General features: G+C 38.2%; 1 protein-coding gene across 1 annotated transcript; it reads right to left on the bottom strand.

The window, feature by feature from the left end:
* Positions 1-14,766: 14,766 nt before the first annotated feature.
* Positions 14,767-63,165, bottom strand: LOC127662010 (neprilysin-like). Its single transcript, XM_052153022.1, has 23 exons — positions 62,877-63,165; positions 51,325-51,495; positions 49,169-49,204; positions 47,758-47,919; positions 37,120-37,200; positions 36,025-36,120; positions 35,798-35,916; positions 35,383-35,448; positions 34,496-34,630; positions 31,273-31,374; positions 30,470-30,606; positions 29,853-29,946; positions 29,631-29,759; positions 24,310-24,408; positions 23,902-23,979; positions 23,694-23,797; positions 22,896-22,954; positions 22,693-22,812; positions 22,457-22,590; positions 21,919-21,984; positions 17,768-17,863; positions 17,599-17,675; positions 14,767-17,488 (listed from the first exon to the last, which is right to left on the bottom strand). The coding sequence occupies exons 1-23, from the start codon at positions 62,935-62,937 to the stop codon at positions 17,389-17,391; spliced, it is 2,322 nt and encodes a 773-aa protein (XP_052008982.1). The 5' UTR covers positions 62,938-63,165; the 3' UTR covers positions 14,767-17,388.
* Positions 63,166-72,089: the final 8,924 nt, after the last annotated feature.

Below are 72,089 nucleotides of genomic sequence, written 5' to 3'. Positions count from 1 at the left end.
AGATACGTCTGTGATCCTAAGACCGCGACCGGGCTATGTGCCCAAGGTTCCTACCACACCCTTCCGAGATCAGGTAGTGAACCTGCAAGCGCTGCCCCGGGAGGAGGCAGACCTGGCCCTTTTGTTGCTATGTCCAGTGCGCGCCCTGCGCATTTACCTGGACCGCACACAGAGCACCAGACGCTCTGAGCAGCTCTTTGTCTGCTTTGGGGGATGGCAGAAAGGGAATGCCGTCTCCAAACAGAGGCTCGCCCACTGGGTTGTTGACGCCATCACACTGGCTTATCACACCCAGGCCATGCCCCTACCCTTGCGGGTCCGAGCTCACTCAACAAGGGGTGTTGCGTCCTCGTGGGCACTGGCCAAGGGCACCTCCCTAGCAGACATCTGTAGAGCCGCGGGTTGGGCAACACCCAACACCTTCGCGAGGTTTTACAACCTCCGCGTTGAGTCGGTTGCGTCTTGTGTTTTTTTCAGGTCCGAGCCCGTAGAACTCGGTAACACGTAGACCGACCGGCCGGATGGATTGCTTGCGCCCAGCGCCCTTTTCCTGACGTCAAGGTAAAGTAGTGCGCCTTCTTCCCCGGGCGCCCCACTCCGAGTCGGGACCCTGGTCGATTCCTCCCCAGCCCTCCGGGTCCACGGTTCAGCGGAGGAACTCGCAGACCCAAGCCACTGTGGGTACCCTGATGGCTACCCTGTACTGGTATAGGTTCTCCACAGGTAAGGCCTCCTGCTCGGACTCCCCCTGTGTGTAATTCCATGGTTCTGTCCCCTTACGAACGGACCCCCGTGTCTCCCTTAGGCAGTTACAGCTGCCCCGGTCGCCGTGCTGTAGCAACTCCCCCCCTTTCGAGGCTGGATCTACCACCGCACCATACTTTCCACACGAGCCCTAAGACGGCCGTGTGACGTGTCTACCACTTTTCCTCCCCAAGAAAAAGGGCAGGTGTGGTCTCCGCAGGGTCTGGGTAAGACCCCCTTCCCTATATGCGTGTAAGGGCCCCGGCCGTGATTGCTCTATGCGAGAAACATAGAGAGAAAAGAGGCCCAGCCAGGCTGGCTCTTTCCCATTTTGGCAAACATAGCCTTGTTCCCCTCCTAGGGTAACTAGAAGGATTCCGATGTTCTTATGGGGCATTGGGGAAGGGTACGTGCAGCCAGGTACAGACGATGCGCGGCACTGGATGAAATCCCTGCCCGCCTCTGTATCGGCGGTTCACGTACACGGTTCAGCGCATGACAAGATTGGAATGGGTCCCCTAGTGTCGCTTCTCCGACACAACGTGGAGAGAGCGACAGAAGGGGAACGTTTGGTTACGTATGTAACCTCCGTTCCCCGAGGGATGGAACGACACGTTGTGTCTTTCCTCCGCCATGTCGCTGAACCGAGCCACTGTTGTGGCCGGACCATTTCCGGCTCCTCAGAAAAATCCTGACTAAACTTCCGTATTTGCCCCTCTTAAGTACCCGTATGCGGGGGTGGGGTATGCAAATACTGACTGCCAACTCTCATTGGCCCTTTTCAATAGGTCAGAGGTGAATATCGGCGCTCAAGAGAGACCCCTAGTGTCGCTTCTCCGACACAACGTGTCGTTCCCTCCCTCGGGGAACGGAGGTTATATACGTAACCAAACGTTTGTGCTCTACAGCAAGCACTGGATGGGATGTGGATGTGCACAGAGAGATAGCTTATTGATTTACACCTTTCAGTTGCATATAAACAAATGTATAATTAGAAATCCTTGGACTTTTGAAACTCTTTACAGTTGGCCTCACCATAATAACACAGCAATACAATAACCAGACCACTATCAGGAAAAAAATTACAATAGCCATCTGCAGACAGAAACTTTCTGTGTTATTGTTTGGTAGGTACATACAAATTAAATACACAAAAAAGAAGGGAATAAAATTAAGGCAGTTTTAAGCTTTTTTATTCCACACATAAAACATCCACAAATAGAATGACATGATTCATTACCAAATTATACACAATCACACAGTGGAGATTTCCTCACTTAAATATAAGTCTTATAGAGCTGTTAGATTGTAGTCCAACCCAGAAGGGAATTAGCATTTTCAAGCCATGGGTTCCCTCAGGATTTTTTTATGGGTTTTTATTATGGCAGTTTTAGATTTATGACAAAAATATGGTCTGTGATAAAGATTACTTATAGATATATGGTGGACGTTTCCTTCTACAACAAAAATTATTCGCCGTCATACCTCAAACATAAATTTTGAAGCCACACTGAAGCAACATACTTTTTAAAAACACAAAATTCAAATTAAAAAAGTGAGTCAGTGCTGTGAAAAAGTATTTGCCCCCACCCTGGGTTATTTTGTTTTTGTGTGCATCTCATACTCAATGGTTCAATCTAACATAAAACAAAAGCAATCTAAACACAAAATTATTTTGAGTAAACACAAAATAATTTTATTATTATAATTGTTTTTTTTTTTTAAATAATGATGTTATTTATTTATGCAAAAAAGTTATCCAATACCAACTGGGTCTGTATGAAAAAGTATTTGCCCCCTTAGTTAACCTACTAAATCCCCAAATCTATGAAACTGCATTCATAACGGGGTTCAGCTGGACTAGACACACCCAGGTTTGATTACTGCCAGCCCTGTTCAATCAAATCAACACCTAAATATAACTTTTTCAGCAGCATGAAGTTGGCTAAATGGTCTCACCCAGTAGCACACTTTGCCAAAGTAATAAGAAATTCCAGATATTATGAGGGAAAAGGTGATTGAAATACATCAGTCTGGGAAGGGTTACAAAGCTATTTAAAAGACTCTAAGTTTAAAGAACCACAGTGAGAGCCATTATCTCAAAATATAGAACATTTAGCACAGTAGTGAACCTTCTCAGATGTCCTGACTTGAACCTGATTGAGATTCTGTGGCAGGACCTTAAACGGGCAGTTTTGTGTGTGTGTGTGTGTGTGTGTGTGTGTGTGTGTGTGTGAATTTGAAAACTGTTCTGTTTTGTGTTTACTCAGGTTGCCTTTGAAGATCTAAAATAATTTAGTATTGAAAAAAACTAAACAAATAATTGAAGAAATTAGGAAGGGGGCCAATACTTTTTTATAGCACTGTATATGCTATTGCCAATGCTATTCAGAACATGATGGCCTGTTAGCCTGGTAGAGGACCATTTAAAAATGTCCTGATATGACCCAAATAAAGCCCAGACAGAAGAGAGGGGAATCTTAAATCATTAATTTAAAATTCTGTTTTCTTTTCCCGTGTGTGTTTTGTTATAAGTGATTACTGCATATATTTATTATCCTTGTTTTGCTTTCACAGCTTCTGTGCTAATTTAATGCATTACATTTCACAACACCAGTGGGAGAACTGTTAAGTGCTTCTATTTTGAAGATAACCGAGAGCCAACTGCCTCTTATGACACTATGAACTGGCATGTAGATAAAAGTGTGGAAGTTAATTTTGTCTAGGTGGGACAGTTTGATGCAGCCAGAGGTCCTGGCCAGTAGCTGATCATAAACCTTGAGCTAGTGGTTTGGGTAACGGGCTGGACTGATGTAAGAGTCCAGTCTTATTTATTTTGTCAGCAAATATATGGCTACAGATGCAAATACAAACAGAGATTAAGGGGCTAAATCAGATTTATTTTTCTTGTAACATTTCATAAAATATATGTAAAATAACAGAATTTCTACAGCATGAATTTTCTCCCATTGGAAAACCATTCTATGTGTGGTGTTACTTGCTTTTGTCTTCTGTACTCTGAATGAAAATGTAAGTTCAGAGAAAGTTTGTGTGTGTTTGTTATCATGTGCATTGACCCTACCTTTGTATTCAATTATTTAAGTGCACATCCAGTAAAATGTGGATGTACTGTAAACATGTGGGTGTATGGTGTAACCTCTCGGTATAGATGTTTTATAGAAAAAGAGAAATGGCTCACCACATCAAGCATGTGTGTGAAGAAAGCAATTTTGTTCTTTCTGCTGTTGTGAGGATGATTGAGTTTTCTTCCTCTATAAATCAGGTACCAGTGTCTGTGTGCAGTGCGAGCTGACCTGCAGGCACTAGAAAGGCTGTACAGAAAGGAAAACCAGTCTGCTGTTTCAACAGCCTCCCTTGTGCAGCAGGTGAAATAAATAATGTGTCCGGTATTAAATAATCTTGATAAATGTAGATCGTAAACAAGAGATGACTGCATGATTATTTTCAACCTATTTTACCTTTTACATGATGCATGCCACCAAGCAAGGCTGTCTAGATCAATGTTCCCAAACTTTTTGTTGGTTTTTATGACCCCGCAGAGCCCCATTAGTTTAGTCTCAAGTTCCCCTTCATCGACACCAAACCTAAAATGTGTTCCATTTAACTTGCATTATACTGGATATCATTAAACTTTTAGATTTAATATTAATTATATTATTAATGATAATTGACAACACTTATTCTATGCGATTGTGGCAGCTCTATGATTTGACAGGGGGGGTGTAAACTGAAACACAGATTTACACCTCTAACATGCTCGACTACGCCACCCCAGAGGCAACATTACCAGGGAATCGCCTTTCAGAATGATTTAAAGCACACAGGTTTGGTTACGGCTGAGTCAGGATCAGAAACAGAGGCGTAGTACAAAAAATATAATTTTATTAACAAATATTGAACAGCATGTACCAATAGTCAAGTAAAATTAGGGCTATCACACACACACACACACACACACACACACACACAGCTACACCTGCTCCAGGGCTGGGAACCACTTGCCTATCCTCAAGAAACTACGGCAACCACACGTGCACTCACACTGCACCCCAAATGTGAACCACCGCACGCGGAGGAGACCGCAACCAAACAGAGAGGAAGGCTCGTCCACACACACACACACGGATCTGGGTCCCCGACCCCCTGGAGAGAGAGCAAAAGTACCAGTTAAACATACACATGTATTCTCCTAAAACTTGGTACTCAAAAGAAAAGAACATACAATCATAATTCACAACGAATAAATGCACAATCTGGGTCAAAAATAAATACTGGGTAAGCAATTAACCAGATCACAAAAGAACTCAAATAACCCACGAGAAAATAATAATAATAATAATAATAATAATAATAAGCAACCGTGTTGACAAAGGAAAATACACAAAAAAAAGAAAATACACATTCAAGGCCAACCAAACTCAGGATGTTAAATAGACAGATTCACAGAACTTGGCTAGCACAAATAATAAAGAAAATAGATGCACAAGAATGAATCATCAACCATTTAAATTGTACCAGATTTCATTCATAGATATCATAAAGAACCAAAAATAAAGAAATAAACCAATGAAAAGGAAACATTAAAACACAAAAGACTTTCCATCTTGACATTGGCTAGTGAATGGTCAAACCGTTTCGTGGATTTGTGGGGGAAGAGAGAGAGTTACGTTGCCGAATCTGCGACACACCAGGCGGCCACCCCAGCAGACGTTTAAAAGTGTCCAGCTTCGGAACTCACACGTAATATCGGCAAACGCCACACAACAGCACTCGAGCACTGATCACTGCGCCGTCGATCTGACGATCTACAGCACCCTGCTGAGTGAGATTCAGCACGCTTCAAGCGTCGTCATGCATCCGCCAAATCCAAACAATAAGAACAGCAACAAAGAAAGCAGCACTGACGACAGAGAGCAGCAAACAGAAAGCCCACTGCAACGTCTCGCACTCTGTCATATCACGGAAAGATAAGGAAAAGATTAATTAACCCACCCCAAAATAACACGAATAATAATAAAACCAACCTACCGGTTTAACTTGCGGTACACCGGTGATTCAACTCAGGACACTAAAACATCCTATTGCAACGCACGTCGCTATACTGTGTCACCGGAGTCCTCAGGCCACACTATAGGGAAAAGGAGCCAGATAAGTAAATAAAACTTTACTCAATTTCAACACGTAGAAGTACAGCCACAACTGCAGCTCCCTACCAGACAAAACACTTCCGTAACACGCCGGCAATGGATAACGTCACTCGTGACGATGGGACGCACCTCCCACAGACGCTACCGCGCTGCTTTTATAGTCCACCTAAATCATGCGAAATAGACCCGCCCTGTCATTATGCCAACGGCAATTACTAACAACGGCTACACAAGTTTATAAGCAAAGAAAGTAAAGTCTAAATGTTTTCCTCTGGAAGGTGTTCATTGATATAGATAAATAAATAACATTAAAAATTAAAATGTAAAAGGTGTCATCTCCATTTGTAATATCCATTATTGACTTGTAGAAACACTGTTAATTGTTGCATTCATTATTTTGATATTAAATAAATGTATTAATTTGATTCAAAAGACAAGCAAGTGGCAGTGGTCCTGGGTGTCCTCTATATGTGATAGATGCATTGTTTGTATACTGTTTATTTCAACATACGGTGTCACAGTAAATAACATGAAATAAAAAAATGATTTGCAGGTTTAATCCCCAACCCTACCTAATTCCTACAATGTGTGCTGAGAAGAAAACACTAAGGAACATACAATTCTGGCTGAAATAGACTAACCACCTCCTCAGTGGAGTGGCTCTATAGAGTCCCCATTCAAACACATTTCAGAGAAATATCAGGGTTATCAGGAGTCACTCTAGCCCAGAGAGTCCCGCAGATATTAGAGACAATGTCAAACTAAACAAAGACCCTTGTAGGTCAGCTCGAGTTGTCCAATTGTTGAACCTGGGTTCCACATCTCTGATGGGAGATAGAAGGGTGGGATATGTAACCCCTTTTCACTGTATAAGGTTAAAGGGATAGTTCACCCAAAAAGGAACTGTGGCAGGGCGGAGGGCGGGGCCGGGTCGTGATTCCACACACCTGGTCCCTTATCAGGCTAATCAAGCCTCCGAGAGGGATAATGGCTGACTGCGGAGGATGGTGCGGGAGAGAGAGATTGTTTACGGACATGTCCATCATGTGTTTGTTTTGTCTTTTGTTTAAGTTTATAAATAAAATATTATTTATATTGCCATGCCGGTTCTCGCCTCCTCCTTTCCATTGAACTACGTTACACTGGTGCCGAAATCCGGGAAGGAGGAGGGATGCCCGTCGCGGAGTCCTCGACACTGCTGTCCACCCGGGGGAGCGCCGCTGCCATCTGCCGGGGGACTGGACTCCCCGACCGCCTGGAGCGATGGAGACGCTGCCAGGGGCGGAGGAGTGCCCTGCCATCCTCCAGAAATGCGGAGGGGTCGACAGAAGACCGCCGTCCGCAAGGGGAGGAGGGAAGTGACTCCCCAACTGCCTGGAGCGGTAGGGCTGCTGCCAGGGGCGTAGGAGTGTCCCCAGGAGTCTCCATGAACGCAGAGGGGTGTTCTTTCCGCCAGGGGTCATGGTTCTGACTCCTGTCCACCCGGGGAGGAGCGGCTGTCATCCGCCTGAGAGGGTGGAGAAGTGATCGAGGATCATGTGACGGTGTATCACAGAACCTGCCAGTACGTTATTTTTTTCCATCTCTCTCTCTCTCTCTCTCTCTCTCTCTCTCTCTCTCTCTCCGCCGCTCCGCATTGGCCTTTTCCCTCTCGTTTAAATTTTACAGTTGTTTTGGGGGGTACTACACTAATACAGGAACTTCGAAGTTCTGGCAACCATTCACTTTCATTGAATGGACCAACAGAGCTGAGATAGTCTTCTATGTTCATTTGTGAATATGTTTCTGTAATGAAAATTAATTGTCTGTAAAAGAACGTTATTCTCTCTGGATTGCGAACACTAATGCTTTACTGTTTCAAGATGATTAATTCTGTATAATGCAGTCTCTATATCCTCTCTCTTAATTTCTTCACAATCCATTAGCATTGATTTTCATTGACATTTAGAAAGCTGGAGTGGTTGCATAATGAGATGAGATAAATGTGGTTGTTTTGTAACAATCAGTGGCAAGAAAGAGTTATAGAAAAATAGCATGCATTTACCATGAAAGAACAACACTTTTCCTCCTTCCCTTTTTTCTTCTTTCTCTGTCTGTTTGTCTTATTGAGTGTTGTTGAGCTGAAGTGATCATGAGAGTGCTTCGGGGGTGATGAAGTCCATAGACACATACTAAATATCAGGTGTTGAAAGGGATGCTGTTGCCATAGTGACACTTGGGGCTGGTGGGCCTATTTGAACATTTTGTCCTGTGAACATGAGTTCTCAAGCAAAGTTAAGAAGGACTGGTTCCAATTATTATTACATAAAGTCACCTTATTATTACCTTATAGTTTTATGTTCTATTTATTCCACTATTTTAGAGAGCACATGGAGGACCTTATTAAAGCAGAGGCTTATCTTATTCATGCCAATCACCAATTTGTGACAAGAATATTCTCCCTTGGATCTACCAAGCTGTTTAATTAGTTGCGTAATTACTTGGTTGTGCTATGCAACCTAGAAAACCAAACGAAAAATAACAAAACAACACAACATCAGGTTTACATTAACAAATCAACAGTCCTACCAGCTATAACATATTTCACACCTGCAGGCTGATGAAATTAATGTGAATCTGAGCTCGTTTTTATGGCTAATGGTTTGACATGCATAACACTGGGCAGCATTTAGATACCCATTCTAAGAAAAGAGAAGGGACCTGGAAAGTTACATTTTGAAGAGGACAGGCCTTTGAGAAATGTACATCACAGCAATCTGGCTCTGGAGACTTTTTGGTTTAACACATCTGTTGCCATGTGTTGGCCCTGAAGCATAATTTGCTTTCTCATCATATTGCGTACATTTTACGAGACTCGAGTCATTAAAAAAAGTTATGGAGGCTATTATACTTAGGGGTTAGCAGAATTTCACTTATTACGTAAGATTATAAAACTTGACAAGCAATCTGGCTAAGTTCACATGTTTGGAATTGTATCATGTACCTGCAATTCCTAGTAACGCCACACGATGTCGGTGTATCGCCTATTGTCATAATTTTGTGGTTTCAGATAGTGCCCAACAAACTATATTTTGGGAAACTTACAGCACAAAGCGAAAAAAACAGCGTCCTCAGATAAAGCAGGGACTTTTCTATGTGTTATTGTTGTTGCCATAATTGACAAACCATGAAGGAGAGGTATTTGTCCTCTTTTGCAAGTCAAGGAGCTTTTGTGGCTCATTTTTGTGGTTTGTATGTTGCTAAATGACTGGCTCCCCTTTACAGACCAGAATGTTTATCTCTGTAAACCATGACCATTTCTTTTTTTCAGAATCACTGAAAAATGAACAACATATATAATAATATAGAGTATATAAAGAGGTGTCGGAGTTGATACAGTAACAATACAAATCGTTCGTTTAAGAAATAGGAATTTAATATTTTGTCAAGATTTGTTTTATGGGCCAAATGTGAAATGTATAGCACTGACCTTCACGTATGATTCTTGTCCTTAAACTGTTATCTGATCATGGTTTATAAGTTAATTGCGATGGGGCGGGGGTGTTGAGATTGAGATTGTATGCATGTAAACACAATCATGCTAATAAAATACTTTAAATGGAATTTAATTGAGAGAGAGAGTGTATGTGTGTGTCTGTGTGTGTGTGTGCGTGTGTGTGTGTGTGTGTGTGTGTGTGTGTGTGTGTGTGTGTGTGTGTGTGTGTACATGTTTATACTACATTGTGGGGACCAAATGTCCCCATGAGGATCGTAAAACCTGAGACCACCAACCTTGTGGGGCCCAGCCAGCAGTCCCATGAGGGAAATGGCTTATTAAACATACTAAGCTATTTTATTGATTTTTTTATGTAAAAATGCAAAAAGGTTTGGGGTAGGTTTAGGGTTAAGGAATATTAATAATCGTTAGATCTGTAAAAAAATCCATAAAATGCACAGAAGTCTATGGAGAGTCTCCACAATGATATAAAAACAGGTTTGCGTGTGTGTATGCGTGCTTGTACGCAGTGAAAATTACTGCTTGGGAGATTCATGAAACTCCATGAGCTGTAATTCCATTGACACATGCCACAACATTGTACGGCCCCCATGCCACACTGATCGCTCAGGGATCATAAAAATAATGGGGTCACATCAAGGAAAAACAACACATAGAAGAGTAGAGAGGTTAGGTTTGAGTGCAAAATACACTGTGAGGTTCACTGCTGAAAGCTGGGGGTTTTCTGGACCCCTCCTCCTCCTCTTCTGAGAAATGCAGAAAAGTACATTTGAAAGGCATGCTTATTTGTGACTGGCCGTTACCAAGTCAAGTAAATACATTTTTATTTGTATTGTGCTTTTCACACATTGTTTCAAAAAATCAATACAGAAAATTGTGCTGTAACAGAAAATGAAGCTGAAATGCCTGAAATGTCCTCGAAAAAATGTATTGTAGATTTAATATATATATTATAAATGATATATATATACACTCACCTAAAGGATTATTAGGAACACCATACTAATACTGTGTTTGACCCCCTTTCGCCTTCAGAACTGCCTTAATTCCACGTGGCATTGATTCAACAAGGTACTGAAAGCATTCTTTAGAAATGTTGGCCCATATTGATAGGATAGCATCTTGCAGTTGATGGAGATTTGTGGGATGCACATCCAGGGCACGAAGCTCCCGTTCCACCACATCCCAAAGACGCTCTATTGGGTTGAGATCTGGTGACTGTGGGGGCCATTTTAGTACAGTGAACTCATTGTCATGTTCAAGAAACCAATTTGAAATTATTCGAGCTTTGTGACATGGTGCATTATCCTGCTGGAAGTAGCCATCAGAGGATGGGTACATGGTGGCCATAAAGGGATGGACATGGTCAGAAACAATGCTCAGGTAGGCCGTGGCATTTAAACGATGCCCAATTGGCACTAAGGGGCCTAAAGTGTGCCAAGAAAACATCCCCCACACCATTACACCACCACCACCAGCCTGCACAGTGGTAACAAGGCATAATGGATGCATGTTCTCATTCTGTTTACGCCAAATTCTGACTCTACCATCTGAATGTCTCAACAGAAATCGAGACTCATCAGACCAGGCAACATTTTTCCAGTCTTCAACTGTCCAATTTTGGTGAGCTCTTGCAAATTGTAGCCTCTTTTTCCTATTTGTAGTGGAGATGAGTGGTACCCGGTGGGGTCTTCTGCTGTTGTAGCCCATCCGCCTCAAGATTGTGCGTGTTGTGGCTTCACAAATGCTTTGCTGCATACCTCGGTTGTAACGAGTGGTTATTTCAGGCAAAGTTGCTCTTCTATCAGCTTGAATCAGTCGGCCCATTCTCCTCTGACCTCTAGCATCAACAAGGCATTTTCGCCCACAGGACTGCCGCATCCTGGATGTTTTTTCCTTTTCACACCATTCTTTGTAAACCCTAGAAATGGTTGTGCGTGAAAATCCCAGTAACTGAGCAGATTGTGAAATACTCAGACAGGCCCGTCTGGCACCAACAACCATGCCACGCTCAAAATTGCTTAAATCACCTTTCTTTCCCATTCTGACATTCAGTTTGGAGTTCAGGAGATTGTCTTGACCATGACCACACCCCTAAATGCATTGAAGCAACTGCCATGTGATTGGTTGATTAGATAATTGCATTAATGAGAAATTGAACAGGTGTTCCTAATAATCCTTTAGGTGAGTGTATATATATATATATATATATATAATTTGTCATGAAGTTTCTCGGTGGTGTTGTGGTAATGTCTTTGATTTCAGTGAATATCTTACATCAGCACCTCTTTCCTCTTTGAAACACAAAAACATGACCAAATCGTGAAGCTCCAAAAAGAACATAAGGGCAGCATAAAAGTAATCCCTAATGCCAGCCAAATCTATATCTTCAGAAGCTTTATGATAGGTGTGGGTATGAAACAGATCAATATTAAGGTCTTTTTTTTTACAATAAATTCAGCTCCTTGTCCAGTAGATGGCAATATGCACAAATAATGTGAAAAACAAAAGAAGAAGAATTTGAAAGTGAAAGTGGAGATTAATAGGAAAAGGGAACATAAATATTGATTTATTTCTCACCTAAACCTATCATATTGCTTCTGAAGATATGGAGATAACTGGAGTCATGGATGGATTTTATGCTATCTTTATGTCCTTTTGGAGCTTCAAATTTAGGTACCCCTTCACTTACATTGTGGGGACCAGCAGAGCTGAGAAATTCTTCAAAAATCTTAATTTGTGTTCTGCAGAAGAAAGAATGTCACACACATTTGGATGGTAGAAGGGGTGAGTAAATCATGAGATAATTTTCACACCACCACCACCTTTTGGCCCTTTACTTAAACCTCATTCTGCTACAGTATAGAGCAATCAATTACAATCGGGTATGATTATCATGTGACTTTAATTAATACTCCCTCATGGCAGCATGATTTACATGCTGTGTGAATTGCTAATTTCCATATAATCTTCATGCATTATTTAGCATATTATGAGATCTTAGCAATGAAGTGTTAGCAATCCTTTTATTACAGAGTAGAAAATAAAATCTAAAATAGGTTGTCAAATATATTGAAAATATTAACTTTTTGTTCCTGTCTAATATAATTGGACAAACAACATTCCAATAGTGCTGATATTTCTTATAACATCATTACATTTCACTGTGTGATTCACTCCACTTTGTATTATAGGCATTTCAATGACAAGCAATGATCCTGCTTTGGCTTGTTTTTGGAGATATTTTTGTTGGTGGAGCAAAAAGAAACCAAAAAGCTGACTACATTGTGTCTATGTAATGTAAGTTACTCAAAATAAACTTCTTATAGAAATGTTATGTCAAATGTTGTGTTGGTATACTTAATATCAGCACAGCTGTAATTACTTGCACAGCCGTGCTGATATTGAGTACAACAGCTAGTGCTTGTGTGGTGGTAAGTGTATGCTCATGCCGGTTTGGTTTTATATCATACACATTTGAAACCTCTTTACTAGACTTTTCTTTCTCTATAAGTTCAGGTGGGATTTGACTGGTGTTATCTGCCTCCCTATCATGATATATTTTATTTTGATGGTTTTCTGATTCTGTTGATTTGTGACAGCTAACTTCTGTCACATGGAGCTGGTTGTCACATCAGGTATATTTGCTCTTTCAATGTACATGACTGGGAATGTATAGGTCTGTTTCTGAGAGAACATGTCAGGAAAATCAATAGATCTGTAATTGTGGATGGGCACAATTTCACAATTCTGAAAGCTCACCTTGCTCTGTTATTGTGTCTGAGATTATGTACTATGACTATACATTGTGTGCTCAGCTATCTAGAAGGATGGTATTGTCTCAAATGGAATGCTAGCATTTATTTTAATACACAAATATATTTGCTGTTTTCAATTTTTCAAACATATGTGACGTGGGGTCATTAGCTTTGGCATGTTAGATAAGCTCCATTAAGTCCAACATTGTCTCACTTTTCAATGTGAACTCAAACTATTCATTCTACTTCATAGATTAGAATAGTGCAGAAATATGCTAAATGGGATAGACTTATTTTGACCACATATCCTTCAATAATATAGCTGTTGATTGGACAATGCAGCTGTCAATAATGCATCATTTTGGTTCTTACTTTCTCATTATTTGATTATGAATGGTAATTGCATGGCATAGTGTTAAAAGGTCTAATTTAGCTTGAGCATATTAATGACTTGCCCCTGAAGTGCAGAGCAAGACAAAACTGTAATGTCTGCATTACAGTGGGAGTGTGTTCTAATTTTGAGCTTTTCTTGGCCTTAAGACCATATTTCAGAGCCAAGTAAACTCATAAAAGTCTAAGCACCTCAACAGTATTACAGTTGTAATGGTTGTTAGAATCATTAAATAGTTTTCTGAAAGAGAGAAATTGGGTGCTAGAGTCGTTAAATTATTTTCTGTGGTTGAGACAGAGACACGGAATTAGGTCTGTTAAAGTACTGGCCAAAAACAGCAGCAAGCAAAGAGAGAGTGCATTTATTTGCTCCTAAATAAGCAAATAACAAATATTGATTTAGACAAGTTTTAACATTTTGGTATGTTAATCCTCAAGCGAGCACACGATGGTACAACCCAATTCCTGAAAAGTTGGGAAAGTATTAAAAATGCTAATAAACACAAAAAGGAGTGATGTAAATTATATTCACCATTTGTTCAACTGAACGCACTATTGTGCTACTGTATAATGTACAGTCATTTCAAATCAGATGATTGCAACATGCTCCAAAAACATTGGGACAGTCGAGTGTTTACCACTGTGAAACGTCACCATTTCTTCTAATAACACTTATTACATTGGGCACATTTGGGCACTGAAGACACAAGTTTGTTCAGTTTAGAAAGTGGAATTGTCCCCTAATTATCCATTATTTAGGTCTTAGCTGCATAATTGGTCTTCATGCCATATGGTGGGCTTCCTAATGCACCACACATTCTTTATTGGAGACAGGTCAGGACTGCAGGCCAATCTAGCACCCATACTCTCTGCTTACACCATGCAAAAATATGTGACCATGCATACGGTAAAGGGCTGTACAGACTGATCTTTGCAAGGCCCCACGTGGGAGTGTGTATACCCACTCTGACTCTGACCTAATGCACTGTAAAAGCATTACATAGGGAAAAATAACAATGCTTCTTTTCACTTGGCCACAGATATGCTTCACTGCAGTCTCCCAGAGCTTGTTTGCATGCCAAAGAAAATGACAGAGAGGCTGACTGTTTTTTGTGGCCTGTTTGTATTCCTCGTTCAATGCTTTTCATCTAAGTTACAAAGACCTTGATAGAACAAAATGCACAACAAAGAGAGACAGATTTTACATTAACAATTTATTAAAACAAATTTCGCTTTCAATGATGCTTATTACAATGTATCTTAATACAGGCATCTGAGGTATATCTGTCTGTGGAGTGGTTGAGATGGATTTTGGTGAAAGTATAGATTTTTTTATCAGATAAGCAGTGTTCACAAACTTTAAAGTACTAATACAACTTTCAGGATACAAATGGATAGAAATGAACAAAACAGAAAATAATAAACAGTAGCATTTTGATGCTTAATGTTGACTCACAGAGGAGCTTTCCAGATAAGTTCCTTAAAATAATGTTTCACCCTGCAAAATCTGTATTTTTATCTTATCATCCTTAAAAGGATAGTTCACCCAAAAATGAAAATTCTATCATCATTTACTCACCCTTATGCCATGATGTGTATGATTTTCTTTCATCAGCTGAACACAAATTATGATTTTTAGAAGAATATCTCAGCTCGTTTGGTTCATACAATGCAAGTGACTGGGTGCCAAAATTTTTAAGCCCCAAAAATCACATACATCAGTATAAAAGTAATCAATATGAATCCAGTCTTTAAATATTTTTTTTCAGAAGTGATATGATAGGTGTGAATTAGAAACAGATACATCTTTAAGTTCATTTTTACTATAAATTATCCTCACTGCTCAGTCAATCCCAACTTTAACTTTCAAATTCTTCATACACCCTACAGGGCAGGAAGAAGAATTTCTGGCAAAAATTGACTTAAATATTTATCTGTTTCTAACCCACATCTATCATAGCACTTCTGAAGATATGGATTTAACCACTGGAGTCATATTGATTACTTTTATTCTACCTTTAGGTGCTTTTTGTATTGTTTTTGTATTGTTGTACACTGGAAGCTCCTGTCACCAAGACAAATTTCTGATTTTTGGATCATCAAAATTTTGGCACCCATTCACTTGCATAGTATGGACCGTCTAAGCTGAGATATTCTTATAAAAATCTAAATTTGTGTTCTTCAGAAGAAAGAAAGACATACATCTGTCATGGCATGATGGTGAGTAAATGATGAGATCATTTTTATTTTTTGGTGAACTAGTCCTGTAAAACAAGATATTGAGGATCAAAATGGAAAGATATTAAGTCTTGTTTGCAGAAAAATCTAACAAAATGTATCTCATTGGCATTTTTAAGTATAAATCTCACAACATTTTCTTGGATTTCACTGAATGCAAGATTTTATTTCTTATGTCAATTTGATTTTCAAGTAAATGTATCTTGTTATATGTATGTTTAGATATTTTTGCTGAAAAACAAGACAAACATAAAAAATAATTTTTTTGTGGTTCATGTTTTAGCTTACAATATCCCAATGCCCTTGAAAAAAAATTTGTTTGGCTCATGTAAAATACATAGTTACCTGATCACTAACAATATCACTAATACAATCATATACATTTTTATAAATGAAGTAAAAGAAAAGAGTAGCATTAATTTTGGCAGTATGTGTCATTGCTTATGAGGTTATGAAGGGTGTGTTTGGACCAGCAGTTCGGAAACTACCATAGAACATTTTCTAGATTACAGAGCGAGGGTAAGTGTTAAAATCTTTGGCATAAATATTTATTGTGTGCATGGACTGATCTCAGTATGACTAATGTAACCTGTACTTCATATGACAACATCAATAACTCATTTTAAGGCTTTTAGTCAATCACGGCAGACAGCCTGCAGATTATTTGTCACTTCCACACCCATTCATACAAGCAAATGTCAAGGCTAGCATATACAATGGAAAAAAAAAAAAACTTAACCAAAAATGTAGACCATCGCACAAGTACACTCAAATACATTTGAATTTCATAACTTCTGTTCTTCTGCTGTCACAAGACATGTCATTTGACAGTTTGGGATTTTCAGATCAAAAATTCAGTGTCTGATTTGCTGTAAATGTTATCGATTGTTCATGTTCTCAGTTAATCATTTATTATATTATGACATTTTCTATGGAAAATCCATTGACAGAAATTACAAATGAATCTACATATTTTTAATTTACACTGTGATGAATAAAAATTTGATTGTTTGCTTGTTTTCAGATAAATTAATACAGAGTTCAATAATTTCCTGGTAATTCACTGAAATATCAGTTAACTCCCATAGTATTATACATACAATTCTTGGCATATCTGGGTAGCATCATACATAATCTATTCTGGTTGAACAGTGGTGGTACAAGCAGTGGAGTAATACTGGTATTGTGATAAATATGTAAAGGCCTATACAGAATGCAACTAATATAGCCAATTCACAGTTTTACTTGATATTAACAAAAAGTGATACAAAATGTTGACAGTATCTCTACTTACATAGTTGTCACTTTAGATTTGTCATAGTGAATACAAACAGTAAGAGCCATGGATTGAGTAAAGATTGCACTGACTAAAATAAAAAAAATTGGCTGTTGCTTTTAGGAGTGAATCGAGACAGTTCCCACTGTCCATAAATGGCTCAAGTTCACTGGTGGAGTTGAGCATAGCGACCCTAGCTTACCCTGTGTCGAACATTTCTCGGCTTCTGCCACAGTGGTCTAAGAGTCAACAGAGAGGTGAGAGGGTCTACGGACCACAGGTCCTCAAATAAACCCTCATCTTTTGTCCCAAGAGTCATCACCACACCCGGCAAATCTTCTCAGGCACCATGTAGTTGTGTTTCTGGCACTGAAAGGCGTTGGCAAACTCTGGAAAGTTCTGTAATGATCCAAGGACTCTGCACAAAGAGACATTGCAAAGTAGAGATCAAGTTCAAACATGCTGGTTAACAGTCTGAAGGCATGAAGACCAAAGATTGTCATTGTGAATGAATGTAGATTGACATACCTGAACTTCCCTGGACTGTGGACGTCAGTTTTGATTGAGTTGACAGCATGTTCAGGTCTGTGTGTTCCACACCAAACCTTGAAAAGCAAAATAAGGATGTTTTAGAAGCTTCAAGGAGACATTCCTATTCCTTAAATTAAGGTTGATCCTACGTATTTAAGAGTTTCACCTGTGCAAAGTTAAGGAAAAAAAGTTGCTCATGACTGAGGTCAATTCCAGGCAGAGGAGCTTCCTTTCCATGTTTCTTCACATAGTTCTGGTAGGCCTGAAAAAGTGACAGCACAGCAGCGATAATGAAGAATCATGGGAAGCGGTTACTGGAAATGCTGTCTTGTTTCCTCTGATTTCTAAATAATAATTAACATGAAGTATCATCTCACAGCCAAATACTCTCTGAAGAAAATGTAAATCACATGTGACCAGTGAATCAGTGTCAGATTTATGATTGCTGCTTATATACTGTTCGCCTCTATTTGATGGTTCAGTGAGGCCTAGCATTAAACACACTAAATTATGCAGTCCATGAGCCATTTTCTCCCCTTTCTATGAGACTAAACTATTAAGTAAATTCCCTCTATCATCACCGTCTGACAGAAATCCATCCACAGTGGAAAAAACAGAGCTGTCTTTTCTGTTCAGCATATGAGAGTCTATCATCACTTCTTTCTTTTTTTTACTCTTCAAACATAATTCCTTTGATTGCACAGGCTAAGCTTAGATGTACAATACAAGATGATTGACATTTTGGAACATTGTGGAAGGAAAAAGAGTATTAGAGGAATAGTTTACCCCTAAATGAAAATTCTGGCATTATTTACCTGACTTAATGTCATTCTAAGGCCCTATGCTGTTATTTTATCCATGGAACATAAAAGGATCAACAAATGAAAAACAGCTCATAGTGAACACATATCTAATGGCCCACAAAAGGCAAAAAAAACACATTAAAGTAGTCTTCTAAAGCAATATGATAGTTTTGTGTGATCCAGCTTAGAAATCACTAGCTGGGTTTCCATTCAAATATTTAGCATTTTAAGTGCATTTCTAGAAAGACTCAGTCTTCACGTGTTTTCATCCACTACGTTATTTCCATTTTCTTGAAGGAGCCCACCTTGTCATCCAATTTTAGCTCCAAAAAGCACATAAAGGCAGCATAAAATTAATCCATATCACTCCAGTGGTTTTATCTATATCTTCAGATGTGATATGATTGCTGTGGGTGAGGAACAGATCCATATTTAAGTCATTTTGTACTATAAATGCTCCTACCTGCCTAGTAGGTGACGATATGCACGAAGAATGTGAATTGCCAAAAATAAAAGAAGAAAGTGAAAGTGGAAACTGATAGTGTAGAGTGGAGGAGCGTGGGGCCGGGCTGGAACAACACACGGCCGGTCCCCAATCAGCCTGATGGGGGGCGTGAGGGATAAAGGCGGCCAGTGATGACGGTTCGAGGGAGAGAGAGAATTACAGGCAGCTGCTCTATGTGTTTGTTTGTGTGCTTTTGGTTTAGTTTATCATTAAACTATTATTTATATTGCCAAGCTGGTTCTCGCCTCCTCCTTTCCCTTATCCCCCTTACATTGGTGCCAAAACCGGGAAGGAGGAGGGATACCCATCGCAGAGTCCTCGACACTGCCATCCACCCAGGGGAGCACCGCTGCCATCCGCCGGGGGACGGAGTAGCCCGACCACCCGGACGCGGGGAACGGCCGCCGTCCATGAGGCGAGAGGGGACTGGACTCCGATGGAGCTGCTGCCAGGGGCGGAGGAGTGCCCTGCCATCCCCCAGAAACGTGGAGGGGTCGAGAGGACCACCATCCACGAGGGGAGGAGGGAAGCGACTCCCCGAATGCCTGGAGTGGTAGGGCCGCTGCCAGGGGCAGAGGGAGAGTACCCATAGGTCGCAGAGAACACGGAGGGGCATTCTGTCTGCTGGGGGTCGGTCTGACTCCGATCCGCCAGGGAAGGAGCGGCTGGCATCTGCCTGAGAGGGTGGAGGAATGATCGAGGACCACGCAATGGTGCATCAGAGAACCGGTGAGTGAGTTGTTGTTTTTTTCCTCTCTCTCTCTCTCTCTCTCTCTGTTGCTCCGTGTTGGCCTTTGTCCCTCGCCTATTTTGTTTGTTGTTGTTTTTACCCTCCTGCTTCCTCCCAGGTCAAGCAAGATGGGGATGACCCGCCGGCAGATGGTGTCCGGGGGAGGGAATGTGCATCATGCCGGGGCACCCCGGCCTGAGGCAACGCCAGGAGGAGTATAGAGCAGTGGAGGGCGGGGCCGGGCTGGAACAACACACGCCCGGTCCCCAATCAGCCTGATGGCAATATGAATATGAATATGAACACATCAATATTTTAAGCTTATTTTAACCTTCACAACTAAGAAAAACAATTTGACAATATAAATGCATAAAACAAATGAATAGTATCCTGCTGAACAAATTTCAAAGTGGTTTCAGAATGAAAGTATATGCTTTAGGTGTATGAAGACAAAACTGTCCTTCAACACACTTCTTATTGCATTCTATTGTCATTTCAATTATTTGTTGCTTTTCCCCTCTACTCAAAAATACACCAAAGATTGTGAAAACTGCATTAGTCATTACAACCAGCTATTATTATTTAGATTTTTAATTTAGTTTTTATTTCTACTTCAGTTTCAATTTTTCCATTCAATTTAGTTTAGTTCTATCTAAAATTAGAGGTGAAATACATTTAATGTAATTAATTAAATTAATTTAATGTCTTTAATACTTTTAATAAATGGTTTATTAAAACATTTAATAATGCCCATAAAATTAAATACAGCAAAATAAAATAAAAACAGAAAAGATCAGGTCCAGGAGTAGCCTACTTCCCTAAAGTCAAGATCAAACTCACCTTGGGCTAAAGTTTCGTTCTTTTCACATTTTATTTAATATGGATAATCGGTGAATAGAAACATCTTCCCTTACTTGTGTTCTTCGTTGTATTTTCTGACTTTCTTACCATTGAAACACACAAGAGGTTGCACTACAAATATGTGATGGACTGAGTTGTACAATTTCCATCATGGTCTATTTCATCCGTCATATTAGTTTAAAGTCCCTGATATGTAGTAAATTTTATTTTGTCTCGATATAGTCAACATTTTCAGTTAGAAATGACTTTGCATAGTAAGCGCGAGTCTGATAAAACATTTGTTCTATTTTATAATTTACAAAGTTGGGGAACGTACTTTTTAAAGTATACTTACATTATTGATATTTCTGGATGAGAGCGGTAGAGCACGTGTGGCGATATCTTTCCTGCACACATACAGCATGGGCGCGCGTGTGAGAGAGTTAAAAAAGTACTTTAAAAGAGTGTGCGCTGCTGCTCTCAGCCAGAATAATCATACGTAAGGACATACTGTATACCCATGAAACCTGATGCGCAGTTTCAAATACACAGAATGTATGGTAGTACTAATAACTGTAGAGAGCACATAAATATGAAGACAAAGCCAATTCCACGGACATTTAGAGGCAATTTTGAAACTCTGGCCAGACACTTTTTTCAGGTCTGAAAAGAAGACATGCCTGTGGAAAAGAGGACATATGGTCACCCTATGTTACGTTATTTGTTTGTTTGTTTGTTTTTCACTGCATCACAAATGCCATGGACTCGGCTGGACTCAAATTCAAACTCAAGTACACCAACTCTAACATATTGCTTCAGAATATATAAATTTAACCACTGGTGTTGTATGGATTACTTTTATTCTGCCTTTATATGCTTTTTGGAGCTTCAATATTTTGGTCACCATTCACTTGCATTGTGTGTACCTGCAGAGCTAAGGTATTCTTCTAAATATTTTTGTTTGTGTTCAGCAGAAGAAAGAAAGTCATACACTTCTGGGATGGCATGAGGGTGAGTAAATTATGGGAGAATATCCATTGCCGGGTGAACTATCCCTATAAGGCAATTTTGAGAGTTTAATCACATATCAAGCTATTCCATTCAGGTTTTCTTAAGCGCAGTTTTAAAAATCACATTAAAATAAATGGATGGAAACCAATCAAGTGAATCATTTCTCACACAAATCTATGCTATGGTTTCAGAAGACTTGGAATATAGAACATAAATCATATGGACTACTTTTATTGTGTTTTTGTGTGGGGCTGAATCAAAATCTCCCTTTGTGTTCAACAGAAAAAAATAAATAAATAACAGTATACGGTTTTGAAACAAGTTTTTCATTTTTGGGTGAACTATTCCTTTAAACTAAACCAATTAATTTGGTAGTACAGAGGGATGTCAAGACAGCCGCGGTGAAGGGTAAGATACCCTGTTCTTACTTGATAAGACTGGCGAATACCCCCATTGTCAGCAATGTTCTCACCAAGGGTATTATTCCCATTTAGCTGTTCACACAAAGGACAGTGGAGAAAGAAGAAATGAGAGGGATGGAAAAAAATACCGTAATTTAGATGTCTTTCGACATCTCCAGAAAATCACTGTTTACTCTAATTCCAGGAAAACAATTTGTGGACGATAAAGCCCAAATTAGTTGTCAAAAACTCTCAGAAAAGAGGCCCTGGCAGAGGCCAGAGTCTAATGTGCCAAACATGGAAAACAGCCTGAGTATGACAGATATAACTATAGCATTTTCTGTTAAACGATGTTTGCTAAATTGTTAAAGGTGGAAACTTTGTTGTACTGGATACTATTTGACATTATATCTTGAAAAACTCATCATGTGCTACATAGTGACCAGGATATTGCAGTGCACTATTCTCTTGGGTATTATGCAATAAATGTAATATAAAAATAGCCATGTCTGGATTAGACAGTTATTGACAATGGAAGTAAGTAATGAAAACATTGGTTGAATACATTTTGTCCATTCGCCAAGTCCCAAGAGAAGCTCCTATACTGGTCCACAATGCATTTCGAAAGCTCATGGAACTTCTGAGTCGAAGATGGAGTCCACCAGTCTTTGAGGTCACCGTCTTTGTCAAAATTACGTCCTGAACAAGAATAGAAAGGACACAAAGTCAAGCACATGGAAGGTGAAGAATAATAACTAGAGGACAATTTAGGAATTCCTGTCTCTGAGACTTGTCTGATACCATTGTCATCAAAACCATGTGTGATCTCGTGTCCAATGACCATGCCAATGCCTCCGTAGTTCAGAGACCAGGGCTGACCTTTACCAAAGAATGGAGGCTGAAGAATACCTGCAGGAAATACTGGGAGAGAGCAGACTATTTAAGTATGCTCAGGCTCAATATTGCTAATTATTGCTATGTATATGTGTGTAATTAAGAAGTACCTATTTGGTTTCTACTAGATGAGTAGAATGCATTGACCACAGCAGCTCCTGTAATCCACCTTGAATTAAACATGCATATAATTTTAATATTTAATGTAAGATCTTTATTAGTAAGGGTTTATAGCAGTTACTAAATTGCCTTCCAGTGCTCAAAAGTATTACCAGCAATAGTAAGATTTAAACAGATTTCAATTTCAGGTTAAATTAATTTAATTCTGAAGTTCATACTCCTCATTAGGTTTAATGAAATACTTAAACTTTATCCTGAATTCATAATTGTATTTAAATATTACTCAATGCAGTTGGATAGAATTTGTAATACATAAATAAATATTTTGTATTTATTTTTGTTGAATATATTTGATATATTAATGTTCCTCAAATCTTTTGGTTAGGGTTTGTTTACTGCTTAACTTTATTTTGTAGATAACTTCAGCATTTTTTTATTTGATTTTTTTACTTCATACTTTTTAAGAAATTTAAGACTGAAGTTTGTAAATCTCCCATTGACTTACATTTCACAATTTAACCAACAGGGATGACATTATCGTAATATTTGCATGCTTCGCTCATTTCCTACATTGTGTACTTATTTGGGCTCTTTTTTCTTTGATCACGTTATATATTCATTCTTGTGCACAGGTCATGAGCTGAGTGTCAGGAAAATGACAAAGCGGCATTGCTGCATCATTATATTTACACAGAATCAAAGCCTAAAACCTAAACTTGTCTATGCAAACCAAGTTATAAGTGAATATATCTTACATTAAAAATAAATAGAGAAGATATATTTCTTACTCTTGTTTGTTCACATTTACTCTTAATTTCTTCAGCCGTTTCTTCTGACCAAATTCCAAATTCTTCAGAATGTTCTCAAAGTATTCATCTCCATTGTAGCTTAACTAGTAATATGAAAAATAACAAACACATAATTTGTTTAACTGAAAATTATTTAGTGATTTTTGGACAAATTAACTCCTCCCACACACATCTTGTAGTCACTCACATCTTGGTACTCCTGGTCTAGGTATGTGTCATTCATGATGTTTTCTGAAAAGCCAATTCTTTCTCGGATTGCGCGTGCCTGTATTGAGGAAGAGTAAAGAAAATGTCAAAAGAGATTATAAGTTTCACTTTGCTCACAATGTATAACTGCAGCTACACGTGTCAAAGATTTCTCTTTGGCTCAGCAGTAAGTCAATTATAATCAATCTTTATACCTCTTTAATTTTAGATAAAATGAGCTTTCAAAGTTTCTCTTTGCCATGTCTCAGCCCAAAGATCTTTGACCTTTAACATCATGATGTCCTTGTTCCACATGGAATAATTTTAAGTTATAGCTCTTTCAATCAGCAGTGATTTTACTGCATCGTTCAGCTTTTATGGATGGCATAGAATTTAAAATAACCCTCACCTTCTCCTCTGCAGCTTTCTTAGTTTCAGCGTCCATCCAAGCTAGATCGTCCAGGTTACTTACAAACACCTCTCTGATGTTAGCGATCATCTCATCCATCTGAGCCAATCACAAAGATGGACACTATGAGACATTTCTCCAAACACATTCCAATCAAACTCGTTTAAGGAGTTGTTGGTCACACATTATATTAGAGTAGGTCACTTTAAATACACTGTAAAAAAAAAAAAATCGTTGAGATTTGTATGCGTGCCTAATTGACAACTCATGATAAAAAGTTAATTAGCGATAAAACAAACCATATGACAGTCTAGTTTTGCAAACTTATCTTCTTCATTGTTCATTTAAAATGATACTATTTATTTTCTTTTAAATGCATCATATGATGTAGTTTATACTTCAGAGGACGACATAAAGTCAACCACTAAATTTACTATTTTCTCCATTCATTACAGTACAATAAATTGTATTCTTAGAAAAAAATTGCACAAACTGGGAGAAATTTTAATAGAAATAAATAAGATAAGGTCCCATCGAAAGGGAACACTAAACACCATAATGGTGACTTCAAATGAAATACCATTTTCCCATAATGTAGTGTGATATTAAAATTTATTTTTTTCCCAGAAATTAGTTGTGTTGTTACAGCAAATGACCTAGCCTGCATTGATTTTACAGTAAAATAGTGAAAACTGTATTTTATTGTAAGAAATTACTGTTAAATCTGGTAAAATCTGGTAAAATCCTGGCAATTATTTTACAATGTACTATGTACTTACATTAAAAGGAGTTTGTTACAATGTACTTACTGTGTACACACGTGTTGATTAAATGTAAGTACAATGTAACAACATGTAAGTACACAATAGGTATATTTTATCACATTATTCATTTTATTTTTATTTAAGTACACAGTAGTTAAAGACTGATAAAGATTAAAATCATTGTTATTAGGTTGTGTTTATGCTTTGTTTTACATTTGATTAACAGAAAGTTTCAATTAACTAACAAATAGTTAGTGTTGGTTAGTTGGGACATTGATTGATCAAATCTAAAGTCTTTGTACAAGTTGATGTACAAAGATACATCAACTGATTAACAGACATTATTCAGTATCACAGTCTAATTTAAGCTATAAAAAGATGCCTAATATTTTTTTAAACTAAGAATTAATATATTAACATGTCTTTTACTTTTTGTGGTATTTGAACTGTACATCATTTCCAAAATAGCATATCCTATTTGTGTTTGACATACAAATAAATTATGGAAAATGTATCTGTAAAATTTATCAGCTCCGTGTAAGGAATTATCACACTCTACGTGATGGGATTGTTTTGACTGGAACTTATAAGTTATCTTGTTCTCTCATTTATTAAACTAGCAGACAGATTCTGAGAGACCACTGATCGCTCACAGAACATTGCTATCAAGACTCGTGACGTCTAGATAGACTGCTGGACAGATAGACAGCTGTGGATGAGGAATAAGACAATTATTGGCAGATATTTCATGCTCGTATCTGTAATGTTATCGTGGTGACCTCAAATGCACTGTCACAACATGGATGCTGTGAGTAATGATCTATGGTTCAGCCAAAATGTGCCAAAAAAAAACAACGTCATCAAGAAAGCTGACATTTACCAATGTACGCAGCACATGCAGTACATGGAATGATTACACACATGTGGCTATTGAATGTTTATATCTGTTAAAAAATTATAATAATTACCTAGACTCAAAGACCAATTGTCAAGTCAAGTCAAGTGGTTTTTATTGTCGTTTCAACCATATACAGTTAGTACAGTACACAGCAAAACGAGACAACGTTCCTCCAGGACCATGGTGCTACATAAAAACAACAAAGGACCAACATAGGACCACATGAGACTACACAACGAAATAAAATACCTATATAAACTACCTATATATACCTATATAAAGTGCACGTGCAAACATGTGCAAAAAGTACAGGACAGTACAACAAATTACTGACAATGAACGGGACAATAGACAGTGCAGCGCCGACCAGTACTCAGTAGTGCAAAAAGATGACAGTTTCTAAAAATGTAAACATAACATACTATGAGATAATGTTCTATGCACATAGCAGTTATTGAGGTAGCAGACAGTTATAAAGTGACAGTAATTAAAGTGCAACTCAGGACACGTGTGTGTCAAACCAGTCTCTGAGTATTGAGGAGTCTGATGGCTTGGGGAAGAAGCTGTTACACAGTCTGGCCGTGAGGGCCCGAATGCTTCGGTACCTCTTGCCAGACGGGAGGAGGGTAAAGAGTTTGTGTGAGGGGTGTGTGGGGTCGTCCACAATGCTGGTTGCTTTATGGATACAGTGTTTTATGTAAATGTCTTTGATGGAGGGAAGAGAGACCCCAATGATCTTCTCAGCTGTCCTCAATATCCTCTGCAGGGCTTTATGGTCCGAAACGGTGCAAGTCCCAAACCAGGCAGTGATGCAGCTGCTCAGGATGCTCTCAATAGTCCCTCTATAGAATGTAGTGAGGATGGGGTTGGGAGATGTGCTTTCCTCAGCCTTCGAAGAAAGTAGAGACGCTGCTGGGCTTTCTTGGTGATAGAGCTGGTGTTGAGGGACCAGGTGAGGTTCTCCGCCAAGTGAACACCAAGGAATTTGGTGCTTTTGACGATCTCCACAGAGGAGCCGTCGATGTTCAGCGGAGTGTGTTCACCTTGTGCTCTCCTAAAGTCAACAACCATCTCTTTTGTTTTGTCGACATTCAGAGACAGGTTGTTGGCTCTACACCAGTTCGTCAGCCGCTGCACCTCCTCTCTGTATGCGGACTCGTTGTTCTTGCTGATGAGACCCACCACGGTCGTGTCATCGGCGAACTTGATGATGTGATTCGAGCTGTGCATTGCTGCACAGTCGTGAGTCAGCAGAGTGAACAGCAGTGGACTGAGCACACAGCCCTGGGGGGCCCCAGTGCTCAGTGTGGTGGTGGTGGAGATGCTGTTCCCGATCCGGACTGACTGAGGTCTCCCAGACAGGAAGTCCAGGATACAGTTGCAGAGGGAGGTGTCCAGGCCCAGCAGGTTCAGCTTTCCAATCAGGTGCTGGGGAATGATTGTGTTGAATGCTGAGCTGAAATCTATGAACAGCATTCGAACGTATGAGTCCTTATTGTCTAGGTGGGTGAGGGCCAGATGGAGGGTTGTGGTGATGGCATCGTCCGTTGAACGGTTTGAACGATACGCAAACTGCAGTGGGTCTAGTGAGGGGGGCAGCTGGGTCTTAATCTGTCTCATGACGAGCCTCTCGAAGCACTTCATGACGTTGAGGCAGGACACTGAAAACTTCTTTGGCATGGGGATGATGGTGGTGGCCTTGAAGCACGTTGGAACAACGGCGCTGCTCAGAGAGATGTTGAAGATGTCGGTAAGAACATCTGCCAGCTGGTCTGCACATCCTCTGAGCACTCTGCCAGGAATGTTGTCTGGTCCAGCAGCCTTCCGTGGGTTGACTCTACATAGAGTTTTCCTCACATCTGCCGTGGTAAGACAGAGCACCTGGTCGTTGGGAGGAGGGGTGGACTTCCTCGCCATCACGTCGTTCTGCACTTCAAACCGAGCGTAGAAGTCGCTCAGCGCATCTGGAAGGGAGGTATCTTTGTCACAGGCAACTGATGTTGTCCTGTAGTTGGTGATGGCCTGGATGCCCTGCCACATGCCGCGTGTCACCGCTGTCCTGGAAGTGACTGTGGATTCTCTGGGCGTAGCGCGCTTTGCCTCTCTGATTGCCCGTGACAGTTTGGCCCTAGCTGTTCTTAGGGCTGCCTTATCGCCTGCTCTGAAGGCGAGTCTCGGGACCTCAGCAGCGTGCGCACCTCCGCAGTCATCCACGGCTTCTGGTTGGAGCGTGTGGTGATGGTCTTGGAGAAAGTGACATCATCAATACACTTGCTGATGTAGCTGGTCACTGATGCTGTGTATTCCTCCAAGTTGGTAGAATCGCCATATGTTGCAGCCTCCTGAACATGTGCCAGTCAGTACACTCAAAACAGTCCTGAAGAGCAGAGATGGCTCCTGCTGGCCAGGTTTTCACCTGCTTCTGAAGCGGTTTTGTGCGTCTGACGAGCGGTCTGTATGCTGGAATTAACATAACAGAGATGTGGTCTGAGTAGCCGAGGTGGGGGCGGGGCTCCGCCCGGTACGCGCCTGGGATGTTTGTGTAAACAAAATCAAGCGCGTTCGCCCGTCTCGTTGCAAAGTCCACATACTGATTACCAATTGTAATCTATTATTAATGGAATATTTCACCCACAAAAACATCTGGCATTATATACTCTCATGTCCTTGCAAAAAACATTTGCTGTTATTTTATCCATGAAACACAAAAGGAGAAATCTGAAATATCTATATAAAGCTCTTTTTTACATACAAGAACAATTCATAGTGACTACGACAGTTAAGCTCTAAAAAAGGACAAAAGAGAAAAGAACCATAAAAGTAGTCCATATAACAGCTTTGTATGAGGAACAAACTAAATTTGAGTCCTTATTCACTAATAATCTTCCTGATAATCAAAAAATATTCTCCTTTTGTATTCCACAGAACACAAATATCGACAGGTTTGGAACAGCATGTGGGTGAGTAAATAACAGTAGAAGTTTCATGTTGGGAGAACTATTCAATTAACAACACCGGTTGGAAATGGAGGGAATTCAACAATTGAGATGCTGGTCTGTAGTTTCACACATACTGTAACATTAGGAAAAATTATAATATAACACTGTGCAAGGTGTTGCCATGTACATGAGTATGGGGCCAGGAGAGTCCAGTGATTAATGTAGTGCTAGAGAGCATGTTTCATGACAGGTGGTCTTGGTGCAATTCTCAGCTGTTTGTACATGCATAGGAGGAAATGGACCCGACCCAAGTCAACCCACACATGCCCGATAGAGTATTGTACAAACAAAACTCCAGAAACCATGAAAAACGCACATCTCCTCAGAACAATATATAGGACCCATATTGCAGTAGGGTTGTGCAGAATTCAGATTTGAATTAAGAACATCAATTCAGTTCCAATTCAGATCATTTAAATTGAGAAAGCAAACATATGTAGAATTGCAATTTCAATTTGAATTGAAGTAGAATTCAAATGGAATAACATTCAAATACATTCATTTAACCATTTTAAAATACGTTTTTAATAATACATTACATTTTTCGTAAAACCTGAAGCATGCTATAAAACACACAACATATGGGGTATTTCCTGGAACATTAGATATTAATAATCAGTGTTTAAAATGCTACCTATAGAAACTTGTATTAGATCTCACCATTCCTTTGCTATCTCCAGCAAAGGCTTCCTCCACATACAATCTCCCCACAGCATTTTCCATGTTGTTGTTTACGTAGATGGCACACTGCCTCCAAACCGCTGCTTCAGAGCTGGTCCCATAGATAGCCTGAGATAAGTAAGAGCAATAGCCTAAATGTGTAAAAACTTAGCTAAAGCAAAAGTCAGTTTGTAGTTGGAATTAGATTTCCTTGGTCGTCACCTTTCTGAAGGCTTTCCTGGTCTCCCTGTATGGCCTACCCAGACCGACAACCAGATTCATTATGAAGCGCCACACCATGTAGTTCTGAATGTCCCTGTATGCACAATCACAGAACTTATTCTTACTTCAACATTGTATAAATTCAAAACAGATTATATGCGTCACAAGCACAAATTTTACCACTGCACCATGGCTCCACTGTAAATCATAGATTTTGTTTGGAACGCTAGTATGCTGCTTACTGCATACTGTGCATGAAATACTGTTTGCTGTATGCAGTGAGCCCAGTTTTCATTTAAAAAAACGTCATAACTTTTGGCAATCCAAAAATACTGATTTTAAAAATGAAGGATGATATTGTTTTGGTTCATCTGACCATTGTGGATCACAACATCTCACACACTGTGTTATACTATATACTTCACATTTTGGTAGATATAGTAGGTCATTTTTCACGCATACAGAAAATATGCATACTGTGCATGATATGCATATTGTATATGACAAAATTGTATGACTAATCTGGTAGTGTTCTATAACCATGATTTCAATGGCAGATTCTCCAGATCACCTAACAGAACTAATTATTATACATCTGAAGTGTCTGTGTGAACTACCTCTTAGTGTACTTGGCAAGGACAGGGTTGAGCCTCTTTAAGTAGTTAGGGGCATACACAATAACCTTCTCACTGTCTGTAACGGGAACGCCAACTGTGTCCATGATCTTGTTAGTGAAGTGCGTCCAGTTGAACACCTGAACAAAATAAACATTTATGTTGTTTATGAGAATTTTAAATATAATAGAGTTCATTATGGATTAATTTAAATATAATAGAGACGATCGTTTAGGTACAGAACAGGTGTGTTTAACTAAGGCATTCACAACCATGTATTTGTGCGTAAAACCTGTGTGCAAACGTAATGATGCATTAATAAGTTTGCACTTATATTTTTCCTACATTTAAGATAAAAATGTAAACCAATAGCTAAGTGACCCTACAATAAGTACTTAATAATAATACTTATTTAAGAGTAGCAAATATCCATCCATCCATCCATCCATCGTCAACCGCTTATCCTGTGTACAGGGTCGCGGGGAGTAGCAAATATGATGTGCAATATAGCTAAGGGATTCTGTATAAAAACAACCTTTAGAGAGTGTATGGATATGTTTGCAGAGAGTGTCCAATGGAAATGGAGATGGTTTGGGCATGTATTATGCTAAATACTAACTGTGGGCATGCACTTCCTTATTTAGTATAATCCAGATTCATCAAAATTAGAACAGCGGTAAAAACAAATTTATGTGTATGTAACAGAGTATGTATGTGTTCTGTGCACAGTAAGAAAATTTGTATGCACTTTTTAGTGAATGAGACACTTTGTACACAGTCTCAGATGGGATGTGACACTTTCTTACCCTGGAATTAATATCTAGGGTGAAATTGGTGTTCATGGTCTCCAAAGGCATCTTGTTATAAAGTAGAACTGGGTTGTTTCTGTCTTCTGGTGTGTCTGTTGCCTGTGACAACAGTGAAAGCATGGAAAGAGAACGATACATTTTAAAAAGGGTGACCGAGCATTTCATAGGATGTGAAAGGAAGATACAACAGCTCTTTGTCCAGTTTTCCTCTGTGTCATTTCACTTCCTCCTACAATATTAAAATACACAACAGCCCAAAGGCATCCTCCAGTGTTTTTAAAATGTTTTAAGCCTTTGCCTCATTCGAACATCAAATCTTGGACCTGTAACATATCTGTGTACAATACCTTTAACCAAACACACCCCTATTAAACAAATCTATATGGCACTGTTGCATGATTGTAAATGTGCATGAGCATTAAAAAGGATTATTACAGTCAATTAGAATGTGTCAGAAGCAGTGTTGGTTTGAATTCAGCTCCAAGACAAACTAGCTTGTAATGCATACTCTATAAACTGGATAGGAATGAGCTCACTATCATAAAAGGTACAAACGTCACCACGAACAGTGGAAAAACATTGATATTTACAAAAGTGTGCTGGTGATACAGCTTCTCTAGCAAATTGTTTCAGTGTGAAGCATGAACACAACATATGGGTAAAAAAAAAAGAAAAAAAGAAACATCCTTTTACGTGGGCAATGATTGTGAAATAAAGCTGCAAATAACACCCCAGTGTTTTCTAGGTTTAGCTAAATAAGCATAGGATCTGTTTGTAAACATAATTGTGCATATTCGCTATGTACCTGTTACAGATATGATTACATGGAAAATGTGTTATTGCACCAAACACTTTGACAAATCTCTAACATACAGTATGACGAATGAAGCGATTTAGGGGTTCCTGTATCTCAAGTTATACAGCATGACACTACATGTCAAGGTTAAGGGTTTGATTACCAGGGAACACACATACAATAAAATATATCCCCTGAATGGACTGTAAGTCACTATGGATAAATGTGTATGCTCAATGAGCAAATGAAGAGCTAAAAAATTAAGCTAGTGAGAAAATTAGTGATGACTTTAGACAGTATCAACCTTAAGATAAATTTGAAAATGAATATTCAATAATAGTGTATTAAAAATTGTCCCATTTTTAAGGGGTCTTGTCATACATTTCATGGTAGTTCACCTAAGGAAATTCTTGATTTACTTCACCTTTAAGACTTCAATATACACGCCCATTGTTTTGATTGGCTGATATCTTTGCAGAGAAAATGCCCCCAGCTATAACACATTTGAAACAAAAAGAACTCTGTCCAGGTAATCATAGATAAATATATGTCCTAGTTTATGTGAAGCAAGCAATACAATTATGGAGTGTCTATTTATGCTAAGTGCAAATAGCGACAGATGCTAATTTCACTAAGTATAAAAAGCAACAAAAAGCATCTTCTTTGCACTAAGTGCAAATAGCGTTAGATGCTATTTATTTATAGTGCATTATTTGCACTGTAGTGCAAATAATGGCAGATACTCTTACACCTCTGTTTAAATACTAACATACAGTATAGGGGCATCACTGCAGCATTTTTATTATGTTTATTTGGAGTCACACAGACATCCTACACCAACACCTAACCCTACCTTACAAAACTTAACCATGGTTTAACTATAGTTACCATAGTATAACCATGGTATATGTCTAGTAAAATCATAGTAACCACAACATTAAACGTGGTTACTACTATTAACAACATGTTACTATAGCAACACCATGGTTAGTACATCAGAACTATACAGATTCCACCAAAACACATGGTTACTACAATATTAATACAGTAAAACCATGGTTATTTTTATTCGGATCAAATCCTTCTCTCAACTCCCCAACCTTCACTGTGACCAAATCAATTTATTACTATAAGTAGTATAATAGGAAATATTAAGAGTAGAGACATGGGAAAAAGTGTGTCAAAGGGTGGGATTCAAACCCAGATCTCCAGCATGACAACACACACTTACACCGTCATTACACCCAGAGCTACTACAGCTACATGTGGGGATGCAGTTTGTCGTAAAATCCTGTGTTTCCACCAGAATATTGGAGTGCAGATAGTCAATTGGTTATCCAATCTCTTAATCCACTAAATGTCTAACCCATTAACTAGTTTAATATCTGTGCACCATCGCAAAATATTCAAATATGCCCGCCTACATTTGATCAGCAGTTGACCCCAAATAAATCTGTCATGGCTGTCTTGAGTTTGGTCTGAGCTAGTGTAAATAGCCTCTGCCAACATGATGGCCTAATTACACCTAGTGTAATTAGCAATTAGCCTATGCCATAAAATTACTACTTGTTAGACTAAAAAAACAATAGAAAATTTATCAAAATCGGCACACTGACCACGTTAACATGCGCTTAAAGTTTTTTCAGTAAGTACCGTTCTGAAACGTCATGTAAACAAGAATGGTGATTTCCCTATGCCATTTAAGGGATTAAGAGAAAGCAATTTAACACACCCAGGATTCTCCCAGAGAACGTCCAGATAACAAACGTCATAGGACGGAGCCCAACAACAAGTCAACACAGAGGCAAGAATTAAACATTTCTGGGAATTCCAAATTTTCCGCTGCAGTTTGAATGAATGAATGAATGAATGTTACAGTCACAGCAACAACTCTGGAATATCTGGAAACAAAGCAAAACAAAATTTTCTGTTTTTGACAACAGTTATTTTGTCTCCTACATCCTACATTAGATTGCCATTGTTTATTTATGTGCGAACAATGAATATGAAATGGATATATGCATATACTGTATGCATATGTGCAATATGTAATTATATACAATATGTAATTATTCCATTTTCAAATTGACGATGTCATTATTTGATGTCACTATGTGGCCAATTTAAAAAAAAAGAGTAGTTTTTGCAGGGTGAAAACAATAAATGCTTTTTTTGAGTTCTGATACTTACAGTAAGCTTTTATAATACAAGGACCTCTTACATGTCAAAATATCAGGATAAAATGTATACCTCATTACTCTTTTAATCATGACACATTTACACTTTTTGACAGGATGAAAGGTGTTGAAAAATCCTGCTCCAGTGTTAAATATCTAGCCATTATCAGAATCTCAAGTCTCAGATGCTTATAAATCTTATCAGTGTGGTTGTAAATTGGAAAATTAGAAGATTTTGCAAGCTTACATTAGCAATTTCCTTTTCCATCATCATCACCCGGGAAGCCTCTTGTCTGATATTAGTGTCATTAACTTCCAGCTGCCGGTCAGTTCGGATAAGCTTCGCCAAGTCAGTCATGAAGTTCTCATATGTCACACAGGCCTGAGAAAAAATTCACAATGAAAACACATGAGTGCTAAATTCAATACCTGTGTGCATACATATGTTTCTAATTCATATACAACAGCATCAAGATGTTGACTTTCCAGGAATTTAGAAGATGTCAGCCTAATTTGGTTGATTTAATATCTTCTTTCTCCCCTTTCCCGGTTTTCCTGCAAAAAGTCACATTATCTTGTCTGATCATCTTCAATTTATAAACAAAAGACTAGATCTTGGTCCAAGTGTCTCTTTCTGTCTGTCTCTTTCTGCAGTCATGCATCTTTAACAGCTATATGTGTATATTTGTATAAATGTATATCATGCAAATGTATACACACACCATCAGAAACCAAGCATCGCTATACTCAATAGTTCATTTATTGCAACATTATCTAAATGGCTATCTTGCTGAAATTCTATTTCATTCTATTTTATTTTGCATATTATTACTATTATTATTATTATTAATTAATTATTAAAAAAATATTGCCACCTTTCTATTTTTTAAATCTCTTTTATTCTTTTCTTTTCTGCCTGTTTATTTATTTATTTATTTATTTATTTGTGTGATGATTTGACAATAGTGTATGCAAAACAATCATGCCAATAAAGTAAGTTGAAATTGAAAAATTATTAGACAGTCAGTCAGCTTTACATAAGAAAGGTTGGGGAGAAGAAAGAAATGGGGAGAGAAAAGCTAGAGAATAAGTTTGATAAAATCCACCTTTGCCTGTTTAACAGGCCGTTCTTACCTCCTCATAGGGCCCAGTGCACACATAGTAGTCTCTTGAGGAGAGGCCAAGACTTGGCTGGTCAAACTGGCACGGAGAATAAAACCAAGAGACAATCAGCCTTTCATTCTTAAAAGGGAAACCTGATGCATCCGCATGATGAGCCGTCCCAATAAAACTGTATCATTTACTGCAATTAAAACCAAGAGAGCACTTGAAAGCGTCATTTAAGGCCCATAAACAAGGGCACTGTTTGTTCATAGAGATTTTTTTATTTAAATTCTTTGGCTTAAAAGGCCCCTTGGAGAGAGAAAATATGGCTGTTTAGAGATCACACAAGTGTTCTAAACAAAAGTGTGTATTTTAAGTGAATCTGCAAGTGTGTGTGTTTTTGTGCAAAAAAGAATAGAGGAAGTCTGTTTATGCGCACACCTACATGAATGATGTGTGCATTGGAGTCTCTGTCGTCTGTACCGATAAAAAAGCTAACTAGGACTTGCTTTCCATATTTCTCATTCAGTTTGGCAATGACATCCTCTGCTTTCCAATTAAGTCCTGAAGAGACAGGAGAGGAGTGGAGAGGAGACATTTTGGGATATAATCTATACTTATGAGTTATTTGATGTTACGCATACAAAAATCCATTGAGAGATCAACACATACCATAGGTGGTGTCCCAATCATCTGTTGCTATTGGCCACTCAAAGACATCTGGCAGCATTTTAAGAAGAGGCGTCCCACCTCTCTGTTCAATGAGGCCTGTCAGAAAAATGCAAAATATTGAAATGATAAATTCTAATTTAGCAGGCAATGACTGCTGAGTACAACAGTGAGAGCTAATTTAATCAGCGACCTTGATTTCAGAAGTATTTTTCCTATTCATTTTTCTCCATTTACTGCAAAAAAGTATTTTTTATATCATTCTCCAATAAAAATATCTAAGCATTCTTGAAACATACAAAAACAAAATACAAGCAAAAGGACATAAAATATTAATTCATGATTTCAGAGAAATCTAACAAAATTTAGTGCAGTTCATGCTAAAAAAAACATGTTGTTATAAGCATAAACGTTACTAAAAGTAGTTAGATTTCTCTGAAAACAAGACAAAATACAAAATATCTGACGTCATTTTGATGTTGTTTTAAGATGTTTTTTTTCTACACTGCATAGGGATTTAAAATAAAAAAAACTTCAAACCCATTAACCAAAACAACCAGCTTCAAAATGAATCACAGCATTACAATCTTTAGCAGAACATATATATAAAAATTGGAAACTAGACAAAGGCACAAAACTGTGTATTTAGACTGTGTTTTATTAGTAAATGATCTACTCATCCCATGAATCATTGCGAATGACGTAATCAAATTAAAAATGGCGGTCCAAAATAACACTGTTAATTTATAGTCATTTGTAGCCATGTATAAAAATGATACATTTTAAGTTTACTGCAAAATATTCAGTTATATACTAATATCACGTGTACAAGTAGTAGGGAGGCTCAATTAGGTCATTCACGATGCTTCATGGGAGTGGCCGGTTGCTGCTGAGCTCTTTTGCTGCAATGTGTTTGCTACGATTCTCTGATCAGTGGATCTTTCTCTTTAGTAATGCGGCTAGTCTAATTTTTCATGTAGAAATAAACACTTTTTTTGTTGTTTGTTGAAACAATGCTGACAGTTTCTACATTAATGTTCAAAATATATAACAATTTTCTCCAGCCAATCCTGTTCCTCTGATGATTTTTGAACTCACTCTCATTGGTGCAGGACCTGTAGAGAATCTTGGCCTTGGCCAATGAGCTGCTGCTTCCACTGTTCTCTTTTTCCAGCACCCCTTAATTGAAATAAATGTAAAGTATTATTGAGATTGTCAGACAATATCAGTACCAAAGAGATGGATTTAAATATGTTTGAAAGTAATATGAGACAGTGTGATTGTAACAATGTTGCATTGCCATAGCAGAGAGTGTCTTAACATTGCCCCCAAAAGAAGACCTTTTGTTTGGAAATGAAATGTTCAATTGAGTTAGCCACACAGCAGTATACTTATCTCTGTTGCAGATAAAGAAAAAATATTTTGGCCAATCAGTTGGCCAGCTGTTGCTCTAATATCTCTCATATCATGTTTTGCAATGCTTGTGTTCAGATTTTGTTTTAATTAGATCTTGGGTCTGAGTGTTTCCTATGAAAGGGCACAGATCATGTGTGTGTGTGTGTGATTGGATTAGAGACCGCCTGTGTCCGTGTTGCAAGAACCCCTACAGTGTCAAAACTCTGTTAGTTTATCTCAGTCACCCGTTTTCTTTATCCATCTGATGTGCAGATTACTTGCCTTTTATTTTGCAGCTATATGTAGACCTCTACATGTAGACCTACTTTATACACAAAATACTCATAAATACTTGTTTTCAGCCTGCTATTGACCTAAATGCAAATGCAATAAATAGACAGCTGACCAATAAGACCTAACCACAGATGTGCCTGTTGGGCACAAAACAAAAATTAGGTGTCTTTAACTACTGTGTACTAACATCAAAATACTGTCACTGAGTACTTTATTAGGAACACTTGTACACTTGCTTATTCATGCGATTATCTAATCAGCTAATTATGTCGCAGCAGTGCTATGCATAAAATCATTCAGATGTGGGTCAGGAGCTTCAGTTAATGTTCACATCAAACATCAGAATGGGACAAAAATGTGATTTCAACTGTGGCATGATTGTTGCTGCCAGATAGGCTGATTTGAGTAGTTCTGTAACTGCTAATCTCCTAGGATTTTCACACACAACAGTCTCCAGAGTTTACTCAGAATGGTGCCAAAAACAAAAGAACATCCAGTAAGTGGCGGTTTTGCAGATGGAAATGCATGTCGATGAGAGGTCAACAGATAATGGCCAGACTGGTTCGAGCTGACAGAAAGGCTATGGTAAATCAGATAACCCCTCTGTACAATTGTAGTGAGTAGAATTGTAAGGATCTCCTCTTTGGGGTGCTGTTCCCCTCCAGACCAGCAGAGGGCGTTAGCCTTGGTCCTCCCGTGCTATGCTCCTTTCCACTCCTGTAGATGGCACAAACGCCCCTAACTTGATTCAACTCTGCTCCTTAACCCTCATTCCCTTCACCTGTGTATTGCCCTATATAAGTCTGTTTGTTTCTCACCAATGTGTTCAGTCTTGCGCCTACTTACCCTGTGCCTCGAGTTACAAGTTCTCTAGCTAAGTGTTTTTTCTTGTTATACCTTTTTGACCCTTATGTCTATTTTTATTTCTCTGTTTAGTGAAAGCTTGACTTTCCTTGTTTACTTGTACTTTGCCTTTTTTTATCTAGTAAAAATTATATTTTTTGGAAGAAACTCTAGTTTCCTGAATCTTTGCTCATCTGCTCTTGGGCTCAATTATTGGGGAGTTAGCTCAGTGGTAAGACACCTAACACTAGAGCACTGAAGACCTGGGTTCAGTCCTGGTCTACGACAGCCTCATCACAAGAATAGCATCTCAGAATGCACAAAAGTCAAGCAGTTAGTGTCAACTATATTGTGTAACTATATGTTTTTTCTGCAAAATTCTCACAAGATTCACTTTTGCTGCTACTGAGGTTTAGGTATGGGTAGGTTTAGGGATAGAGTTACGGTTTAGATTAGTTGTCAGGTTAACAGTATAACTATAGATATCATTAAATGCAGGTACTTTAAATGTAAGTACAATGCAACAACACGTTTCTACATAATAAGTACATTGTATCAAATGCTTAATTACATAGTAATTAAAGACACCTAATATAGAGTGGTTCAAAAAAATCTTAATCCAGTCTAGTAGATTGCCAGACTGGTTAGGCTGAGCTGTTTAGCTGGTTTTACAGGGGTCTTAGACACATGTTAGCATGACCAGCTAAACCAGCTAAATAACAGCTTGGCAAGGCAATAAGACCAGCTAGACCAACTGAAGACCAGCTTGACCAGGGGTGCATTTCCCAAAGCATCATTAGCCAACTATGGTCGCAAGTTACCAAAATGGTTCGGTGTTTCCCGAAACCATAGTTCCAACGGACATTCACAAACAGCATCACAAATTTCATCTGTGAGTAGAAGCATAGTTCCTTGTTAGTTTGCTGTGTAGACATCATTTCACTTTCATTTTCAGAAAGTGCCATTCTGAAAAGTTACGTGGACTCGATTGCAGCCTTTTAAGAAATTAAAGGCTGCAAAGAGAAAGCGCTAGGATAGGAGACCAACTAAACTATTAAACCAGCTAAGACAAGCAAAACACCGTAGGTATCACAGTCTGTCTGCACCTTATTCAAGGACTCTTATTTTGAAGTTCTGAAGCTCTGCCCCTTGAGCCTTCCAGGGTTCCGCCTCCCGAGTCTTCCACGGCTCCGCCTTCCAGAGCTCCGCTTCCCGAGTCTTCCACGGCTCCTCCTTCCAGGGCTCTGCTTCCCGAGTCTTCCAGGGCTCCGCCCCTTGAGCCTTCCAGGGCTCCGCCTCCTGAGTCTTCCACGGCTCCGCCTTCCAGGGCTCCGCCCCTTGAGCCTTCCAGGGCTCCGCTTCCCGAGTCTTCCACGGCTCCGCCTTCCAGGGCTCCGCCCCCAGAGTCCTCCATGGCTCCGCCTTCTACGGCTCTGCCCCCAGAGTCCTCCATGGCTCCGCCTTCTACAGCTCCACCCCAGATTCCTCCATGGCTCCACCTTCTACGGCTCCACCCCAGAGTCCTCTATGGCTCCGCCTTCCATGGCTCCGCCTTCAATGGCTCCGCCCACTCGCAGGCCTACTGTCCTGTGGCCGACTCCCATGCCTCCAGACCCAGACCCTGCCCTGTGGCCGACTCCCAGGCCTCCAGACCAGACCCTGCCCTGCGGCCGGCTCCCAGGCCTCCTGAACCTGTACCTGCCCTGCGGCCGGCTCCCAGGCCTCCTGAACCTGTCCCTGCCCTGCGGCCGGATCCCAGGCCTCCTGAACCTGTCCCTGTCCTGAAGTCGCCTCCCAGGCCCCCTGATCCAATCCCTGTCCTGAGGCCACCTCCCAGGCCCCGATCATCCTCCTGGGATCATTCTTCTCCATTTCCTCACCGTCATCTGTCTTGGGGCGCCAGGAGTCGCCCATTTAAAGAGGGGGGGTAATGTCACAGTCTGTCTGCACCTTATTCAAGGACTCTTATTTTGAAGTTCTCTCCCTCACTACATTTCCCATAAGTCACTGCTCTGATTACTCCATTATCCCCACCTGTGTGTCATTCCCTCGTTTAAACCTAAGTGTATATATACTCTTTAGTTTTGTCAGTCTGGGTCAGTCCTTGAATTGTAATGAAGCGTGATGTTTGGAATGTTATGTTTGCTCTACTCCAGTGTTTGTACCACTCCAGCTTATGATTAAAGAATATAAAGTTCCTACTCCTGCATCTCCTCTTGTATCCAGTGACACCCAAACATTACAGCAGGCTGGTTTAAGCTGTTTTTTTCTTTCAGCAGGTTTTACCTTATGAAGTGTGAGGACTAGTTATTACTGTAACCAGACAGTGATTTCTCCAAGTCATAAAATGTTTTTGTAATGTATAATTTATAGAATCCAAATTATAAATTCAGTAAATCAATAAAAATCAGCAAAAAATATCCACATAAACCCATTCAAGTCAAAATAAATGAAGACAGATGTACTGTACCTTTATCAAAGCAACACTATTTTTTTTTTGAGGTCTGTTAATGGAATGGCCACAATATACAGCCCCATTGAAAGTAACTTTTTGATATTGAGATCAGCTGTATCACTATCTGACCCACATCTCCTGACAAAGGCCACTTTGTCCCGGCAGGAAATAGCCCTTCCCTCTAGCATCTCCTGTATGTTTATGCATTAGTATTCCCGCTGGCCATGTTCAAAAAGCTTTCCGTATTTATATCCCATTTTCTGTCAGTTTGATACTGTTTTGATTATATATCTATTATCTTAGCATTCTAAATATGTGAGAGATATGGTAAAATGTAGACATTAAGATCCATAATATAGGGCATTTTTTATTCAATTTCTGTGTTTGACAAATATTCCTGTTCATGTGAATGAATAAATGGAAAGTGCACTGCCTGTGTAAAAGGAAAACTATGAAAATGAATTTTCATGTTTTTTTGTTTAATATTTTTCTCTCTATTTCCTCTTCCTTTATTTCTCTCCCTCTATTAGTCTGCTTAGTAATATCTCTCACTTTTCTCAGGATTTCTCTCATGCTGACATTCTCTCCTTTTCTCTGATGAAAACCATAAAACCACCTTAAACCATGTGGTTTGCTAGTCTTAACTGTTTTAAGCTGTCTAGCTGGTCTCCAAACCTGACCAGATGACAAATGGCCCAAGCCCCTCTAAAAAAATCAAAACAGACCAACCTAACCTGCTTGGTCAGGCTGGGAGACTAGCTTACCATCTTTAAGGTTTAAGCACTTTTTTCAGCAAGGGAGATTAGGTAGACACTAATCACAACAATCAAAATAAATTGAGCATAGCATTGCCACATTCCAATGAACAACTAAGTCAACGCAAAACCAATGTTTAATTGCTAGCAGAAGTATTTCTTGTCCCGTTTCTGTGTCTCTTTTTTTTATCACGTCTTACATTCTCCATAGGTCTTTTTCATTACACTGTAACTCAAGGTGTTTCCAGCAGTTCTGCTGACTCACATGCTAAAGTTTATGGCTAGTGTTTTACAACTCATCAGGCCTTAGCAGACAGAGCACATGCTCTGAATCATAAAAAACTTACGGGCCAGATAAAGCATTTGAATGGCATCCAGGGTAAATGCCCACATTGATTGAAAGGCACTGAATTAGTGTCACAAGCTGGGTCCAGTTTGCCTGTCCACAACCCTTACCAATAATTATTTGGCAAATGAACTGGGATACGTATCCCAAAACCATCATTAGCCAACTATGGTAGCAAGTCCCATCATTATCAAAATAGTTAAAAAATGTAGTGTTTCTCTAAACAGTAGTTCTAATGAACATTTGCAAACAGCATTGCAAAATTGTGTGGTTAGAACTATAGCTCTTTATCTGTGGTTAGAAGCATAATTTATTGTTAGTTTGCTAAGTCGTCTTTATCTTTTTTCCAAATATATTTAATTCTGTCAAGACTTTAACAACGTTTGCATGCACTTAAACAGTTTTAAAACAGTTTTATGTTGGAAAACATGGTTCAAGTGTACATGTTAACACATAAGTGAAGCTCTTATATCTTTTTGAAGAGTGCGTCAGGGGAACCCTAGAGTTTGATGCCGAGGGAAACTGTTCAGTGGTCACAAGTATGTGAAGCATATGGTGTTATGTACATGCAAGACAGTAGCCATGTCTAAGATTTCAGTTTCATGATAAAATAGGTTATATAATAAAATTGAATAAAATTTATTTCACAAACACACCTCTGTGATAGTGAACATGCTGAGATATGGCAGGTCATACATAGGCGTGCTTTTCAGTGCCAAACAGTGAGGGTCAATAAAAGTCAGGTTAAATATAGTAGAGGCATATAGACTGAAGAGAGAGTTAAAGGTGCTGTAAGCAATTTTAGCTGTTCTACTTCCACAAAACTTAGCCATTGAATTAGCCATGCTCCCTATTTCCAAAACCCTGCACTCCAAAGATGCCAAATGAGCTTTATTGAGAACAACATCATGCAAAAAGGATGTTAAAAACAACACCAGCAAAATAGCGCCCTCAACTGACAACTATCACAATCAAAATGGCTTAAAAATGGCAGTAAGTCTCAATAATTTGCTGCAACTACTACACTATAACAATGTGCAAAATGATTGATTGGTTGAAAGCGTCATTGTCCATGGGCATATTATTTATTTGCTGTCTAGAGTCTAGAGCTGTCACAGAGAACGGTGAAATATCTAACAAAATTATTTCATTAATGTCTTCTAGAGAGTAGGAAGATTTTTTGTATACCTTTCCATGAAAAGAAAATAGCTTACAGCACCTTTAAATGGAACATGTTTTTCCATGGCTCCATCAAGTTGAACTGTTGTAAACAGACTCTGGACTGGAAAAGGTGTATTGTAGGTGTTATGAAAGTGCATATTTTCCATTGTTTTTTCAATGATTGTAGAGGCCTTAAAAGCAACTTCTGCAGGTAGGAGCAGGTCTAAAACACCTATACCAGGGCTCACACAATAACATAACCTTTACCTTTACTCCCTGATCTCCTACAGAAATATACATTACACACACACACACATGTTTGTGCGGCTATCCATATGAGGACTCTCAATAGACATAATGATTTTTATACTGTACAAACTCTAGATTCTATCACCTAACTTTACCACTAAACCTAACCGTCACAAAAAAACTTTCTGCATTTTTACATTTTCAAAAAAACATTGTTTAGTATGTTTTTTAAGCTATTTGAATAATGGGGAAACTAGAGGTGTCCTGATAAACCACATTTATAGCATAATACTCTTGTAATTATCAGTTTGTAACCTAAAAAAATGTCAACTGGAAAAATTAACAACACCATGCTTTGGATAAAAACATCTGACAAAAACTGTATTTAAATTTAAACTATGCAATAAGTGAATTATATAGCTCATGCTGCTTTTTTGAAAATTAAGTAAAAACTCAAGTAATTTATCTGATGTATCAAGTCAATCATGAATACAACCGCAGGATTTCAGAGGATCAAATGTAATAACTTAAGAATCAACCACTGAAAAACTCACTGTCTACCTGTGTGTAATGATGGACAAAACATTAAAACCATTTACTCTACAAATTAAAACATGTCTTTCAATTCAAACAGATAAACGATTTCAAATTTTCCCAGTAGGAAGTTGGGAAATATGACTTTCCGAGTTGAATGGAACAAGACTCTAAATAGACCCTTATATTCCAATCAGCATTACCTTTTATCCCTCAAAAGCTCAGCACAGAAATGCTATTGAGGGAATTTCTCAGGGGAAGTCACAATCCCCACAAAGATTTCCCCATGATAATTATTTGTATTCCACCCTCACTGTTTGTTCATTAATTAGTAATGATTTTTAATTCATTAAAAATCAAACAAGGTGAAAGAAGTCATGGAAATGATCATCAAGTAAATAACAAATGGAAACAAAAGCACTTGATTGATTATTTTTGTCTGTGTTCACTATAAATCATGAATTAATTGCAAAGAAATTGCTGATTGTGACATATCATTCATTTTTAAAAGGCAGCAGAAAGAGAAGTTGGGTGAGAAACTGATTGAGGCTGAGTCTCATTCCGCTCACTATATCCTTATGTCATGAATCATAATATCATAAACAAAAATGTAGGCAAACTTGTAAGGGTGTTAATCAAATAAACATTGGGAAACTGTCAGTGCTGGGTAGTAATGGATTACATCTAATCTAAATTATGTAATCAGGATACAAAATAAATTACTTGTAATTAGATGTAATTACATATTAAATACTTGAAGTCAGATTAAAAGTATTTTTATGGATTACATGATTACATATTAATCAGGCAATGGCAGTAAATTGTTTATAATCAACTAGGAGGCTTTTGTACTTGGCTTTAAAATGTACATGAATGCTTCTGCTTATTTGACAACTTTTGAGACACTTTTTTGGGACAGATTGGTCTGATCAGTTAACACACATGCATGAAATAAGAAAACAGCGAGTAAAACACACTCCAAAAATCATATCAATTCTCTTATTTTGATCCATTAAGTTTGTTTAATGCAAAATTGTGTCAAAAGTGTATCATCTTATCCTACTCAAATGCATGTGGCATTAAATAAACAAGAATTATGTCTGAAGTAATCCAAAGAAATTATCTAAAATCAATCAGATTGGGTTCATTTAAAATTGTAATCCAATAGATTACATTACTGACTACAACTTTATTCATGCAATTTGTAATCAGTACCCAACATTGGTGATAACTTTTGATACTGAATTTTGGGATGTTGATTCACAAATATAACTTATCTGATCCATTCTCACACGTGGATGGTGTTTGTTGAGCCAAATTTGCAGAGTAAGACTTTGTTTAACAGCCCTGGAGCAGCTGTACATAATTCTAGAAATCCTCCCAAAAGAAATGGCTGTTAAACTTGAAAATGTTTGATGGAGGGCCTAGAGCTCTATCAACATTATGGGGGATAACATGCCAATTGTTTCTTATCTTTACTCCATAGAAAGTATTTTTTCCTATCCATGCAATCCATGCTTCTGAACTTGAGGACAAAGGCACCACTCAAATGATTAAACCATGTCTTCTCATAATGAATAATTATGCAATTTACTAAACACTGCTGGGCCCATATTCACAAAAAAAAAAATCCTAAGGCTAAAAGTAGCACCTAACGCAGAAATTTAAGAGCAAAATACCCTGAGAAAAAAAAATTCTGAGAGAAAATAATATTTCAGAGAGAGAGAAAAGAAATTTACAAAATAATTTCATCTTCAGGGCTTCCATAATTTCCCTATCATGCACATACAAACAAAAATGTATTGTAAAGAAAGAAAAATAAGGATGTCTTCTTAGACACATCCTTTGACAATTTGAGAGACCTAACAACATGACGATAAGACATGACAACATTTCTGGTACATGAACATGATGAATTGTTGATACTCACTCACTGTTTTTCACAGAATTTCAAGGGAAGAAACATTTCATTGCCCAGGAATTATATTGACAGTGGAACAGCCCTAGAAATAAGGACTTAATGCTGAACTCGGGAGTGGATTGAGACAGTATGAGAAACTGACAGAGAGGGACAAGAAGAGATATGTTTTGACATTCACATCACTGCTTGTGTACATGGACAAGCACAGACTTTCAGGTTATGTGACAGCAGAGATGAATTTGACCCCTGGATCAGAGCTCCCCACACATCCACACACCTCCCTCCTTTCCCAGCCTCTCTTAGCTTCTAACAGCTCTAGTCAAACCATACACACTTACCACTGCCCTCTCAGGTCAAGTATTCCTCCCTCCACTACTTGGAACATGATCATTAGCACATATGTTTCCCCATCCACTCCTCGTCTAAAGTATCTCTTGACCCCGAGGGCTGCTCTGGAATTGTCCCTATAAAAAATCAGTGCCCATGCTGGGACTAATAAGCTCCTCATTCCTAGTCAGACAGAAGAGCTCTCGTACCTCCAGGAGCTGAAGGTTCTTCTCAAATTGAGGACTTGCATCGCACAATGTCAATTCACTTAATGTACATCCCCATAGCTAAACATCAACGATCTCTACATTATTCACGACACACTACAGTGCTGTCAAAATGTCCAGATTAAATTGTATTTGTCTGAGAGGTTTCAGTGCTAGCATTAAAACCTGTTGAGGTGCACTGTGCCGTGTGCACAGAGAACAAAGAGGCAAAGCAATAAACTTCAGTCCCACTATAAATAACTGAGAGTAGCCATAACTAAACTTTAGCTAAATTGGATTCTAGCTGTTCTTACTTGCTGTTTTAAAGACTAAAAGTTTCTAACGAAACTCACATCTGATCTACAGTGGAGCCCAAATGTCTGAGACCACTGTGAAAATCTGGAAGTCCAAACCTAATTTAAACCTGGTGATAAACATCATGTTTTTGGATTTTTACAACAAAGAAATGTTATCGGAGCATTTTCAAATCATGCTGGGATCAAATTAATAATTTGTTTTGCTTAAACTTGCCAGCTTGATAGTAAGTTGTCATCACAGCAAAAGGCATTCCACATACTAAGACATTTTAAAATGACTTTTAAAAAATTTGAAAACTTTTGCAAAAACTTTTCACTCAAATGATGATGATACAATTTGTAATGAAAACTGCAAACACTATTTAACACTGAGGGTTGCTACCAATATAGAGCGTTCTAAATTGATCACTAATCAGGTTCATTTTAGTTTGGATGCTGCCTTAGAAGGCAACTGCCTATGTAGGCAGCAGATAGCAAAGCTCACTATGTTTTGGAGCAGAGCCATAGTGTACATTACAATATTGTGATAGAAAGATGATCTTAGTTAGAGATGGGTAGTGCACATACTCTTGAGACGTTGCTAGGTGGCACTTACAGTATGTGCAGGCAACCTGAATTCAAACACCCTTCTCCCTAATGTTTCCTGTAATTTCTCCACTGTCGTATAATATTAAAGGCAAAAACATATATAGAAAAATATATTTAGGTGTTCTTGTCTACTTTAGATTGTGAAATGTCCTTTAATGGGTGATAATTAGCTCTACAACCCTTGGTAGCACACTGTAAAAAGTGGTAACCTGCTATTGTTACCTTAAATAGGTATTTCTAACTGGTCTAACACTTGAAATCATTAAAACCAATTAATTAGGATATTACCACTTAAAGCACATTTTAAAGTTAACACTTGTATAATGTAAGATTGTGTAGTTTTACCTTTGAGTACCACCTCCAGTTCATCTCTGAGGATGTCAAAGGTGCTGTAACGTGAACTTGTCTCAGGTATGATGTTCTTCTTAAGCCAGCCACCACAGGCGTACTGGTAGAAGTTTTCGCACGGATTCACATTGGAATCCATGTTCTCAATAAGGCGGGATGCTATAATGACAGGGAACAGTTCAGTTATGCTCAAATATCATGAATCCACAAAAATGTCACTTTCCATGAATATATGGCCCCAAAAATGCTTCCAAAAAAGTGTTTTTTAAATTTAAATCCCTGAAACAGTAGACACCAAGAGTTTTAAAGACATAAAATTCCCAAATCACATACTTATGGTCTGTTCTTTTTACTCGGTCACCCGAAATGGTACTGCACCATTTCTATATTAGACTCATTTGCACTCACAGGCTTATCCAAATTTCTGTCCAATAACATGCTATCTAGATTGGAGAATGTCCTATCCCACTATGGCAAGCAGCAAATCATAGTTCATGGCTATTATTATTTTATTTTATTTTTTTAAACAGTTTGAGTAATTTCTGGAAGAAAATAAACTATGACAATAAATAAAGCAAAATGTTTGTTTGATTTATTTTTTACAATAACTTGTAAGGTAATCAGGTTTAATGGCTGAGCTTGAGCGCAGTCAACACTGCAATTTGTGTAAAAATTAAGAAGATGGAATGAGATCATTGCTGTAGGGCGGGTCCAAATAATGTCACTGCTTGGGTAACTCAATTTCAATGAATGTTACATTTTTGTAGTATTACATTTTATGAAGAAAGACATTTTTGGTAATTAGAATTAGTTTCAAATTTTTTTAATACAATGAACTGATTATCAAATCAACAGATTATGCCAAAATTATGACATTGTTTTTTGTTTTGATTTTATCCCCATATCTCCCAATTTGGAATGCCAATTCCCACTACTTAGTAGATCCTCATGGTGGCGTGGTTACTCATCTCAATCCGGGTGGTGGTGGACAAGTCTAAGTTACCTCCACTTCTGAGACGTTTAATCTGCACATTTTATCAGGTGGCTCGTTGTGCATGACACCGTGGAGACTCACAGCATGTGGAGGCTCATGCTATACTCCGCAATCCACACACAATTTACAATGTGCCTCACTGAGAGCATGGATATACAGATGTGTTTAAAAGTATTTACTTTTCATGCTAGGTTAAGTTTATTTTATTAATAATATTAGTTTCTATTCTAATATCTAAAGGTTCTCACATGCCTTCCCAAAAACATATAGCCTCCAATGCTTATACATAAAATTAAGGAATGGTAAATTGTACCTTATTCATGTGGCCAAGGATCTCCAATAAATAGAAAACAAAAATAGCTTGCCTTTAGCAAGTAATAAATCATTTGCAGTATGTTGTAAAAATATCTTTACCTGACTGTGTGCAGTCAGCTGTTACGCAAACTCCATCTACAAAGCATAAACAAACACAGATGTCAGGAGCAAATGAACACCATTAATAATTCAGTTTATAATAAATCAAGTATCCACAGTATTTTTAAAGAAAATTTTCATCAATGGCTTATCTGAACTCTGTCCAAAGAAAATTCTCTCTGTACATATACAGATAATCTATCAGTAGCTCTCGCTGTGCTAAGAGGCATCAGCATATACTGTAGACTCCAAGCTGACACTCTCTGGCCTCAGAACCTACCGCCCTGCCCTCCCATCCAGACTCCTGTGGATGAGAGGAAGAGCATGTGGAGATCATCTCCGTATTCTGTATTCTATCTGCCTTTGCTGTTTAAACATTTATCCAGCACATTAATAGCTGATGATTGGGCGTGAAAGGCAGGGTTCAGTGAGTCTCTAAAAATTTAATCTGCTGCTCTGAGGCCTCAAATGAAGTAGGAATAGGGGCGTAAATGAGTAATCAACTATGATGTAAGGTAGCTATTATTTGGGGAAACACCAACCTGTGGCAGATTTTTCAGGAATGTCCTGGGAAGATAACCAAAGGACCAAATGAACTTGTGGGCTACACAATTAGTCGGAAAAGGAAGATTATGTTTATGGCTGCAGCAATTCTAATAATGAAAACCAACGTTTAACAATTACAACACTGCATTTAAATCTACACTTGTTGTGTCAAAGGTTTCTATTTACAAAGCATTGAGTATTCTAACCAATCCCAGACATGTCCTTTAAGCAATAAAAAGGCAATGGTGGATCAGAGACCCTTAATTTAGTCTATAGTTCAGTAATAGTCCAATCAGTGAAGACAACCTATCCTAATGCAGATGTTTTGTGTTTCACATCTGTTCAGTACAGTGATCTGCACATGGAATTTAGTGCTGAAGAAACATCTCCTGAACTCAAAAAGAAGCTTAAAGGGATAGTTCACCCAAAAATAAGATTCATTCTCTCATAATTTACTCACCCTCATGTCATCCCAGATGTTTATGATTTTCTATTGGGCAGGAAGGACAATTTATGGTAAAAAATAGACATAAACATTGATCTGTTTTTCACCCACACCTATCATATCTCTTCTGAAGATATAGATTTAACCACTGGAGTCATATGGATTACTTTTATGCTGCTTTATGTGCATTTTGGAGCCTCAAGATTTTTGATACCCATTAACTTGCATTGTGAGGACCTACAGAGCTGAAATATTCTTCTAAAAATATTTTTTGTGTTCTGCAGAAGAAAGGAAGTCATACACTTTTGGCATGAGGGTGAACTGATGAGAGAATTTTCAATTTATGGTGAACTATCCTTTTAAGAACAAAAGCAAAAAGCATAATCGAATTTCTTACATGTTGCGCAGCTTGCTTGCTATGTAAATGTTGAGATACACTGCAAAAAAATGACGTGACAAAACTAGAACACTCCCAATATAATTAACAAGGCTTTAATAATCAACATTATTAATCATGATTACAATATCAAGAGAAATAATCGACATTTGGATTTTTGTAATAATCATGCAGCTCTTGTGGTCGATATATCAAGTATTATGATATATTCATAATAAAAATGATTAAATATCATTCTTATGTTTATTTAGAATTAACAGTCAGTGGGAAACATGCCTTTTTGCATTTAATGTAGCACATCTTGGCACCTGTATGGTTCATATTACGCCTCCTCTAACTAAAATTAAACATATACAAATATAGAGATATTGAATATCATGAAAAGGTTGAAAAATACTTAGATAAAATGTTATCATACTGTATATATCGCCCACCTCCTTCTACCAAGAAACTAAGGGCCTTCAGCCATACAGTAAATTTCATGCTACTCTCGGATGAGTTAGACTCGAATTATCGTTTGTGGTATCTTGACATTATTTGCATGTGTAAAATGACTTCAGCAAGATCCAACATTTGCTCCATGTACTCTTTCAACTAGCATTTACAAAAACAATAAAAAAGCCAAAACCTTAATAATTTAGAGTATTTCTGGGGATTTAATTTCCCTTAGCCAACTGATATTTCAACCTCAACAATAAGAAAACAGCCTCAAAGCAACACTGCCAGTAAAATAGCCATACAATTCTGAAACAATGTATGTGCACTCACCTTTGCCACTCTGTGTGATGAAGAGGATGATGAGAGCCACAATAATGACAAAGAGTAAAGATACAATCGTCAGGAGACCAATCTCCAGTGAGGTCCAATGGGGCTTTTTTTTCTGGGTGTTATTGTCGGCCATGGTCTGCTGTCCCTCTGGGGCAGCTTGTAGAAACTCACCTGAAAGAGTTTTAGAATTCAATTAACTTTTTAGCATGTTGTTCAAAAGCAGTTTTACCACCATTTCGTAAATTTTAGGCCCCAATTTACAAAAGGTTTGTGTGTATGAAAACATGTGCGAACTTGATTGCACGATAATAAAAGGTCTGCGCTGATCTACTGCACTTTTAGATGCGCAAAATAGCACATATTGGCCATTTTTGCATGTTTCCCCATAATTATTATGCAATTTAGAGACAGTCCTCCAAATGCTCATAATAAAGAATGGTCTAGATGCAAATTAATCAAATTTCACCCGCAAAGTGAGTTATAAAGCCACATGTCACAGCCACGCCCCAGACTGCTCCATGCCTTGTCACAGCCAAGCAACACACTGCTCCATTCCATGTCACAGCCAAGCCTCTGGTCCACAGTCCAGGCCCGCCTCTGCACCACGGTCCAGGCCCGCCCCTACTCTACCTTGGTCCTCAGCCCCATCAGCTCTGACCCTCGAGACTCTCATGGCTAATTAGATTCCTCCGGTAGGAGGAAATCTATTGTTATTGACGGATTTATTATTATCATCATTAATATTATTATTATTATTATTATTATTATTAGATTCCTCTAGTAGGAGGAAATCTATTGTTATTTGACAGTTTTATTATTATTATTATTATTATTATTAGATTCCTCCGGTAGGAGGAAATCTATTGTTATTGACGGTTTTATTATATTTATTATTTGTATTATTATTATTATTCTCCTTGAGCCCCAATATCTCCAAAAGTCACTGGTCAAAAATGTTCTAAATTGGCACATTGATACTACATGCCAACGGGTACCCCCTCACCAAGAATGGCCCACATTCACCCATAAGTGCCACAACAGGCCACGCCCAAAAAAAATATTTTCAATGTGATGGTATTTCCACCCCATTTGTCCAATTCTTCTGAAACTTGGTAAACATGCCTCATTTCTCATGGGGAACAAAAAAGCCTCAAGGACCCATACCTTCCGCCATGATGGATTTTCCTGTACAGTGAAAATGTGGGGAAACCTACAAAACTCTTCTTCTCCTGAACTGTAGCTGAAGCTGAAATTTGGTATACATGTGTAGAATTGATGTCTTTCAAAACGTTACTTAGAGAAAAAATTGAAATTGTTTTTCAAACCTAACAAGCTTCAAGATGAGATCACTCCGAAGTACTGCTCAAAGAATGGCCCACATTTGCCTTTAGGGGGCGCTACAAGACATGCCCAAATTTTTGAGGAGGAATCCGCATTGCTGCTTGCAGCTATATTAATTATTATTATTATATATCTTTTATTAAAAAAAATATAATTTTTTCACAAATTAAGCTGAATTTGTAGGCTATGTTAACTGTGGAATATGTTATTAACTGTGGTTTCTCCTGGTATTTCTGATATTAATATCTGCATGAAACAGAATTTTAATTTGTCTGTGCATATATAACATTATTTAGAAGAGGTGTCAAGCTAAATGTGAAATGTCAAGCACACATTTATCAGTGAATAATAAATACAAATTCAAACATTAAAAGAAGTGAAAATAAAATTACACCATTATTTAGTTAAATAATAATAATAATGTTAAATTTATATAGCACCTTACCAGAGGTGGCACAGTTTAAAGAAGAAGAAAAAAGATGGATCATGTTTCAGTTTCTTCGTTTTACTTCAGGAGGTATATTCCTAATAAAGGAATCCTCTATGGAGCATTTAAACATTTTTCTTAACCAGATAATCGCTGATGTGAATATAAATGTGGTCAACTTTAAGAGATGGATAGATGAGCTCTGACGTGAAATCATCACTTCAGGTCAGGAATTTATATGATGCCGTACCTTAATGTTACTCTTGATAAGCTCTAGACACGCACAATAAACAGAGACCACAAACAGCATCGAGACCACGCCCATCCGATCTGAAATCACTGAAATATTTTATATATTATTCAGATTAGTCCGTTAGTCATTTTGAAGTCATTATTCGTGCCTTTACGAATAAGGTATTCGACAATGGGAACATCACTTGTATCGGCCACCCTGCTCTCTGGATATCGGCATCGGCTATTAAAAAATACATATCTGTACAATGTGTGCTTAAAAGAAGGATTCTCCTTTGTTTGTTTTTTTCTGCAGTGCATTTCACTTAATGCTACCAATCAAGAATGATATGGTGATAAATAACTCTCGTTTGTATGTTCCTCATCTCTAGATTATTAGTTTAGATCAACATCAATAAAAACATGGATAAATGAGCATTGTTTAAAGCAAATTTGTAGAAATTAACAGAGCCGCGTTGATTTGACTGACGGCCTATTGCGTAAGGGTTGTTTCGGCTCATGAAACTCACCTGTGATTGGCTGGATGGTCGCTCAATCATCCCAAAGTAACAAAACACAAAGAATAGGTATTCATATCCACCATTTGGTCTCGGTATGGGTTTAGCTTGGAAAAGTGCGGGGGACAAAAATCCCCTTTTTAAAGAATGTGGGGGACGTGTTATTTGCATGATTTTTCTTAGTGAATCACCCACAAAACACCCACGATGCTCACATGCAATATCATAGATTGCACAAGCGAATTAGCACCCGTTTTTTGAGATCTTAGTAAATCGGGGCCATAGTGCCAAAGGCAACTTGTGGCAAGAAAGTGGCAAAACAAAAAGCAAGAATCAGCTTGAATGGACAAAGGTTAACTTGCCCTTCTTCCTTGATAAGTCTGGTCTCTTTTAATAAACACATGCACCTGTAAAAAGTATGAAAACCTTTAGCTTGTTTGTACTGAAGTCACAGTCCCTCCTGTCTTTCTTCACAGAACTTGTTTGTTTTCCAGCATTCAAAGATGTAGGGTCCACACTCTGAGCTGTTAAGTTTATCGCAACAGGCAATTTATCATTGATCCCCCTACACCACACATGCCCACACACATAATCATGAGTTATAGATACACACTACCTAAAGAAACACTCATAAATATCACAAACACACACAAACATACCCTCACAGACTTACAAGCAGAGGTAGTGACCTGACTCTGAAGATTTGCAATTCCTGCTATGTTCTGGTTGAGATGATAGGACACCGACCTGGGTACAAAGTTCTGAAGTCTTCTTTTGAAGGAAACTATGACTTGACACTCTCTCTCACACACACACACACACACACACAAACAGCTCAGCATCACATGCAAATACATACAAACCTAGACTCACATTCACACCGCACCCCTCTTTACACACACAGTCTTGTCTTTTCAATTTCTGTAGTCCTAATGGAAAATAAAATTAAAGTCTCTTTAGCAACAGGGGCAGGTTTTCTGTTGGGTAAAGGAAGGAAAAATGTCAGGGCTAATTTGGCTAATGAGTCACTTGTGGCTAATTTGTAGTTCCAGGGGACAATGGCTCTTAAATCAGTCACATCTCAACTTCTACATGGGTTAGATCCAGCTGATTAATCTTGAGGACTTTTAGAGAAAAAAGTGTGATTGGTGTAACTATTTGAGACACAGGCTGGTTGTATAACTGCACTGCAGTTACTTGTGTTTAAGTATGAATGATAAACTTCTTGTGAAAATTTCAACTGAGGACAGACCCTATTAACCACACACTTGATCAGAGCACATGTCATGTACCCACTGATGAAACAGCTCATCTTTCATGTGTAAGCATTTGAATATGCAGACAACCTTGTCATGTCTTGTTAGTATTGCGTGACTAGTTTGAATCTTCCTTCTCTTTAAATCCCTGAAACAGTACACACCAAGAGTTTTAAAATCACATACTTATGCACTTTTTTATATCGAACTCGGGTCACCCAAAATGGTACTGCACCACTTGAGCACACCAACGAGTATACGGCTCTGTCACATCTGTACTATTCTATTCTATTTTGCAGCATAAGTAGTGTGAGTAGTGTGTTGACACTGAAAATGCAATTTAAAAAAAAGTACTAGGAGTACCCGGATGATGAATTTCTTCAACAGAAAAAGCATAGTGTGGAATATTGGTCTCAGCAGTCGTGGGGGTTCACTACTGAAAGGGGCAGAGTTAACTGGTCATGATGCTGGCTTGACAAACAAAATTTTAATTAATAGAAATGTGGCAACTAGCCAAAAGTCTGTGAAGACAGCACCTTGCAAATGTGAGTTGAATGCTTTACCAACACCTACTGTATGCAGCTATGTTGGATTGAGGTTGTCTAACATGCCAAATCTAGCCGCAACACATTGTGTGCACTTGAAACGTCACTTCCATCAGCTGTTAAGGGTGACTGCTTCCATGTAGTAAAAAACTGTTGATATTCCATGTGTTACAATGCTACACTTTATAAGTGTATGTACTAGATGGCCTAGGGCATAGTGTATAATGTAAGTGAATAGTGTATTATATGTCATTTGAGACACAGCTCATGTCTGTTAGCTTTGAGGAAAATATATATGTTAGGGTACCCATACCCTGACAAAATTAACTTTTAGCACATATATGCATTTCTATTTATGACTCATCTTAAACTCACAGGCTTATCCAAATTTCTGTCCAATAACATGCTCTCTAGACTGAGAATGTCCTATCCCAATATAGCAAGCAGCAACTCATAGTTCATGGCTATAATGTCCACAAAAAACTATTGGCTATTGAAAAAAGAACCAGCACCTTCATTATTTCCAACCTCAGCATCCTGTTTCAAAATGAAAATAACAAAAGATCAAAAAAAGATAGAAAACTGTGCCATTCAAGCCAATTCTTGGCATGTTAAACATTTTGCGTATGTGTATTAACTTACCAGAACGTATCTTAAATATTTATACCCCAAAAAAATTGGACACTTCAAAATGTATGAATGCATAGCATTAATGAGTTTGGGGTGGAACTGTCTGTGTGACTGACCAATAGATGATTGAGGGAATGTTTGGGAAAGCAGTTTGCATTATTTTAGCTATTTTGTTTTTGACGATAATGGTGCTGAAATTACACTTGACCTTATCATGGTAAGAACATCACTAAGGCTGAAAATGCATAGTATATGGTGTTGTAATGTAGTTTATTGTATGCCACATGTGCCTTAAATTAAATTAAAGAAAAAGAGAGTGATGTACTCTGAGCTGGATAATTGAGAGGCTTAACTGGCCACAGAGCTGCTCCATGGCATCCCACTAAACAGGAGTTTACATGTTTTCATTTAGAAATCCAGTCTTTCTTGCATGTGAAGAGTAAAGTCTCAATTTGCAATTATTTATTTATATATTTGTTTACTTATTGAATGAATTATTTTATTGGCCTGAGAGGAAAATGTGTTTTCTAAATTTTTGGTCAGATAATTACTTAAATGGAAGATTGAAAACAAGCTAATTTTCTTTCTTTCCAAATCTGATGTTTTCTTTAACATCTGTTCAACATCAGCTGTAAAGCAAATACCTGCAATGTGACATCCCTCACAATGAAACTCATTGGGTCTGTTCCAAAACCTAATGACCTTCCTCTGGATGCAGCATTTTAAGACATCATAGGCACGCTCCCGATTCGTAGGTTGTTCCAAAACGTTGGTATCTTAATTATGCCTCATAAGAAACCTAGTTTTGGACAGATTTTAAGGTAGCATCGTATGAATCCTTCCCCTGGTAGGCAATCCCAGAATGCACCGTGATGAGCTTGATGGAAAAATAAATCCAAGATGGCAGACAAAGTGAGAGAAACTGGATTATAAATATACTTCTAATACATTCAGTACTAATAAACATTTGTTAATGTTATATAAGACTGACAATTTGACCCAAAATGTGTGTGTACTATGCGTATTTATATTCATTATAGTATCACGTTGTTCCTCTCGTGTCACTTCTATTGAAATAAGTTGCGAGTCCACTGCCTGCGTGCGACGAGCGCTATTTGAATAATGCACAGAGCTGCTGCCAATGTAGGCAGGAGTCAGCAAGACAGCTTACTACGTTTTGGAACAGAGCAATTATGGGTAAATAGTTCTCTTTTCTTTTCTTTATCTTTATGGAGACATTCTAGGACTATCCCACAAGCATCCAATCTCACAACACTTTTATTTTTGAGAGTTTGTTAGGTCAGCAACAACTAAGCTCATCTGCAGTCATGGACAAAGTGGTGCTGGTATCTGTCCAAGCCCTGGTCTGTGATATTACCTTGAGTGGCTATGTAACAGCTTATGCATGTCCTCTGACTCCCCACTGTGGGCATGATCAGAGCTCAGTGCACAGCTGTTTTCCTTGTGTATCTAATAATGACTGTGGCAGTTCTGGAGAAAATCAGAATCATTGTCTTTATCTGCATTGAAAAAGTTCCAAATTCCAAAATCCAAACAACAGGCATAATCCTGACATGCATGGAGAGTCCCAGGACCCCCAGATGGGATATCGCCTGACGTATGTGCAATAGCAGGGAACCAAACGGCCTTAGTGGGAGAACTACTATCTGCCTTAAGGACTAAGGAAAAGGAAGACCTTTCAACCTAATCTCTTCCAACTCAGCCATGCTGGTGTGTTCACAAGCAAATCTAAAGAAAATGAATCCTGTTTTTAGTCTAGAAAATAATGGTAAAGAACTATAATTTTTTAATGGATAGTTCACCTAGAATTTTTTTGTGTGTTTTGTGTGAAATGTACTAAATATAGTGCTAAATAAGAGTTTATTATTATTATTTTTAGCAATATTATGCTTGATACTATATTAAATTGTGTGATATATTGGCATTGTATCGGTCTATCGGCCACCCTGCTCTCTAGATATCAGTATCGGCATCGCCTTTAAAAAAAAACATATTGGTCGACCACTAGTCCTGACTATATTTTGTGATCAGTTGAATGCACCTTTGGTGAATTAAAGTACCAATTTCCTTCCGAAACAGCAAAATCTGTATATTATTCCAAATGTTTGGCCACCCACCAGCGTACTACTGAACATCTTTTTTCAGGCTTGGAACAACATGATGTTGAGTAAAAGATGACACAATGTTTAATAAAAGTGATGTGTATAAAAAAACTTTTCGATAACAAAATACTTTCTCCTATCTCAGTTTAATATGCAGAGAAAACTATGAGTATTTGCAGGGTGCAATTTCCCAGCCTCTGCTTTTGATACCCACCAGACCACTGCTCTAGAATGAGAATGTCCCTGCTCCTAATACCATGGCTGAATCTGAAAATTAAGACAGCTGCCTTGCTGAATCACTGCCTAGTTAGTCATTGACTTTACAGGCAGCATTCGGTGTATAAAAGTAGCTCATAAAACATTGGTTTCAAAAACCATAAAGTAATTTAAAACGAGATCAAGTGAGCTTACGCATAAGCAAACATTTTAGTACCTACAATTATTAGAAATGTCATAAGTTAGGGGCCTGGGTAGCTCAGCGAGTATTGGCGCTGACTACCACCCCTGGAGTCACGAGTTCAAATCCAAGGTGTGCTGAGTGACTCCAGCCAGGTCTCCTAAGCAACCAAATTGGCCCGGTTAATAAGGAGGGTTGGGGTCACATGTGGTAACCCCCTCGTGGTCGCAATTAGAGGTTTTCGCTCTCAATGGGGCGCGTGGTAAATTGTGCATAGATCGCGTAGAGTAGTGTGAGCCACCACATGCTGGGAGTCTCTGCGGTGTCATGCACAACAAGCCAGGCGACTGTCTCAGAAGCGGAGGCAACTGAGACTTGTCCTCTGCCAACCGAATTGAGGTGAGTAACCGTGCCACCACAAGGACCTACTAAGAAGTGGGAATTGGGCATTCCCATTTGGGAAAAAAGGGGATCAAAATTAAATGAATAAATAAATAAAATATAATATATGCAAGGTATGCAATGCATAGGGGTGCCAGGTAAAGGGGGTCACCTGCGGCTCACTAAAGGTGGTACAATCAGCTAACCCCTCCAACATCATCCCCCCTCCCCCTCCCTTCACAGAAACATGGGACACAAAATGTAATTTTGCATACACGCTCGGAAATGTATAGTTGCACCCCTGGTACAGCTCATTGGTGTACAGACAGTGTACATCTGTAGCTAATCCACACTGTTTACACATCCAATCTTAAAAGGCTTTTATCATAGTAGGCTCCTGAATTAGACTACCTTTCAATGCTGTTCTACGTATTTCTACGTAAAAATTTCTGCATTGTTCTCCACTGCCAGTCTCAAATTGTTTCCAGGTTTGCTTGTGCAATACATTTTCAAAACTTTGTCTAACAATACATACACACTACAGTCTGTGTAAGGGAAATTACACAATTTCCTTTACACAATTACACACACTGGTTGAACAGACGCTTACACACTTTGCTATTCTGATTCATCTTTAATTTTGATATCTACCAGAAAGACTGGGGAGAAAGGAATTTACCCCTACATCAGGATAGGACCTAAACTAGTGGCGAAGGGGTGGATGGGGGGTGAAAACAACGCACATGACACGATAACCGACAGCTACAGATTTTTTAAGAAGATGCTGGATTATGATTGGACGAGACACCTGAACTGAATGAATGGTGTATGCTAGTATTAGTCTTCCTGACAGAACTGTGCAATACCCTTGAAAAGGATAAACAATGCTTAGGAGGTATTTGAGCCCTGAATAGGGTGAGCTTTGATTGTGCAATATCCTAGCCAAAGCTTTCGACTTGTCTGAGGCCTGAATAGCAAAAAAGCCAGGTCAAACTTTAAATAGATGACTGCCCAACTATTAAAATTACAATTCAGTTTTTGCCTGAAGCCTTGTCCATCCCAGAGCTAGCACCTGAAGCCTTGTCCGTCCTAGATCCAGAGCCTGAAGCCTCGTCTGTTCCAGAGCCAGTGCCTTAAGACTTGTCCATCTCAGAGCCAGTGCCCTCGGCCACGGAGGCCGTTTTCCAGTCGCTGCCAGCACTCCTGACCATGGTGGTTGTCGATGAGCCGGTCCAGTTCCCTGAGATTCTGTCTCCCACAGCTCCGCCCCTTGAGTCTTCCATGCTCCCCATAGCCTGGTTCCCCAGTGCAATGCTCCCTGACTCCCTTTGTACCTTACCCTCTAGTAACGCTCTCCCTGAGGTCCATGTTACCTTGTTACTTGAGCTCCCAGCTTCCTTGACTCCTAGTGCCTTGCTCTCTGAGTCTCCTAGTGCCTTGTTCGCTAAGTCCTCTAGTACCTTGCTCTCTGAGTCCCTAGATGCCATAACCGTGGAGAACTTGCTTCCAGTAGCTTCATCTCTAGAGCCTCCTTCTCCTTCGTCTCCGCCCTCTGAGTCTCCAACCGACCCCGCTCCTTTCCTGTAGCCACCACCCAAACCGCCGGACCCCGCTCCCTTCCTTTAGCCACTTCTCTGGCCACTGGCTCCGCCATGGTCTTCTGGTCCATGCCTGTCTCTGGGGCCCTTTACCTGCTCTGTCATGGCCTTCTTTAGTGATGCCTGGTCTGCCATGGTTTAACAGACATTCACCAGATCCCTTGTGGCCAGCAGAATCAGGAATGTGATGATGATTCACTGCAGGGTCTATGAACTCTGTGATCAGTCCACTCCATTCAGTGTGACTTGAGAATTCAGTTCAACACATTTTGTAAATGTGTATGATTAATTAAACCAATGGTTTAAAACAAAAGTCCAATTCATTCTCAAATCAGACCTCACTTATAGCATTAAGCTATCCTGGCTGAGATGGGTGTACAGATACAGTGTGAAGACTGAAAATAAATGTTTCTTACTTTGTGCCAAGTAACAGTATGTATTAAAGCAATCGTTAACCCAAAAATGTATATTCTCTCATCGTTTACTCACCCTCATGCCTTCCCAGATGTGTATGACTTTCTTCTGCAGAACACAAACTAAGATTTTTAGAAGAATATTTCAGCTCTGTAGGTCCATACAATGCACTGTACATGAACAATGTAATCAAGCTTGAAATCATGATCTTGCCTAGAACAATGGCAAGATGTACAGTGAAATGGGAGTTACATTTTGGTCTGCTTACACCCAAAAAAAACTGGATCTCTTCAGACGACATGGATTAAACCACTGACGTTATATGGATTACTTTTACGATGCCTTTATGTGCTTTTTGGAGCTTCAAAGTTCAGGTCACCATTCACTTGCATTGTATGGATTTACAGAGCTGGGATATTCTTCTTAAAATATTTGATTGTTTTCAGCTAAAGAAAGAAAGAAATGAGGGTGAGTAAATGCTGAAATAATTTTCATTTTTGGATGAACAATCTCTTTAAGGACAGTTATTTATTTGTTTATTTACTTATAGATTTTGTGAATACTCCAATTGAATTAATTCAATTAAAAATTCGATATGAAACACATGATCATTTCACTTCTTAGATCTCTTACCCAAACCTAAAACTTTTCAGCAGTGAAACTGTGCAGAAAGTAAAAACAAACAATTGCATTGCAACCCTCCCTAATTTTCTGTTTACTGTTCAATACTTGTCTTTTAAAACATGAATTCCAAAATACTATCAACATATTAAAAACACTATTGTATTATGTATTGTATTGTACTATATGTATTGGCCAATTATGAGAACTATTCAAAACTGGACAGTAAATGCTGATTTTAATGTGTTTAGGCAGTGGCCAAATGCATTAATTAAAGTTACATTGACTGGAAACCGGTTCTCCGGGTTTAAAGTCTTGTTTCTTGAAATTTCATAGTTAAATCTATTGTCACATCATTTTCAGAATATGTTCAAGAAAGATAGGGGAGCAGGTGAAATAAACTTTGTCACTATGATTTTAATTTTCCAACTATTGCAAGAAGCTGACATGATGCACTGCCATATCACTCTTGTGTTGAAACAAGCAGATAAACAGTGCAGAATGTTCTGCACATCCAACATGTGCACACAAACATACTCACACACAAGTGTGAAAGAGATTAATCTGGATAAAACTTCTCAATTGTGTATGGTATGTTTGGCACGTTTTAGCTATAGAAACAGTTTGACAGGGTCTCAGATGTAACAGACCAGATACATAATTGCATGAGTTTTCCAGTCTTTTATGTTTTTGAAAGAACTGTATATGAAACCATATCAGCAATTGTAGATTAGTTGAGCATGTCTTGTTGATCTGAACGCTCACTTTATCACCAAATGACTTACCATGTGTTTAGTGAGGAGGTGTCAGAATTATGTACTTTTCTACATCTCCTGTTTAGAGTTGGTAAAAAAGGCTTTAACGCATTAAGTGTAGAGCTCCTTACAAAGCAGTGCGTATTTTCATATATTGTAGGACATGGCAACTAATTGTGCGCATTCCATGTCAGTTATTGATTGAAACCAGAGAAAACCACTTCAAGGAGACATTTCCCAACCTGTGCCTAAATGAAGTACCTTGATCGGCAAGCTATGTTTCTATACCATGTGCAGTATGCGTAACAGACTCACCAGGTGTCTCTGGAAATTTGCGGTCGATGATATAAATGGGCATCACCAACCGATCAAACATCCATCAAATCCGTGAGAAAGATGCCCTCTTTCCAGAGAGCGTGTCACTCCAGCGGACGATCAATTTTTTATTTATTTTTTAAGAGTATGCTATTCTGGGTTCCTATGATATCGATTTGAAATTCGGTGATGTCAGTTCCCTTGACTACCTGTTACCGCGCGACAGCGGGATGTCCTCGTGTCACATGCAGTTATTATTTGGCGCGCCTAAAGCAAACATCTGGGGAAAACCTTGGATTTTTTCAGCGAAATGAACGATGCGAGACAACGGCGAAGTACTTAAGTTCAGCCGGTGTCCAATGTTGCCTCCCACGAAAGGCGGTGTTTAGGAGTGACTGAGATTGTCAGAAATGCCAGCGCGGAGTCGAGCGCGCGACTGTGCGCTGATCTAACACCAGATCCGGATCAACGCAGCTGTTCGCTCCTCTCAGCAAAGCGACGGCAAATACATGCGTGTATGTCAGTGATAAATATTATGCGCAGATTTTTCCTAAAGCGTTACAGTAATTCGTAGTTAATAGCATGCTACTCATTTTAGTGGCCAAATGTTCGCTATGTGTGTTTACTTTTTACACGAGTAAACTACCTCAAAAGTTCGGTCACATGTGGTTATTATGAGCATTATGGTTAGTTCTAGCGTTAGGACAGAAGTTGTAACCTTCACTGTTAAAGCTATTTGGAAACACATGACGATGTTGTTTGTAGTTTGACTATTTTGAACAGATCTGCACTGAAATTCATATAACCTAAAAATGTGCTTCATGTGGTAACATCTAAATGAAGTACATGGTTTATTCTAGTCAGAAAATATTTTTAACATCTCTGAATCAAACTGAAGACATTAGGCCACATAATTAGTCTGAAAGGAAATAATAGTAGAAGGTTGTTTTGATTCAAATTATTTTTAAAAGGGTGGCCTTTTACCTGAAACATGGGGTAAAAGGCTCCCACATAAGGGGTAAAGGCCCCCAGAGGGGTTATAGTAGTAGGCCTATAGTGTAAATATAGGGACAGTAGTTATAAGCAAAAATGTGTCAACTTTTGGGACAGCAAGATGCTCAATAAGAAATTCAAATCGGGTGTGAATAACAATTGTTCAGAGATTTGAACTTATTGTTTTGAAAAAACAATAGCATCTTACAGTTTTTCTCAATCGCTTTGGCTCAATTTTCAAATGAGAATATATATATATATATATATATATATATATATATATATATATATATATATATATATATATATATATATATATATTTTTTTTTTTTTATTTATTTATTTTTTTCAAAACAATAAGTTCAAATCTCTGAACAATTACTTTTTTATTCACACCAGATTTGAATTTCTTATTCATTTAAGCAAATTGCAAGTGTTTTGGCACACGTGTGAAAAAAGAGTAAGTACAATTGACTACAATTTGCACAATAACTAAATGCACATTGCTTGCTCATCAAAACTTAAAAGTTAATTCTCAGTGAAATTGTCGCACTCTTCACGACTTCTAAAATTGTTTTCATCATTTGAGCATCACATGCTAAATGATCCATTCAGTTATCAAAATCTGTCAGACATATTTATTCCATAAATACCTATGACATGGAATGTTTGTGAAATCTGCTCAATCTTTGGCCAGACCAACAAGAGCGACAGGACGTCCACCGAGAAGATGGGAACTTGTAATGTTATGTACTGTGAGGAGGTATATTCTATTATTTATTTTTTTACAGAACTACCGCAGGTTGTTTCATTGTTGCAGGTTTTTTTTTTTTTTTTTTTTTTGCATGGATGTAATTTTGTGGCAATTTTATGTTCACTATATATGACTTTACATGTAAGTAATATGTAAAAATGGGCATGCAAATGTGAATTTTCATTTTACAAGTATCACATTGCTACAAAAATAAATGTACTGTATACATTCAAATGTGCATATCCTTTTTCTGTGTAGGCTACTACAGTACTATACAGTATTGACTTTTCCCAGTTGAAATCATTATCAAAAAGCTCAGTGTGATACCCAATAGTATTCGGCTAGACAAAACTGGTATTCTTGTATAGTAGAGTAAGCAGTCAGTGTCAACAAAAAAGTATAACAAAAATGACATTTATATATAACAAACATTTCCAGGGTTGACTGCCATTGTGAAAAAAACATCTACAGTAAACATAATGACCAGTACGGCTCACACAATGACAAAAAATCACTTTTCTTTTACTGACATGATAACTAGGTTTTGAAGCACGAATGAAATGTTTTGGGTGAGTTACTACATTTTGCAGACATCCAATAGAGTAGTTACAGTTGAGAGAATGTTGAGACTGTTTAAAAAAAATTAGCCAAAGTGATTGGGAAAAACTGGGGAGAGGCACAGGTGAGCTCAATAATGGAGAATTTAGTTTAATAGCAACAGCATTCTCTAATAAGAGTCACACACCAAGCGTGCTCAATAAGGAATGCACATAGACACTGACAGACATAATAATGATTCAAATAAAAACACATTAAAGCCATCTTATTTGTCACTTATAATTACGACGCATGCAACTTTTGTAATTACTGGTAGTAATTGAGATACAGTGAGGAAAATAAGTATTTGAACACCCTGCTATTTTGCAAGTTCTCCCACTTAGAAATCATGGAGGGGTCTAAAATTGTCATCGTAGGTGCATGTCCACTGTGAGAGACATAATCTAAAAAAAAAAATCCAGAAATCACAATGTATGATTTTTTAACTATTTATTTGTATGATACAGCTGCAAATAAGTATTTGAACACCTGTCTATCAGCTAGCATTCTGACCCTCAAAGACCTGTTAGTCTGCCTTTAAAATGTCCACCTCCACTCCATTTATTATCCTAAATTAGATGCACCTATTTGAGGTCATTAGGTGCATAAAGACACCTGTCCACCCCATACAATCAGTAAGAATCCAACTACTAACATGACCAAGACCAAAGAGCTGTCCAAAGACACTAGAGACAAAATTGTACACCTCCACAAGGCTGGAAAGGGCTACGGGAAATTGCCAAGCAGCTTGGTGAAAAAAGGTCCACTGTTGGAGCAATCATTAGAAAATGGAAGAAGCTAAACATGACTGTCAATCTCCCTAGGACTGGGGCTCCATGCAAGATCTCACCTCGTGTGGTCTCAATGATCCTAAGAAAGGTGAGAAATCAGCCCAGAACTACAGGGAAGGAGCTGGTCAATGACCTGAAAAGAGCTGGGACCACCGTTTCCAAGGTTACTGTTGGTAATACACTAAGGCGTCATGGTTTGAAATCATGCATGGCACGGAAGGTTCCCCTGCTTAAACCAGCACATGTCAAGGCCCGTCTTAAGTTTGCCAATGACGATTTGGATGATCCAGAGGAGTCATGGGAGAAAGTCATGTGGTCAGATGAGACCAAAATAGAACTTTTTGGTCATAATTCCACTAACCGTTTTTGGAGGAAGAAGAATGATGAGTACCATCCCAAGAACACCATCCCTACTGTGAAGCATGGGGGTGGTAGCATCATGCTTTGGGGGTGTTTTTCTGCACATGGGACAGGGCTGACTGCACTGTATTAAGGAGAGGATGACCGGGGCCATGTATTGCGAGATTTTGGGGAACAACCTCCTTCCCTCAGTTAGAGCATTGAAGATGGGTCGAGGCTGGGTCTTCCAACATGACAATGACCCGAAGCACACAGCCAGGATAACCAAGGAGTGGCTCTGTAAGAAGCATATCAAGGTTCTGGCGTGGCCTAGCCAGTCTCCAGACCTAAACCCAATAGAGAATCTTTGGAGGGAGCTCAAACTCCGTGTTTCTCGGCGACAGCCCAGAAACCTGACTGATCTAGAGAAGATCTGTGTGGAGGAGTGGGCCAAAATCCCTCCTGCAGTGTGTGCAAACCTGGTGAAAAACTACAGGAAACGTTTGACCTCTGTAATTGCAAACAAAGGCTACTGTACCAAATATTAACATTGATTTTCTCAGGTGTTCAAATACTTATTTGCAGCAGTATCATACAAATAAATAGTTAAAAAATCATTCATTGTGATTTCTGGATTTTTTTTTAGATTATGTCTCTCACAGTGGACATGCACCTACGATGACAATTTCAGACCCCTCCATGATTTCTAAGTGGGAGAACTTGCAAAATAGCAGGGTGTTCAAATACTTATTTTCCTCACTGTAGATACATGCATTTAAACTTTCACTTGTTACACTGGACGGTTTAAAATGAACTAGTGAATTTAAAAAAAATTCTTAAAAGAATCTTAAAAGAGATGGTGACAATTACAAAGACCTGTACTGTACATGCTGATTATAGTTTAAATTCTAACTTAAAATGTTGTTGTTGCCTATTATTCATTTTACCCAAGAATTGTACTGCATTAGTCAGTCTAAAGAATAGCATGGCAACGTGGCTCAAAATTTGTGGGTAAAACCAGAATGTTAGGGTGTATTGACTAATTGAAACATTTGTCATGAGACTGTTTGTTCATATATTTAAAATATTAAATTTCACTCAAATTTAAAAAAAAATTGCTTGTCCATAAATAATAAAACACCAAATTATGTTTTATATGTGCACTGGGGACATTTAAGGTAAAAAACAGTTGGCCCTCTACAAGTACACCTGGCCCCACTCGGTCACACCATTGCATGCAATTATGTCATGGATCAGGAAAATATTGCTGTGTATAGTGACAAACAGGAGTTAAGAAAATGACTGTGGTAGTTCTTGTTGCTGTTTAGTGTTTTGGGAGAAAACAAAGTAAAATGTGCCTTTTACCCCAGGGGGGCTTTATCCCCATTGTACACTAATAATTACAAGTTATCACTTTTTAATAGCCAGGGAATGTTACATTTAGGCTATTAGTAGGCCTATTATAAAATTGCATTTTAAGCGTGCTTCAACTGTAACCAGATTTCTAAACAAGGCTTTGTATTTTAGGCTATATGTTTAAATACTGTAAAATATTTTTAGTCTTGTCAGGTAACCTAAAAATATGCTTTGTTTGGTAACGTCTAAATTAACTTGTTTTAAAGTGTGGCATTGTTTTATAATTGCAACTGTGTGACCAATTAAACTTTAGGTGCATTCACAGGGAAAGGAGAAATAGCAAATAGTTGATTGGACTGACAATATTACCTTAAGCTGAAATAGACTATTTACATTTGTTCATGTTTTTAAATGTTGCAGGAAAAAGGCATTGCCCACCCTGTTGCTGACAATGCTAGTTCCCTATATTCCTATCGAAACGCAGAAGGTGTGTGAGGTCAGCGGGATGCCATCACTGTAAAAAAACTTCTGTAAATTTACGGCCAAATTCCTACGGCAATCTACTGTAATTCTTAAATACAGTAGTTTGCTGTTAAAAATGTTGCATTCTGGGAGATCAAGAGCAGGCTCACTGTGAAGTGACTAGTTTTACGGTAAATTATATATATATATATATATATATATATATATATATATATATATATATATATATATATATATATATATATTTTAATACATCTCATATCTGCCTTCACTTGTCAGTCTAATGAGAAGTCAAATAAAATAAAATCAACCTTTGAAGCAATGTACATATTAAACATGCAATTTTGTCAGGATTGAACAGTGTATTTTTTATGAAAAAAACAACAACCTAAAATAACAGCCTACCACTGCATTGTGGTTTGTAATGGTGAAGTACCCATAAGCCTTTGTGCTTGAATAAGTATGTATGGTTTGGCAATACATTGGGGCTACAAAAATTGTAAAAATTTAAAAAAAAAACACGTACAAAAGATATTATTCTGATTTAATGGAAGTCTTAGATTAATTGGTGTTGTTGTTTTGTTGAAGTGACTATTATTATTGTGATTAGTGTTCTCTTGAGCTGGCACCTTGGACCTTCTTTATTATTATATTAGGTTCTTCCAGCCAGTAAATTTGAGTCAATGTCAAACACAAGTTGTTGCACTGTGCTAATTGGAAGACAAAGTCTTAGGTTAGACTGAATGTCTGATCCTGCCTTGCAAATGTCACTATATTTGGCAATAGTAATGTATTACACATAAAAACATATAAACAAAAACAGTAAAGGTTATTTCAGCATAATGAGATCAGCAAATTGAGTGCTTGATGTTTTTGATGAACTTACAGCATAACTCAAGTTGTTATCAAGACACACACAGAAATCAGCTTTCGGCATACAAAACGCAACAGTGGTGACAATTAACAAACATACTTTTACGTGAAAAGTATAAGATGAACATTAAAATACAATTAACTTATAAATAGTAAAAAATCTAAGTAATTTCTTCTTGTCGTAGTGCATGCTGGGAACAAAGCTGTTAATTTCAACAACAGTAGATAGTATGTAGTTTGACAGCTATATGCTGCTAAATTACAGTTGTATACTGTAGCTGTAAAAACAGTATCTAGCTGTTAATTTCAGCAACAGCAAGAAACTGTTAATTTTACAGTAACATGCTGGCAACCCTGCTGCCAGTTCTTTACTGTTTTTTGATGAGAAAGTCTTCAACAGTGTAGGCTTAACATGGCAATGAAACTATAGAGCATTAAGACACCACCACTTGTTCAGAATCAGCCTATGCTGTGTCATGATCCATTTAAGTGTTACGAATGCAGACAGCGAAGGCAGACGAGGAGAGCGGATCTAAGTGCAAGCTTTACTTTATTGAAACACAAAAACACAAAGGAAATCCATCAATGGGGAAATAAACAGAACACAGAAAACACAGGCAGGGAACACACACAGGGCTAACAACATTCAACGAAAGACAAGGACTGAACCAAAAACCAGGATATAAATACACAAGGACAGGATGATTACAAATGATACACAGGTGAGAACAATGAACAAAATGGCAGTGATGATGACAGGTGGATACTGGGAAGTGTAGTTCTTTAACAAACAATAGACTAGTGAGACAGTGGAGCTAAACAAGGGACAAAAGTGAAAACTACGGAAAACAAAAGGGACAAAAATGGAAACCAAAGGGGCAACGGTAAAACAAGACAAGGTAACCCTAACATTAAGATTCAGACATGAAATATACAATTTAATATGATTCAAAATGTTTTATTCAAGTATTTTTGTAGAATGGTATACACATGGGGTGGCATATATGTGATTTGTTATTACAGAGTTCCCCTAAAAATGAAATAAACATTGGTGGAATTAAATTTTAAGAAAACTACCTTTTTATTTTTATTTTTTGTCATTGACATTCTGTTCCAGGTCTTTTGTGTGTTCTCATACTTCATTGCAAACCATGAACGTCTCCCAAAAAAACAAACAGAGTCAGTGTGTCCAGATTTTAATTTAAACAAAATAACTTCCTCGTTATAATAAGATCCTCGTTTCACTAAGCACTGAGTTCATATTACCATATGCAGTCACACTGTTGTATTGTGTAATCTCAGTGGTTCACCCAAGAACCAAGTTTTCCTCCACTGTCACTGGGCGCCCAATACACTTAACACAATGACGCACATCTTGACAGGATGTCTTAGATGACTCCGGAGGTTATTTGAGATCTGAAATAATGTAGTGGTGTAATATGTTTATGAGGACTAATATGGAACACTCTTTTGTGGTTAGTTCTTGGACTGTCCGAGGGGAGCATGAGTGCAGGCCAAATTGGAGGTGGCCCCACCATTAACACTCAGCCAATAACTTCCCTTCGGCCACCATCAGATCTGTTTATTTTCCTTTTCTTTAGAAAGTTTATCTTCTTATTTCTTTCTCCATATCCACCTTTCGCATTAAATTGATCTGTTTCTTGTTATCTTTTCTGCTCTCTATCCATCTCTATTGTGCACAATGAAAACCACTTGTGCATTCCTATCTCTCACTCATTCACTCTCTGACATCTTTTGGAAAATCTGCAATTATGATAGTTCAGGCCTTGCTTTGGGGAGTTCCGGCATCAGACCATTGGCTGGAGCTTTTTCTTTTTCCTGTGCCTTCATCTCAATAATCTGTTTGGTGTTAGCATGCTGGCATAAACCCATCATCTTCATGCTCCAAGGAGTGGCATTTCTCAATGCATTTTTACGTTCCCATGAAATTACTTTTGGCCTTTACAAAGATTCATGGCAACTCCACAAAAAATGCTCTGCCACTGTGTCAACACAAAACTGTCAAGGTGAATCTTGGACCTTAGATTTACAAACATTTTACAGACGTGAGATGATGTTACTGCATTTCTTGAAACAGCTTCAGTGAAGACAGAATCATTTTTGGGAATGTATAATGTGATCACAGAGATTACTAAATGTAATTTCTCACAATTAGAGCCTGTCACATTCCAGAGATGAGCAGTGCTGGGTATATTATTCATGGAAATGAATCCACTACAATTTGCTAACTACTTCAATAAAATTACAATCTGATTACTTTTATGATTACTTAATCAAAAGTAATCACATTACTAATTACCTTACTTTTTAGTTACTTTCAAAAACACTTTTTACTTTTTGCTCAACAAATAATAATAAATAAATAAATAAAATTATGTCTATATTTCCTCCTTGTTCATTGTCGCACACAAGTCACACTCAGCACCATACATTTCTTCCAAATGACTCATTTTGGTGTCTAAGCACTTGAGCTGTCACGAAACACGAACACGAACAGACATATTTTTGAACCCAAGTAATAAAATAAATTGCTTTGGATAAAAGATTCTGCCGAATGAATAAATGTAAATGAAATCAACTTAAGTGAATGTCAGTAGTCTGATTACTTAAGTTATTTTTATAATTAAACAGTAGATTACAGTAGCTTATTACTTTGCAATAAGATTACACTCAACACTGGATATGAGGGTACCAGCAACTGTGAAATGTCAATAATGTATTAGGCACTGATACATTTATGCTTTCACATCTCAGGCTAATTATTTAATTGCTTCATTTTTTATTGTTTATTTTTATCATATTGACACAGGTTAATAATAAATGTGTAGTAATGTAATCTAAGAAGGCATATTTTGTTTTGATAGATAATATTGTACAGTATGTGCACCATCAAAAGGTATTTGCGAAGATACTACATATTTTATAAATGCCCTCGGCGAATTCCCTCTCTGAAGTGTCCGATGAATAATTGATGTTAGCATATGTCTGTTTCTGAACAGTGTGTGT

This window comes from Xyrauchen texanus, chromosome 21, assembly GCF_025860055.1.
Source record: "Xyrauchen texanus isolate HMW12.3.18 chromosome 21, RBS_HiC_50CHRs, whole genome shotgun sequence".
NCBI classification, from domain to species: Eukaryota; Metazoa; Chordata; class Actinopteri; order Cypriniformes; family Catostomidae; genus Xyrauchen; species Xyrauchen texanus.
This window is presented reverse-complemented; position numbering and strand designations above follow the sequence as displayed.

Coding starts and splice junctions, on each gene's coding strand:
- LOC127662010 (XM_052153022.1), bottom strand. CDS start 62,937: ATGTTTGATCGGTTGGTGATGCCCATTTATATCATCGACCGCAAATTT. Junction 24,409..29,630: donor CTGGAGATAGCAAAGGAATG/GTGAGATCTAAT, acceptor TGATTGGCTCAG/ATGGATGAGATGATCGCTAA. Junction 21,985..22,456: donor ACTTGGCGAATGGACAAAAT/GTATTCAACCAA, acceptor TTGTGTGAACAG/CTAAATGGGAATAATACCCT.